The sequence below is a fragment of the Punica granatum genome, chromosome 8 (assembly GCF_007655135.1).
Source record: "Punica granatum isolate Tunisia-2019 chromosome 8, ASM765513v2, whole genome shotgun sequence".
Taxonomy (NCBI): Eukaryota; Viridiplantae; Streptophyta; class Magnoliopsida; order Myrtales; family Lythraceae; genus Punica; species Punica granatum.
The window spans coordinates 11439298-11489786 of NC_045134.1; the positions used below are offsets into that span (position 1 = coordinate 11439298).

The 50489-nt window shown below is 35.1% G+C and overlaps 3 protein-coding genes, 1 long non-coding RNA gene and 1 other non-coding gene across 5 annotated transcripts; 2 read left to right on the plus strand and 3 right to left on the minus strand.

Annotated features, from left to right (window-relative positions):
* Positions 1-990: 990 nt before the first annotated feature.
* TRNAY-GUA lies at positions 991-1077 on the minus strand. The gene is given in 2 exon segments: positions 991-1026; positions 1041-1077. It is a non-coding gene; the product is annotated as a tRNA-Tyr (tRNA).
* A 126-nt stretch (positions 1078-1203) lies between these two features.
* On the plus strand, positions 1204-1940 carry LOC116189229 (egg cell-secreted protein 1.1-like). The gene has a single exon (XM_031518796.1). It carries the CDS (start codon positions 1320-1322, stop codon positions 1740-1742), a length of 423 nt encoding a protein of 140 aa, XP_031374656.1. The 5' UTR covers positions 1204-1319; the 3' UTR covers positions 1743-1940.
* A 7733-nt stretch (positions 1941-9673) lies between these two features.
* On the plus strand, positions 9674-13732 carry LOC116189118. Its single transcript, XR_004152324.1, has 4 exons — positions 9674-10408; positions 10945-10987; positions 11833-11887; positions 12934-13732. It is a non-coding gene; the product is annotated as an uncharacterized LOC116189118 (long non-coding RNA).
* A 6891-nt stretch (positions 13733-20623) lies between these two features.
* Positions 20624-21938, minus strand: LOC116189346 (abscisic stress-ripening protein 1-like). The gene is made up of 2 exons (XM_031518972.1): positions 21616-21938; positions 20624-21089 (listed from the first exon to the last, which is right to left on the minus strand). Exons 1-2 carry the CDS (start codon positions 21862-21864, stop codon positions 20907-20909), a joined length of 432 nt encoding a protein of 143 aa, XP_031374832.1. The 5' UTR covers positions 21865-21938; the 3' UTR covers positions 20624-20906.
* A 2477-nt stretch (positions 21939-24415) lies between these two features.
* LOC116188517 (abscisic stress-ripening protein 1-like) lies at positions 24416-25991 on the minus strand. Its single transcript, XM_031517933.1, has 2 exons — positions 25641-25991; positions 24416-24902 (listed from the first exon to the last, which is right to left on the minus strand). Exons 1-2 carry the CDS (start codon positions 25887-25889, stop codon positions 24720-24722), a joined length of 432 nt encoding a protein of 143 aa, XP_031373793.1. The 5' UTR covers positions 25890-25991; the 3' UTR covers positions 24416-24719.
* Between the last annotated feature and the right edge of the window lie 24498 nt (positions 25992-50489).

Genomic DNA, 50489 nt, shown 5'->3' on the forward strand with positions numbered 1-50489 from the left:
TAATTTTTTTCAAATTGATGGAATAATATCGCGCAATGCATTCGTTTTACGATTAGTATATATATATATATATTTCGGAATTTGGATTTTTGTTGTTTTAAGGAATTGGAGGGGGTTGATCTTGTCAGTGTCAGGTGATTTAATGCAGGACTGTACTGTCGGTGCGAATTTACCAGTACCGGTCGGGTATGGCCAGAGGAAGCCCGCGAGTCTCCGACCGAAAAAAGTGGCGGGAACACGTGGCGCTTCCCATTTGTTTGATTTCCATTTGGCAAACTTCTCACCCTCTCTAGGCTCCAGGTACCCAAAAAAATTCAAAAATTCAAAACATTTTCTGTTTGCCCAGAAAAATAATGTCGACCTCGTCTACGAGACTAGAATTGATCCAGTATGAGAAGTTAGACAACCTAAGACGTAGTCCGAAAGTAGTTTCATATAATATTATGATAACCCTGATCATCCCAATTGCCCGTACCGTCGGAAACATGATGGTTTAAGATATTCATTGTTCAAAATTTCCACTCTTTGATTTTTTTTTCAAGATGCCATTACTTTATCTAATATGACTAATAAGGTCAAGTACTTTGTTTTTGCCCATGCGTAATTGGGGCAAAACATGAGAGTACGCAATGAAATAGAGAGGTAAGCTAATGGACGATATTTGATGCCGCAACTTTATAATTCCGGCTAAGTATAGAGCGTCGTTGCGCTGAACATAATTCCACACTTGAACGATTAGTTATAAATTATAATGCGGTTCAACAAATGTTATGTGACATGTGTAATTAGCTCAATTATTTTGACTCCGGCTCTCTTTTGCTCAAACGACCAGTAACGCAGAAATTTGTATATTTTTTGATTGGGCCGGCCCAATGAATATAGAAGCCCATATTCATAAAACGGATCGGCCCAATGAACTAGTAGAAGCCCATGTTATCCACAAAAAGAAAATAAAAAAAAATGGGGACAGAGAAAAAGGAAAAAAGAATATCCGACCTGCCGGAATCGAACCAGCGACCTAAGGATTAGCTGTGTTCCCACTACAGTCCTCCGCTCTACCAACTGAGCTAAGGTCGGTTTGCTGTTGTACATCTCAGATTAATTATTTATTCATTTTATTGATAGGATTTATTCAGAGCACTTATTGTGGTATATAATTACACAACCTTTCGCATTACATAACGATTTCTTCGCCCTCTGGCTTTCCATTTCGCCTTTATCATAAATCCATCAGTAATTGCTTCCCCTTAATCATTTGCCTATATAATCCAATAGCTCACTCGAAAGTTTTACTATCGGATTAGACGTGTACGACAGAAATGGTTACTGCCATGGTCAAGCTCGTTCTTTTCGCCATCCTCCTAGCATCACTAAGCTGCCAGTCTGTAGTAGGGGCACGGACCACACCGGAGGGCTCTAAGTCTGATTTGGTAGCTCGCCTGAGGCTAGATGATCAGCAGTCTCCAAGCTGTTGGGAGTCGATGTTCCAGCTCCAGTCTTGCACCGGGGAGGTTATAATGTTCTTCCTCAACGGGGAGACTTATCTGGGCCCGAAGTGCTGCGATGCCATCAGGACGATCGAGCACGACTGCTGGCCCAATCTGCTCGGTACCCTGGGCTACACCACGGAGGAGGGTGATATTCTGGAGGGCTACTGTGATGAGGCCGTGCATAACTCAACGCTGCTGTCCCCAGAGAGCAATAAGATGAAGGACCTACACGAGGCAGAGTCGAGCCCTTAGTAAACCGGCCGAATGTCGTGCTACTGATGATGCCAGTTCGAATAAGATTAAGGAATTAGTGATGGACTTTGCATGCTTTACAATGGATATTACCATTTTGGTCTTGGTTATTGGTAGGTTAAAGAGATTTTCAACATACTTTACGGGTTGCGAGTTTGAAGTGTTGTTGAGTATATGATGTTTTCAATTTTATCACGACGTACGTGAAAAGAATCAAATAAAAGGAGACCAGTCTATCGTCACGTAAACGTTGCTCCCCGTTGGTTACAGGACATGATACTCATTCCCTTGGGTGCCAGTCGAAACTTATCAACAGAATTCCTTTCTTTAATTTACTGTCTGATCGGCATTCCATCTGTTGTGATTTACGGAACCTTGTAATAGCTATATCATAAATCACTATGATCGAATATTACTGAATACTAGCTAGTTATTACCCAGTTCTACCTAAAATTCGTCTAGGGATTTCCGTGTTTAGATCCGTGCTGTTAGACTTGGATCAAGTAAAGATACATTTTGATGAGAGCTATTAATTTGATCGACCAAATCCGAATATCAATATTATATGTTTTGATAAGTGAGAAATAAAACGGGCAGGATCAAATGAACAGTCAATAATCATAGCAGTGAAACTTTCTCATGTCATGAGTTTCGACTGGGCTGGGTTTGGTAAGCAATTTCTATCTTTGTTATTTCATTGGGATTTCAATCTCCAAGCTTGGGGTAGGCCTATTAGACGGTAATGAGCCTTATTTTAGTTCATACGTACTATGATGGTCATAAAACAACATATAATGTTCAAACAAAATAAGAGACAAAACCACGTTGGGTAGATCTTAAAAAAAAAAGAAAACAAGGGTTTGACGAGAAAAGTCCGAAGTAGTTTATACATGTTTTTAAGTATGAGGATTTTATTCATTTATTTAGAAATGTTAAGCTGTTTAGAGTCTCGATCTAAGCCTCCTACCAGTCACGAAGATTTTAAAATGTGAAGTAAACAAAATACACGTCGGGTAAATCCATTTATAAAATTTCAGGTATTTGGGCCGAGCTAATTTGGTTTGGGTTTAGGACTTAGGTTGCAGTCATATGTAATAATACAAACATTTGGGCCGAGGTAGTGTGGTTAAGGTGTTAGAATTTTTTTTTTGGGTGAATAAGGTGTTAGAATTTTGATAGAGAAAAATTCTACTAAAGACGTCATATCTCTGGCACTTAATCTTCTGTCCTCCCATTTTCACCCTCAAATTTTTGGATCGATATTCCATGATGTCCCAGTAAATAATATATTTAGACTACATCCGCTTCATGTAAATATTGATTGTTCATGACCATAGACCGCAATTTCTTGGCGCCTTTAAGGATGGCTCAGTATCGTGCTACTGCAACTTGACTGCTTTGGGCTTTGGACTTCTAAGTTCTAGAAAAGATAGATTCAAATTTGTGCAAACGAACTACAAATATATATAAGAGATTGAAGACCACAAAAGATGCATTCAATACTTCAATTTAATTGAATGAATAAGATCTAAAAAGACGGACCTACAATTGTGAAGGTATGAAAGATAAAGAGTTACTATTCAACCAAGAAGAGAGGGAAAAAAAAGGGGTTGGTTGTTATACGAGCGTCTCCACCAGAACGCTCAGCCTATCCAGTCCATGGAGCCCAAGTTCTAAACGATGGAAATGTTGTGATTACCTTTGATCATAAACTGGTCCAAAACCCGGAACCATTTGCCCTTCCGATATTCCAAACGATCATGATGATGCAGGCAGAAGAGGAAGGGTTGCGTGACAACTCGAAGGCCCAGCAGCAGATGCCCCCGACCCACTCTTTTAATGGAAACGGGAACTCAATGTATTTCTTTAGCCAACCAGAGGGAAAATACTGCTATTATGATGTCTGTGATTGTGGAGACTATGACGTCTGCCACAAGAAAAAAAGAGAGCCGCCCTACTCTGAGGAGGCTACAAAAAACATAGACTCCACTCCCCCTGAACCGGATGTAGATCTAAGTTTATCGATCCCAAAGAAAAAGAAGAAGAAGGTCCTACCCAGCTACAAACCCATTCTCAAGTAGGTCAAGAAGCATAAATAGGAGAACCCCGAAGATGCTCGGGAGTATCTCAAGGACATGGTGCCACCATCGCTGGCAGAGAAGGTTATCAACCGGATGGTGCATAAAGGATAGCTACCTGCGGAGATTCCCCAAGCAACCCCTTCCTGCATGTTCCACTCGACTTCGCCAGCCTAAGATGACGAGTTCCTCCAGTTGGGACAGTTTACTGATGGCGAATGAAGGCATACTCATGCCTTCAAAGCCCCGAACCTAACCGGTCGTGATGAAATGAGGAATCCCCAAAAGATCACTACCAGGGAGGCTATTCTTAATTGGCAGTCAGAAAATGCGACGGCTCAAAAGCACGTTCTCTCGACCATCGAGACTCAAGTAGACTCTCTCATCACACAGTTAAACCACCTTGACCACAAGGTTGATCGCCACCACCAGGAGACATAGTCACTTCTCCAAGTGCTTGAAAAGAGATTCAATGAGATCCAAGAAGCCCCTTCTGTCTCCTACTTCCACATTGATCTGGAAAGGAAAGAAGAAGAGATCCGTAAACTGAGAAACCAGATCGCGGCTCTAGCTGGAGTCCTTGTACCAGCACCAGCATCAGCACCATCGTCACCAATCTCTAGTCTTTTCAGTTTTCTGGAAAGACTTTCCTTTGAGAGGTCCTCAACATTTTTCCCCTCAAGGGAAGAACGAAGGTCCCCTAAAGCTAACCTAGTCGATCTAAGGGATTGGATCAGATAGGCTAAAGAGGCAGAACGAAAGAAAAAGGAAGAGAGGAATGAAGTGCAAGAAACTTCTCCTACTGAAGTCCCTTCTGCCTCAACACCCAATCCCGAAGATGAAGAAGAAGAAGTTAAGAAAGCCTTTATGGTTTCCTCCAAGGAGAACCCTATAAGCTCTTTCCTAAAAAAGAGCTGCCAAGCTGACCAGATGATCGTCTTTAGTAGCATGCACATATATGAAGAACCATATGATTCATCTCAAGAAGAAGAGATTGAGCCCTCAGAGGCTGTCTCAGAGGATTCGTCATGGAAAACAGAAGAATCGGAAGACTCTTATCCGTCCTTAAAGATGATGGGAAGAGGGCTAGGAGTAGAAGACCCAGACGAAAATGTTAGGTTTGAGGTTTCAGACCAACAATATGTACCAGTAGCATCAGCACCTCTAGTAAAGGGAAATATTGTCTTTACATTAGACGATATCCCTTACTCCAAGTAGCTAGATAGATTCAAGGAGTTCATGGCCTACCTTTCCCAAAGAGCATTAGCTACCTAGAACAACCACAATATTCAGGCTAATTTTGTGGCTCGGTTTACTGGAATACTCTGCAATTGGTGGACCATTATGGGGGAAGTAGACCGTGTCTATTTCCTCTATCAGAATCTCACTGAAGCCATCAGACTGATGCATGTGGCTTTTATCGGGAACCCTGATGATCTCAAGGAGCTTAAAAAGACGAGAGTTCTTTGTGAGGAAATGTTAAATGTTACTTGTACAAAAGGAAGTACCTGTACCTCCATTTCAAGCACATGGTTCACCTGTTCTATGAGCTCGGAGCAAATATCTCCCTGAAGTAAGCCTTTCGCTCCTTAATCCCAGCCCCTCTAGCAAGGGCTACCGAACGAGCTTTACAAGTTAGGAGAAGAAGAGTCATCGACTGCATGGTTGGTGAAATTCAACAAGAAGTCCACTTAGATCTCGATGACATCTGCAGGAAAAAGGAGTTGATCAGAGAGTATGTGAAGGGAGACAAAGCTATGGATCGAGCATGTGGAAAGCCGGAGTTATACATCAAGTGCTCCTCGAAAGACAGGACTTACATTTGCTCCACTAAAAAGAAAAAACACTACAAGAAGTAGAAGATGTCCAAGGCCAAATCTAGAAAGTATTCTAGAAGGAAATGAAAGTACCCGAGGAAGAAGAAAAGGTTTGGAAAGAAGTTCAAATCCTCTAGGTGCCACGTCTGTAACCGATCGGGCCACTGTGCGAAGAATTGCCCAAGCACCCCGAAGCGAGGAATTAAGCTGGTACAACAACTAGAGAATGCTATTGGCATCTCCCTGAAGAAAGATGAAGTGGAGTTACTCTTCTCTTTGGATGAAGAAGTCGGACTCGCTTCAATTGCGGTGTTAGAAGTGCTTACGAATTTTGACTTTGACTTCTCAGAGCCTGAGTCTGACTCCTGCTACGTGGCGGCAGAGATGACTGAAGATATCAACTTGGTGAACTCGGTCCCTCATGTTCCAGTCTCCGTATATTCCTCAAAGTATACAAAACCTATCGAGGTTATTGCAATCCTAGACACTAGAGTTGCCCAAATAATTATGAATCCAGAGGTTCTCTCTAAGGAGTACTGCAAGCCTTACACTAAGCATTTCAGTATCTCCTCCAGCGAGGTGTTTTCGACTCACCTCAAAAGCAAGCCAATAAAAATCCAGTTCTTCCCTGGATGCTCTCTTATCATAAAGGTGCTTGGATCTACTTTGCCCAGGAAGGATATTGTAATCGGTTGGGATATCATTACCGAGATGGCTAAACTCATAATGATGCCTGAAGGAGTCCTTTTTAAGCAATACTTTCAATTGTACGTGCAAACTCTCCTACTCTTCATGGCACAACAAAGTGAGATTGAGAAATTGGTCAACGGTCTTAAAGAGAAGTCTTGTGCAGACTCTCACCAAGAGTTCCTCAAGAAATGCCCTCATCCACTGTGGAAGAGTGAGCAATTCTATGTTAGGCTGCCGTTCAAGAAGAACGAGGACATCAATCCAATCAAGGACAACCACTCTGGAATGAGCCCCAAACATCAACAACTTGCCTCTTCCGAGTGTGTAGATCTCCTGCAATAAGACCTCATCGAGCCTTCCAATTCACCATGGGTATGTGAGGCCTTTTCTGTCAACAAGAGATTGGAACAGATCCTAGTCAAGTTGAGGCTGGTTATCAACTACCAGCCCCTCAACCATTTCCTCCAAGATGACAAGTTCCTTCTGTCCAATAAACAAGCTCTATTCACTAGCCTATCCCAAGCAAAGGTGTTCTCGAAGATTGACTTGAAAGCTAGGTTTTAGGAACTTAGGATCCATCCCGAAGATAGGCCCAAAATAGGGTTCTGTTTTCCGAACGTCCATTACCAGTGGAAAGTCATGCCTTTTGGGCTTAAGACAGCTCCATTGCTATTTCGGAAGGCCATTTGTCTTATATTCAGTCCTATCATGGACCGGGCTCTCGTGTACATAAACGATATCCTTCTATTTAGCCCAACCAAAGAGGCCCGTGTTTGCTTGCTCCAACAGTTCTTGGACTTTGTATCCAATTACGGTATCATGCTTTCTTAGAAGAAGATGGTGATTGGTCAACGAGAAATTCAATTTATTGGAATGAAGATTGTAGAAAGCCAGTATCAACCGAAGCCTCATGTGGCCCAGGAGCTATTAAAATATCATGAGGATTTGCTAACTAAGAAACAAAATTAACATTTTCTTGGGACAATGAACTATCTCAGAGACTTCTTTCAAAAAATCGTCTGGTTCCCTCGCCCGCTTGAGAAAATGCTGAAAAAGGATGCCCCAACATGGGGGCCATCCCAAACCAGGGCAATTTAGGAACTCAAGGCACAAATGCAGTCCCTACCTCCTCTCTAGATTCCTTCTTCAGGAAAGAGAATAATCTGGATTGATGTAAGTGACAAGTATTGGGGTGCAGTCCTAATGAAGAGCTCCACGGTAAATGCCACATCTGTGGATATATGAGTGGAAAGTTCAAACCGTCAAAGCAGTATTATCATTCCATGTTTAAAGAAATCCTGGAGGTTATGAGTGTAATAAAGAAGTTCGAGTTCCACTTGATCAGGCATAAGTTTTCAATCAAGATGGACATGTCCTCTTTCCCAAAGAGGATTCAATTCAAGTAGAAGCAGATGTCTCATCTTCAGGTTCTTAAATGGGCCGAATGGTTTTCTAAGTTCGAGCTCGAGTCAAGCACATCAAGGGAAAGCACAACACCCTCGCAGACTTCTTATCAAGGAAGGAACATGCACAGATAGGGCAGTCACTACAGGTTTTGCCTATCATCTGCATGTTCACAACCCTACGGACCTAGAACCAAGGTGCATGAGTGCATTGGAGACTAGGATTGCCTGGAAGGCTTAGAGGTGACATTCCCCCCAAAGTCTCAGATCTCGTAAGGACAAAGATATTCCTAGTCAAAGCCCGAAGCCTCATATGGGAATACCAATACAGTGTCTTCCGATACCATGGAGGTCTTACCCTCTAACCTTTTGGGATGCACCTTCGGTACCTGTTCATTCACCCATTCAGGCACTCATGTAGCTGGCCATATCCTGAGGACATGAAATGGATGTTTTGGTATTTATGCCACATCTATACTATTGGGATTCAGTTCGATTTAGAGTTGATTCTCAATTTTCTCAATCGTAACCTCCCAGAAAGGGAAACGCTCAGCTACCCTATTGAAGATAGGAACCCGGATACCCACTTCATTTAGTTCCTAGAGCGGCTTCGATCCATCTCTCAGTGGAAAGAGCTCTTCGAGTGAGAAACCAGAAGGGTGCACTCACAATCTCTGCTAAGCAAGCATACCATTATCTTGTTCAAATAGCCGTGGAGTATGGTTCCTAGAAGAGGAAGAATACCCCGAGCACATGGAGAACTTGCGGGGTTCCAACGAACCTATTCCTCTGAGGTATAAAGGACTTTCACTACAGACATCATAGATTTGGAAGATCAATATAGAGAATTCTAAAGGATGATCTGTGAATGGAATGATGTAATTCCCCGAGTCATCTGGCCATCGGCTACTGTCCAAGTCCCTTGGGACTATTCATGAGATTACCTGCTCATCGGGCCTATCATCCTAAGGGTCCTGTAGGACTACAATAGGGAGAATCCAATCCCTCCATTAGACTCCCAAGATCCAAACTCGCTAGATCTTAAAGCCTTCATGCAGCAGGACTTGAACCCACCAACTGATACAATTGGCTAACCACCGATCCAAGATGAAGACCAAGTCGGCCCCAGCTCCTAACCTCTAACTCAAGCTGAAAGTCAAGCCGGTCTCAGCTTCAATAATAATTATCTATGGGATCCTGCCAACTGGCCCCAACCGATGATAATGAGGCCTGATGATGAACATTGATGGAACAGTCTGACGGATGAATAACTCAATCAAGCTCTGGATATGGTCCTTAAAGTATCAGGCCACGTCTGTCGGCCATTTCAAAATATTTGGTTGTCGTGTTGTATCGAGCTCTGGCTATATAATGGCAGCTCCTCCATTGAAAGAGACTAATCAAAAAGTAATTAGAAAACCTTTCTGATGCACTCTCTCTCAGTATGCTCTTCTAAACTCTCTCGTTCTGGGCTAAGGGTTTAGAATTCCCGATAGTTTTATAATTCTAGGACCTGACGTAAGGATGCTCTGTGCTTGCTTATTAAGAGGATTCTGCACATCGAAAAGAAAGTCGCTCACATGCGATTCGAGGTGATTCTAGGGAATCAGTAATACTAAAAATCAAGTTCTGTGGCGACGATATGGAACCTAGTGCTTGAGCGTTTTTCACAGGAAAAGCTATGAAGCTCACTAGAGAGTATGATATTGTCGTCCAAGTCTTGGTTATTAGTATTATTGCATTTTCCTAGCCTCACCTACGAATTGGCTCTAATACCAATTTTTAGGTGGGGCTAGGAAAATGCAATAATACTAACAACCAAGACCTGGATGACGGTATTATACCCTTTAGCGAGCTTCATAGCCTTTCCCGCAACAAATGCTCAAGCACTAGGTTCCATATTTGGAGGGGAGGGGTGGTAAAGGGTTACTATACTTTTCCCCATGGTATACAACTCGATAATCTTCTCTCAATCCATACCCATATTCATATATCTACTACTTTATTTAGAAAAGCAGAAGCTCCCGCATTTATTTTCACATTCATGTGTTTTCACAACCTCATGCCTTTTTGTTTAAATAAAAAATAAGGTATGTGCTTACGCTTCCTCTTTTCCCAACATACACTAGCTAGCCCGCCACAACCAAACACACCGAACGGTCACCTTTACCTTTGCCTTCTCAGTGCTCCTTTCTCCAATCTATGTTTTTGCTTTTCTCCCATGCTCTACCACATCTTGAGTCCATTCCATGCTTATGCTTTGGCCTACTTCACTCTGCTGTGATCGAAAAGGATCGAAAATTATCTATTACCGTTTGGCCCCAATCCCACGCCTAACTAGCAGCGATGTAGTGTCGGGGTTTGTTGCCTCTTCCGGGCCCATTCAGATGTTCGTGATTTTTCGCTAATTCTCTATCGCACCTGCTCCTGTGGTGGTGTCTGAATCATGAACTTTATATTGCTTCACAGACAAAGAGCATCTAACCTCCCTTCATCTCCTCCCTCTATTTCTACTTCCATCTACCGTCTTTTACCTACTCAATCAAATGCCTACCTCAGTCATCCCATGCTATGTGCCACTAGTTCGTCTATTTTTTACTTCTAACCTACTTGATAAAAGCCTCCTCTAATCATCCCGTGCTCCTTGCCACCAGGCGATCAACTTTCGCTCCAAAGAAGTGAGTTTTTTTCTTTTCCTTTTTGATTGGTAGCAAACAGGTGAAATGCCCACTGATAGTTGCCCATATGTGTTTGTGATGAACTTTATGATTGTCTTCTATTGTGCTAATGATTTTCTTTAATCGCTTCATCTGGTTGCTTCTATTTTCGTGGAAATGGTACATTTTATATGTTAATTGTTGGCTTTACTGTTACTTTCTTTCTTTGTTAGATGGAATTTTCATTTGGTTCTCAAAGATGGGCCCCAAAGTAATTGTCATGAGAAAAGCTAAATAGCACTTGCAACTATGCATTGCAGTCGCATGCTTTTGGCTTTTTTCATAAAGTTATGAATCTCTTGCTTATTATAAAGTGATCTCGCTGATAGGTAGGTATGATGTTTGGGGGTGAAATCTGTCCCTTGTACTAATTTGCAATTTAATGTGCATGGGGGATTGTACATCATCCTTTACATTTATTTGTTATGAATTATTCTTTTTCAATGGATGATTCGCCATCATTGTCCTGACCTTTTATATGCCTTTTATTATTATAGGTTATGGTAGCTCTCCTAGACTATTCGAGAGATCCTGAATCAGGTTTGTCTCTTTATGATGTTTGCTCCCACGCTGAATTTCTCAAGCATTTAATGCTCAGGTCTGAAAAGAGACTTTCCAAAATCTATTTTTTTCCTTTTAAACTTAATTATCAGAAAATGTGTTTTAAGAATAATGCAATGCAACTGGTCTGCTTGAACTCACGGTCAATTTCGTTACTTAATGTTATAAGCTGGAGCTGCTGAAGCTATTAGTAAGGAGAGTCTCATCCATGCCTAAAGTGGTTTGACAATCTCTTCTACATTAATTTTGGCAACACTTTATTTATCGCTTGGTCTGTTCTTCTCTATGTCTGATGCAAAGTTGAGATATTTAAGTTATTAACATGGATGTGGGAATAATCCATAATATTGTAAAACACTTTTAATACCGATTGTGTTGAATCCATAGAATTGGGAGCACCAGTGACATACACATAGTATCAAACATGTATTTTTTTTCCCTTTGTGATTTAGTCTTTTAATTAATCCCCTCTTTTATCCGTCCCCAGTTTTACTTTTACCTATAGGATATGAAGCGTCTCATTTCCTCTTTTCCATTCTTGATGTAGGAATATCACTATTTTGTATTTGTTACCACAAGTTTCTTAATATAAGCTTTAAACTTCTTCCTACTACATTACAAGAGCTATTGCCATCTCCGATTCTATCTTATGCTTTTAGACCTTGAAATCAAGTACATTCCTTTTTTGGCCTGTGGCTGCTATGACATGATCTTTGTTCACCTTTTCTCTTGTGCTAATCAAATTTTTGGAGTGCAGTTTACAATATCGTTCTCTCATAAAGCCTCATTAGACACCAAATGCAATGATATTTTTTCTCATATAGGTGCAGGCCTAAGCTCTCGTTCTACCTCCTGCTATTTCAAATGCCATGGACTCAGGTGAGCTCTTTTTTTCTTTCCCCCCACTTACAACTACTTTGCGGTTTTTCTATTGGTTTTGCCTTTGGTCAATTGCTTATTCATGCTTTCCCATTAGTCATCCTAGCTTGTACTTTCAATGTATGCTTGCCTATTACACACTTTTAAGATACTTGTGCCTTTATCCATCTATTGGGAGTTGGTTTGCTTCTATGTTGCTCCTACATTTTTCAGTACCAAATGATGCAATCTTGCTCACTATGTGACACAATAGAGATTCCTTTCCAGCATGAATATATATATATATATATATATATATATATATATGCTCACTATATAATCTTTAATCTTCATTTCCTTTGCTCCAAAAGAAAAATCTTCATCATCTAGCCACTATGGCTCAGTATAAGTTCTAATATGACTTTTCCTTATATTTTATCATGTCCCTCTTTAATTTTGTTGTATGTTAGCATGTATGCTATCAGCATACTATCTAACTCGGTCCATTACTTATAGCTCATGATGTACTCTTTAATTATGCATTCTTTTAGGGGAAAGGGAAAAAAAATTGCACCTACATAATGCAATTGGTATGGTCAACCAATAACTAAACAAAAGAGGAGGAGAGTCATGCTAACAGAAAACGAAGAGTCTAGTTGTTGTAGGCAGAATGATGGTTACCACAATATCAGTTGCCCTAGTTGTTGTCTATCATTGCTAATTGGTCATCTTCTCTTTCGCATCACTCTAGCATGAATACTAGCTTTGGTATATTTTGTTGTGTTTTGTTCTTTCCCTCCTTCGTCTTTAAATTTACAAGTAATTGCTCTAATTATATTTTTATATTATACAAAGATATTTTGGTTCGGTTATTATCTCCATGCTGTTGTACCTTCTGTCCAACATAGGTTCTAGTTCTCACTATGTTATTTTTGGCTTTATGATGCTATTTTGATTTGTCTCTTGTCTGTTCATTTTGCATTGAACTTGCTCTCTCCTAGAGATGGCATAGTTTTGAGTGATATACTTTTGCTACTGTAAAATCTTATACGTCATCTTTCTTACAGATGCGGTTTCTTAATGCATGTCTTTATGTGGAAAAAGGAGCAAAAAAAAAAAGAAAAAGAAAAAAGAAAGATCTTTCTTTCTCAAAATCCTTGATAGAGTGGGTGGATTTTGAGTTCTCATTGTCTGGTACGCTTCTTATTGACTTTTCGTCCCCAAGTTTTAGGATGAACTCTACGATATGTAGCCCCCCAATATGAGCTACATATCTCCCAGTTAATAAATCATGGGAGTGGATTCTGGTCTCTCCAATCATTTCCCTCTATCCATAAGAATCACCAATCAAATACTTTTTCTCGTGATATCAATATGATTTGTCAACTCATATCCAAGCTATGATACCAAACTGCCAAGTCACAGAACATTGTTGATGTAGTGCATATTGCACTTGCATTTGTGCCATGTTCTGTACCTTTTGGATTGCTCTGATTTTTTAAAAGTTTTTTTTTTGTGACCTATGCCCATGTTATAGTAGCTTACTTTTTATTTAATATTTGTCTTTATCTAATGGTACATAACGCTTTACCTAGATATTTATTTGTTAGTTTAATCATCAAATATTGTGTTCTTCCAAGCTTATCTTATTGTAAAATCTTGATTTCAATTTTATTAGTAAAATAATTTGTTTGTTCTTGTTCCTTGGAATGCTAACTGCCTGAAGAGATGCAAACCACGTGCAATGCACGTGACCCTCCTACTATTATAAGTAAAACTGTATCCTATTGTAATAAATGCTCTCTAATTAATAAAAAAATTATTTAAAGAATATATTAAAAAATTAAGAGAATTGATATAATCAAATCAAGCCCATTATGAAAACCCAATATCTTCTCGACTTATTAGAAAAGGCTCAATTCAAAAATTAAGTGACAATTAAGTAATACTAACAATTAATTATTTAGTTAGATATTAACCTAATTTCTATTATTATAAGGGCCAAATTATTGTAATATATGAAATTATGGTAATATAAAAAATCGAAAAATAAATGTGGTCATCAAATTTTTTATTTATAAAATATATAACCAGATTTGTGTGAATATCTATAAAAATATGTATATTGTACAATTATTAGATAAATATATAATGCATTGAGACCATTAGTGGGAAAATATTTGTAGAACCATTGAAAATTAGTTTAATTTTATTAATTTATAGAATAAATTTTCAAATTAACTTAGCATATATTTTTATTAGAAGGATAAAATTATTATAATATGTGAACTAATTGTGATATAGAAAAACAAAAATTATATATTTGAAAAAAGAATATCATCAAATTTTGTATTTAAAAAGTGCATGACCAATTTTGTTTGAATATCTACAAAAATATTCATATTATACATTGATCGATTAGATAAATATATAATGTATTGAGACCATTAGTTAAAAATATTTATTGAACCATTCAAAAGTAGTCTAATTTTATAAATTGATTATCGAATGAAACTTCAAATTAACTTTCAACATATTTTATTGTGTTAAAGAGTAAATACATGTTTCAAAAATCAGAATAATTGTTATAAGAAATGATATATATATATATGCGTTAAAAATGAACATATATAGAAAACCCCAAATGATATAAACACTAAAAATAAATTTGATGATATATAGAATTTCCGAAATTATCATGGTCCTTTAAAAGAAAAAATTTATAACAGAATGCTATTAATTGATACAAAATAAAAATAAAATATTTAGATAAGGATGTTAGAAACAATGTTTTAAAAATGCAAATATATATTCTATTTACAAAACTTAATATATGTGATAAATTTATCGTAACGGTTAACTTAAAAATATGATGCATATTAATTGAATATAAATTATCATTATTATAATAAGTTTTATTGAAAAATAGTTGCAAATTATTATTTATATTAAAATTAAAAGTTAAAAATTATTATTATTTTGTATAAGATAATTTATGCTTAAAAATATAAATAACTTCGATAAAAATGATATAAATATATATGAACACCTGTGCAATGTACGAGACGAAAAAACTAGTAATATATGTTTTTGGGTGAATTTTAATTATATATATATATATATATATATACTTAATATGCATATAAGGCTCCCCAAAACTGCCCCATCCAACCCCCCCCCCCCCCCCCCCCCCCCCCCCCCCAAAAGGAAAGGGCAATATAAACTACTTCCCAGTTCCCACATATAACTATACTACTTGAATCTACCAGTGGACATACGGGGATGTCTATATATGTTTCAAGGTCAACTGTTACTGTATAGGTTTGATTATGTTTCCAAATTATCCATTTACATTAGCATATATATTTTCAGATTTTAAAAAGGTTATTTTGACATAAATGTTTCGTAACACGGTTCCAACATTTAATTCTAATCCAGCTGATGTAAGCTATCGGTCCATGTTTCCCCGTATACACACTTAATTTGCTCTCAAAGTTCAAAAGTTTGGGCATATTTAACTATATGCGGATCTTGCGATTGTTGCTAAGTGACTTGTCGTAGCAACATCCGCTCAGTTGATTTACCGCATCTTTTTGAATTACTGGTGAACTATATGAAATATTAACAGAGCCAAAATGTTGTGTATGGATTTAATCTTTTTCAAGATGAAAGTGGGAACACAAACCAAATATTTTTTCCCAAAAAATAAAAAAACTGTTCTTTATTTTTTCAGCGAAAGAAAAAAATTTGTTCCTCCTGGATTAAAAAAAAAAAGGTTCCTTGCTGATATATGTCATCGCAATTAGTTGTTATAAAACGGGCACCCGCTCCACCTGTTCGAAAATTAGTTCACCTGCGCAAACCACCTGCGGTGAGAAATAGATGACTTATCAGCAGCTCCGGTTTAATCTGAGCTGAGAAGAAAGAAATTTTTTGATAAACCTATTTCCCCAAAATTATATATGAGAAAAATCACTTAAACTCCAATAAAATAGATGAATAGATATTAATTATTCAAATAATTGTCGTAAGTATTATTATTTGTAATAATATCATTGGTTTTTTCTCACATATTACTATGAGGTAGATTTTGTAAAAATTTAGAAAATGTAGAATTTTAATCACAATGTGTGATACAATTGACAAACTGCATTTTAAAGAGAATTATTTTGCCTGCAATGTAGGCTTTTAGAATTATAAAATTCCACTAGGCCTAAAAGCAATTGGGCTCATCTCCAACCAATAAGCGATTGGACCCGTCTCCAATCTAAAAACTTGACATGATAGGTTGTGAAACTCAATCTCTTATAAACCTATACTTTTCTATTATATTTTTTTCGTATAGGATTAACTCTTAACACCCGCCCTCATGTGACAACGTGTGACTTTGACATTTCACTTCACGTGCCACGTGGATCTGAAGAACCCGCCCTCAAGAATTAACTACAAGTTGCATTGTGGAAGATGCCGAATTCGAGGAATTTAGACCGAGAAGAGAGAACATTCAACACCGGGATATACGTGGTAAAACCCTCGGAGTCAGGGAAACATCCATGGACAAAGCATGGAGATTTCACTAAATCGATAAACCGGAGATTAGAACATCGAGATCACACTGACGTTTCCCGGCCCCTGTTACAAGATCCAACCCGAGAATAGGCTCACAATCCTCTTAATTCTCACCACTCTCTCACTATGAACCCTATTGCTCTAAGAGAGTAAACCCAAGAATTTCTAAGAAGATTACCCGTGATCCTCACACAATATGTTGTCTTTATACAAGATCCTTTCCCCTTTAAATAGATACAATACCTTCCATATTTCTCAAATATATCCCAATAAAATCCTACGATATTTCACCCTTTAAAAGATTTTAAGGATATTCTAGAATTATTTCTAACATCCCAAGAGATAATTTCCCTATTTAAAGATTTAAGAGATACAACAAAATCCGTACAAAATAGTAAATATAATCTAAGAAGAATATGAGATCTCACCCTTTTCTTTTTCATTCAATCTTTTTACTACTCTGGTCTTCGAGTCTTCAGGTTCTTCACTGAATACGAGACATACTCAACAAGTTGGGATTGGACTTCCGTGCTCGGGAGGAGGAGGGACGACAATTGACAATGAATCACACTTGGGTCTAATTGGAGACACTCGACTACTAGAGACTTGGTGAGGTATGAGTCCACATGGACACGTGGAAACATAATTCACTCTGATACTATGTAAAATATTCACTGGGTCTATAAGCGATTTGATTTATTTCCAATCCAAAAGCTCGAGTTGGTAGGTTGGGCCTATTCTATTCTATTTTATGGTGAAACGCAATATTAGACTAATATATTGACTAAAACTCTTGAGAGAGATTGTCCCATATGAAAAAATTAAGGAAAAATTCACTAGTTTATAAGAGATTAGGTACTACAACCTACCAGCTCGAACTTTTGGGTTAGCGATGACCCAATAGATTATAGGCTCAACGAAATTTTACATGATATCAGAAAAGGTTACGCTTCCGTGCGCCTGTGTGGGGACTCACACCACATCAAGCTTTGGTGTGGAATTTGTAGCTAGTCAAGTCCCAATTCGGAAGTGGAAGGCTAGATCGTAATTGGTTTGAACCCCCTCGGCTGAGCGTGGAAGGGGAAGCCTACATTGAGATAGTTAAGACTAGAGTCCGGATGAGAGGGAGAGTCTGGCTCAAGGAAAGTTGTTGATGGTGAGTGTTTAAGTGTTCACGTGGCACGTGTAGGTAAAGAGTGAGAAATACCATATGGTATCACGTCAGGGCTGGTATTAAGAGAGATTATCCCACACGGAAAAATTAAGGAAAAATCACGAGTTTATAAGAGACTGGGTACTACAACCTATTAGCTCAAACTTTTGGATTAAAGATGACCCAATAGTTTATAGACCTAGTGAAATTTTATAAGAGCCCACTTAAAGCACCTCGGTTGTGAGAATAGTCAAGCGGACGTCCTGCTGAAAATTAGATTTAGCTAATAAGTTAATAATATCCGTCATTCACTTAAGGAAAAAAAAAGAAAAGAAGGAAGAATTTGTATCTGTTGGATGCGCGGGGCCTGCCAATTTGTTGGTAACAGATATGACACCAGAATGCCACAATTTAATTAATTAGTAAAATGGTTTCTCTAAACTTAACTACCTTGGCTGACGTATCTGTCTATATATCCATAATAGCTAACAGTTGCAACAATCTTCAGCAGCTATTAATATGGATACGAACTCCTTGCAGGCCGCAGTTTCACATAATCGAACGACTATCAGGAAAAATTTATTTCACTATGTCGACAAGTCCGTCACAGAAATTCTTTTACAGCTTTCTCATGTATCTAACTGTGGCTTTTCTCATCGCGATGGTAGTGACGCACCGGGAGGTTCCTTCTGACAAGTACGACCGCCCTTTTAGTATCTTGTTCGGGCTAATGATGTTGCGTTCTCATTCCTCTGTTCATCTGCATTCTTTACTCGTTCTATGATGCATTGCTGGAGGGGTGAAGATTGAGAGGAGATGCACGGTTGAAACCGTTTCTTCCGGCTGCGTAACGATAAAAAGACTAATGCAATCCTGATGAAAACGGTGACTAAGGCCGTATAACCCAAATGGAGAAGCTCAGCCCGTTAAGAATTCTGAAGGTAGCTGAGCAAAAGTCAAGAATTACAATAAATAAGAGATTGTTGCATGGGAAATATTTAGGGCTTTAATTCTCTTTGAAAATTGTTAGATTTTAATTAATTAAAGTTGAAATGTTAGTTTCAATGTGTTCTATGGACTTAGGCCAATGAATTCAGTCCACAAGTAATTGTAGGACCGTCTAAAATAATGAAAAATCAGACTGGGATTCCGGCAGAATTTTTACTCTTTTCTCTTGTTTCTTTATCTTTTGGTGCTCCAAAAGAAGTGAAACTCTAATCTTTATCTCTTGAATTCTATTCCGAGTGGTGATCTGTTATTCCATTTTCTATTTGTCCTACGAGCTGTGTTTTTCAATAATGATATGAGTTCCGATTGTACCTCTGAGAATCCATCTTGGAACTGCATCAAATCATTTCCATGTATACAAGAAGAAGATTGTTGTGGTTATTTGTCATTGTTTGTTCCTTGTTTTCCTTAACACCAGTCATCAAAAGCTTGAACAACTAGACCAAAAATAAATAAATAAATAATAAGTTTGGAAATATAAAAACTTCCTATTCATCTTCAGAAATCTAAAATTTTCAAAAATACTATATGAAATAATTCATCACCCATGTGCTCGCAACAGTGCATTGATTTTTATTTATTTATTTTGTCTAAGATGCCCTTCGACGGGTGATATTGACAGAGCGGTCATGATGAGTTATAGAATCGGATGCTAGTGAAAGTTTTTCGTGGTAGATCTTCTATGGTTACTACAAAAAGATATAATTTTTATTAGTAAAGGAAAATGACATACATAGTAGATGACAAGGCCAGGGGATTTGTTTATCAACTACGGGGCCCAAATCCTGGGGGGTTAGAATCTTTCAGCTATTAATTAATGATTTTACTTTGACAGAGTGTTGGAATTTGCTTATCAACACACTATGTTATGGAATTCTCGTTCTCGGTTTGTGCTTTCGAGCGTGTGGAATGACATTATTTGTAGGCGGAAGCTGAAGGTTTTACGGCATTAATGCATATGGTTGTCATGCCATGTAGCTAGAGTCACTTATATTGTTTCATGGCTTTGTTATCTTGGACGGGCTGATCAGTACTACGTTCAGAATCAGCAAACGAGGACTTATCAATAACTCTGATTAATTTATGTCAATTTTGCTGCGTTAATATCAGAGACTCGAGATCATTTGTTTTTCTCATGTACTGTGACTAAAGAGGTATGGCAAGATGAGACACTGCAGGTGGACTGGAGCGATGAGCTCAGTTTTTGCTACAACAATTAATTTTCGGTTTGCACCACGTGGTCTCAATTTTTCCGTCCCTATATGACTGTTTTCTTGTAGTGTGACTACTCTAGGTTCAAGTCAAATAAGGCCAATAAGGGGTAAAAGTTTCTAAATCGTGAATTTTCATTTTGTAGAACTCAATCCGAAAACTTTGCTTAAAGTAAATAAACGTCGAACTACTATCCAAATGGAGTTTTGTTAAACTTGCTATATCTATGCTGTTAGAAAGGCGCGCGGGGAAAAAAGGAAGACCTGAAAACTATTTCTGCTCATATCATTGAGAAGTCTAGGATAAGTGCTAATTCCTCGCTTAAGTTTACTCATAATTCATAAATTGCAGCATAGTCGAATTTTTGGTTTACAATATATAGTGGGATTTTTTTGGCCACATATACAAAGTGGTTGATCAAGGTGTTTTCGTTATTAATAAATTAGCAATTGTACGAGAAAGGAGATGTACATCTGAGCGGCAGATGCTTTCGCTTATTAAGAGGTATTAGATTTGACCTTCGTGATCAAACTATCCGCATCGATTTATTAAATTTTTATTTTTTATATTAAACTCATAAATCTTTATTATAATCGAAAAAATAATTATTATATGAGAAAAAAAGCGTATCCAATAACTCACAAAGTCACCTAAAAATTAAAATATTTTAAATTCAATTCTCATCAGTAAGTTTCCATCTTCTTTTTGTTTAGATTTGTATTCCCTTATACAAAATTCATGAGGCTGTCTTTGTAACAGTTGAGAAGGGAAAAAAAATGTCTTGAGAAGAATTAAAGAAAGATGGACACATGGACTTACGCATAAAAATATAGTTACAGAGGAAATATTATATATATTATATTATTCCGAAATCTCAAACGATCATAAGAGATTACAAAAGCAAGCTCTCACACTGATAAGCCTACGCCACGTATATAGTATGCAGAAGAGAAGATCACTCAGCTCTTAGCCTTTCACTCAAGCTCACTAAGTACACATGTAGCGGTTATTTCATGGCAGCAGGGCAGGCGTAGGTCGGATAAAATTTATATATATTTTGATCGAGTCGATCTCATTAATGAATAACGAGATCACTGATCAGAAGATGTGGTGGTGCTTCTTGCCGTGCTCCTCCTCGTCTTCCTTCTTGGCGTCCTTCCTCTCATGCTTCTCGTGGAAGGCGAAGCCGCCTGCCCCGACCGCGGCCGCAGCAGCAGCCTCCTCCTCGAGCTTGTGCCTGTGCGCGTGCTCTGGGTCCTTCTTTGATTCGTGCTTCTCGTACTATTTGATTTCATGTGAAAGTATCAGTCACGTAATTGAGATTGGCAATTTCAATCAAGATAAAAGGGGGAAAAAATATAATTGGCTAATTAAACTGGGAAAGATGAAAGAAAATAGTCTATAATACTCCTCTACATATATAGATTTAGTTTCTTTGATTCATTTCTATTCCCCGTTTACTATGTGTTTTTGAACAAGAATTTGATCATATATATATATATATATATATATATATCTCGACAGAGCAAGTGTATTGTCAATTTTGATTCTTATGATCGAGGTAGCTTTTTTCTTTTTCTCATACGAAGAGTTTCAGAGGTGAGATTCAAACCTAAAATCTAATGATTTTAGGTCAAAATAATACCACCGCACTAAACCTTTTCTCCTCCGGTAGAGGAGATATGTTCCTCATGTCCATATCGTATATACATGTTTAAGAAGAACCATATTATGGTGACATTTTTATTCTAATAAAACGATCTTTGATTTAATCCAAATGAACGAAGACAGGCAAAGTTTGATATACCAGACCGTAGGCCCCTGCAGCAGTAGCACCAAGTTCACCAACGTGCTCGAGGTGCTTGTGGTGCTTCTCCTCCTTCTTGTAGTCGTGCTCTGGCCCAGAGCCGACAGCCATCACCTCAGTGGTCTCGGCATAACCACCGCCCGGTTCTCCATATCCGGTGGTCTCGGAGTAGATCGACTCCTGAACAGGCGGCTGGTCCTCATCCTTTTTGTGGTGGAAGAGGTGGTGGTGTTTTTGCTCCTCGGCCATTATGGGAGGTGGTGTTGATGGTGAAGGACACAAGTGATTTGTGTTGTTTTTTGGTATGTAAGAGACTTTGGAAGTGAGGGCTATTTATAGGTCATGGGTGCTATACAAAATAATCTTCAATCCCATCCATCCACTACGGGAGGCCAGAAATGCTAGATGGACGGTCACGATTTGTGAGTTTGTATTATGTCGATGTCATGACTCATGGAGATCACTGATGATATAGATGTATATCCGTTTATTTGCTCGTCCGGCCGGGGTCCGTCCAAACAAATTATATATGCATTCGTGCCATCACCAAGGAATTTTAAATTTGATATTTGTTCTGAGATTACGTCCGTATCCCTTTATTAATTAATTATGTTAACATTTTTATTTCATTGTAATATATTCATAAATTTCATTTGTAATCCAAAAAAGAATTTTTTTTCATAATTTTTCTGTAAGGTTCTTTTTTCATAATTTAAACTTGAAATCTCACTAAAATAAATAAATTTCCTCACAATCTGGTCCAACCAGTGATTGCTTTCCTTTTTCTTTTTCTTTTTTTCTTTTTCTGAGATTGTTTATCCATTTCGTTCCTGCATTACAAATAGTTTTTCTGTTGTCGTATAACTTTATCCTCGTAATTAAGCATATGTACTATACCTTCGCTATTGAGTTTTTTTTTTTTTTGCTCGGAGTGTTTATGTGCTTTTGATAAAAGAGATGTTCATATATGCCAGAAAGAACAGGGAAACTTAAGATAGCCATAAGTTTTATTTTGAAATTTAAGATACAGATTTTTCTGGGCAGAACCAACTGGGAAGACATAACATAAATATAAGACCTAAATTCAATTTCCACAATATTACGCAAAGACAGATTTTTTCTCTCTCCTTTTCTGTTTGCTTGAAGATAAATATATATTCTTTTCATACAATATTGTTTGGCTGGCTAATTCATTGACCATAAAATAAATTGCAAGTACGATATCTTCATAACTTTGTTTAGACCATAAGAATTCTCGATTTATTAGTTAAAATTCATTTTGTTCAAATATCAAAAGTAGTATCTCCAACAATTTTTGAACTCCTATATTACAATAAAGTATACTTATTAAGAATTCAATTTGCTGCAAAACCACGTTCTCCGAATTTTCTATTGAGAGCCTTTCAACCTCTTGATGTCACAACCTCTCCATATGGGGCGGATCGATGTGGCACGATGTGGCGTAAAACAAATATAATTATTTGTTCCGTTCTTTTTTTTTTGCCACTATTTGTTTATTCCGTTAAATGCACGGTTAATGCACTTTTAACAGAAAATTAACCCACACTCAACTTTTATATGTGATTCATCCATACAGAGAATTCTGAAAAGTAATTTACACTTTTTATTGTTGTTACTTTTTCGATGTGCATCACTTGATATCAAAAACTCAATTGATCCCGACTAGATCGAGTTAGATTGGTCCATTAGAGAGTAAAACTCTCAGCTGAATTTTTTATTTATTTACAGAACTCGAATCTGAAACATTGTTTAAGGAGAATAAATGCTAAATCGGATTACTATATTCAATTATGTAGGTTCTTTATTGTTGTTATTGTTTGAGTGGTATTTCTCTGCTATTGACAAAATGCGAAAGTGAAAGAGAAGGAGAGATTTGCGGGGAGAGAGTGTTGGGAAAGATGATTTAGCTCGGAAGTCGTAAAACCTAAAATTTGCTGTTTTGTTACTGTTTTTGCAATATATGTAAAAAAACTAAAAAGAAATGTGCCAAAATAAATGGTCTCAATTTTTCGGTCCCTATGTGACTGTTTTCTTGTAGTGTGTCTACTCTAGGTTTAAGTTAGGGAAAAAAGTCTCTAAATTATAAATTTTTTTATTTATAAAATTAAATATTAAAATTTTACTTAAAAAAATAGATGCCGAATTACTATCTAAATGGAGTTTCGTTAAACTTGTTATATCTATGCTGTTTGAAAGGCGCGCGGGGAGAAAAGGAAGACCTGAAAACTATTTCTGCCATATCATTGAGACGTCTAGGATTCATAAATTGCAGCATAGTCGAATTTTTGGTTTACTACCCCTTTCATGATAATAAATAAAGTGGGATTTTTTTGGCCACATATACAAAGTGGTTGATGAAGGTATTTTCGTTATTAATAAATTAGCAATTATACGAGAAATCGCAATTATACGAGAGAAGAGATGTACATCTCAGTGGTGGATGCTTTCGCTTATTAACATAGAGGTATTAGATTCAAACTTCGTGATTAAACTATCTGTGTCGATTTATTAGATTTTTATTTTATTATATTAAACTCATAAAATTCTTTTATAATCGAAAAAATAACTATTATACAACAAAGAGTGTGAGTCCAATGGCCCACGAGCTCACCTAAAAACTAAGATGGTTTAAATTCAATCCTCATCAGTAAATTTTCCTGTTCTTTTTGTTTAGATTTGTATTCGCTCATACTAAATTCATGAGGCTGTCTTTGTAACAGTTGAGAAAGAAAAAAACAAAAGTCTTGAGAAGAATTAATGAAAGATGGACACATGGACATACACATAAAAATATAGTTACAGAGGAAATATTATATATATATTATATTATTTGAGGAAATATTATATTATTGCCAAATCTCAAACGATCACAAGTGCACAAAAGCAAGCATTCACACAGATAAGCCTACCCCACATATATAGTATGCAGAAGAGAAAATCACTCAGCTCTTAGCCTTTCACCCAAGCTCACTAAGTACACATGTAGCAGTTATTTCATGGCAGCAGAGCAGGCGTAGGTCGGATAAAATTTATATATAAATTTTGATCGAGTCGATCTCATTAATGAATAACGAGATCACTGATCAGAAGATGTGGTGGTGCTTCTTGCCGTGCTCCTCCTCGTCTTCCTTCTTGGTGTCCTTCCTCTCATGCTTCTCGTGAAAGGCAAAGCCACCTGCCCCGACCGCGGCCGCAGCAGCGACCTCCTCCTCGATCTTGTGCCTGTGCGCGTGCTCTGGGTCCTTCTTTGACTCGTGCTTCTCGTACTATTTGATTTCATGTGAAAGTTTCAGTCACGTAATTGAGATTGGCAATTTCAATCAAGATAAAAGGGGAAAAAAATATAATTGGCTAATTAAACTGGGAAAGATGAAAGAAAATAGTCTATAATACTCCTCTACATATATAGATTTAGTTTCTTTGATTCATTTCTATCCCCACTTTACTGTGTATTTTTTTCGGTGATCATGAGCTTAGTGTATTAAAATAAAAATCTTAAATATCTAATAAAAAGGAACAAATAGTTTCACTGGGTATCGAACCTGACCCACTGTGCTATTTCCTCTTTTGATCACTTTAATGTGTATTTTAGAACAAGAATTTGATCATATATATATATATATTTTATATGTGATCGTATATATATATATATATATGTGATGACATATAAAAAATTAACAAAAATAAATTAAAGTGAAAAGAAAAGAAAGGTTATCAACAGAGCAAGTGTATTGTCAATTTTGATTCTTACGATTGCCGTAGTGTTTTTCTTTTTCTCATACGAAGAGTTTCAGAGGTGAGATTCAAACCTAAAGTCTTATGATTTTAGGTCGAAATAATACCACGGCACTAAACCTTTTTTTCTCCGGTAGAGGAGATATGTCCCTCATGTCCATATTGTATATACATGTTTAAGAAGAACCTTATTATGGTGACATTTTTATTCTAATAAAACGATCTTTGATTTGATCCAAATGAACGAAGACAGGCAAACTTTGATATACCAGAGCATAAGCCCCGGCGGCAGCAGCACCGAGTTCACCAACGTGCTCGAGGTGCTTGTGGTGCTTCTCCTCCTTCTTGTAGTCGTGCTCTGGCCCAGAGCTGACAGCCATCACCTCAGTGGTCTCGGCATAGCCACCGCCCGGTTCTCCATATCCGGTGGTCTCGGAGTAGATCGACTCCTGAACGGACGGCTGGTCCTCATCCTTTTTGCGGTGGAAGAGGTGGTGGTGTTTGTGCTCCTCGGCCATTATGGGAGGTGGTGTTGATGGTGAGAGACAAGTGATTTGATATGTGGGACACGAAAAGTAAAGGCAAATTTAGCTCTAATCTCGGTATGTAAAAGACGCTGGACGTGGGGGGTATTTATAGGTCGAGGGTGCTGCTATACAAAATTATCTTCAATCCCATCCATCCACTATGGGGGGGCCATTAATTGCCAGATGGACGGTCACGATTAGCGAGTTTGCATCATGTCGATATCATGACTTGTGGAGATCACTGTTTATTTGCTTGTCGAGCCTGGGTCCGCCAAACAAATCATATATGCATTCGCATCCTAACCGAGGATTTTAAATTTAATATTTATTTTGAAAACTAATCATGTCCCTTTATTAATTAATTATATTAAAATTTATTTTATTATAATATATTCATAAATTTCATTTGTAATCTAAAAAATAAATTTTTTTTTCATGATTTTTTTCAGTAAGGTTTTTTTTTTCATAATTTAAACTTGAAATTAAATTTCCTCACGATCTGATCCAACTAGTTATTGCTTTCCTTTTTCTTTATTTTTTTCTGAAATTATTTATCCATTTAGTTCCTGCATTACAAATAATATTTTCATGTTGTCGTAGAACTCTATCCTCGTAATTAAGCATATGAACTATATCTTCATTATTATTAATTTATTATTATTTTTTTAATGCTCGGCGGGTGTAAGTGTTTGTGTGCTTTTGATAAAAGAGATGTTCATATATGCCGGAAAGAACATGAAAACTTAAGGTTGCGTTTGGTTTCATAGTAGGATTTTAAAATTAGATTTTGATTTTGATTTTGAGTGGTATAAATGGAGCCCACCATTTGACTTTGTATGAGTTATGTTGTTTTGTTGTGGAAAAAAGTGGTATAAATGGGGCCTACTCTTTAACTTTGTATGAGTTATTTTGTTTTGTAGTGAGTAGAGTTAAGTTAGAATTGTAATTTTAAAATTATATTGGGAAACCAAACAGGTTAAGATAGCCATAAGTTTTATTTTCAAATTTAAGATAAGAACAGATTTTTCTGGGCAGAACCAACTGGGGAGAAATAATATAAAATAAGACCTAAATTCAATTTCCACTATATTACGCAAAGACAGATTTTTTTCCTTTTTCTTTGTCTGTTTTCCTGAAGATAAATATATATTCTTTTCATATAATTATTGTTTGGCTGGCTAATTCACTGACCATAAAATAAATTACATATACAATATCTTCATAACTTTGTTTAGACAATAAAAATTCTCAATTTATTAGTTGAAACTCATTTTGTTCAAATATCAAAAGTAATATCTCCAACAAGTTTCGAACTCCTATATTACAATAAAGTCTGCTTATTAAGAACTCAATTGCCGCGAAACCACATTGTCCGAGTTTTATCTTGAGAGCCTTTCAATCTCTTGACGTCACAAGCTCTCCATATGGGGCGGATCGATGTGGCACAATGTGGCATAAATCAGAACTAATTATTTGTTCGTTCTTTTTTTCTTGCCACTATTTATTTATTCCATTTAATGCACGGATTAATGCACTTTTAATGGAAAATTAACCCACACTCAACTTTTATATGCGATTCATTCATACAGAGAATTTTTAAAAGTAATTTACACCTTTTATTGTTATTACTTTTTTGGTGTACACCATTTGATATAAAAAAATCCAATTGATCCCGAATAATTCTTGATCGAGTCAAATTGGTCCATTAAGGAGTAAAACTCTCACCTGAATATTTTTCTCATTTAGAGAACTCAATTTTGAAATATTATTTAAGGAGAATAAGTGCTAAATTGAATTACGAGAATGAATCTATGTAGGTTCTTTATTATTGTTATTGTTTGAGTGGTATTTCTCTACTATAGACAAAATGGGAAAGCAAAAGAGAAGGAGAGATGCGGGGAGAGAGTTGTGAAAGATGATTTGGCTCGGAAGTTGTAATACCTAAAATTTGCTGTTTGTTTTTGCAATATATGTAAAAAACTAAAAAGAAATGTGCCAAAGGAAATGTATTCATTTCTTAAGAGTGTGGTTATGTATTCAAAGAATACATAAAGAATAAAAAAGAAAAACATAAAGAGGTTATGTATTCATTTTTTATAAGTTTAGTGTGATTGCCCTCGCTTTGCATCTATAGTTATAACCAAAGAGGTTTTGTACTAAATTCTTATACGTGAAACTTTATTTTCTCATTTCTTCCAGTTACAAGCGATGTTCATGCATCTAATATTAATGAAGTAGAAATTTCAATTCTAATATCCTAATGAAATTGAAACTGTGTCCTTCAAGCTTCTTATTGGAGAAGCCTCACTATCACCGCTGTGAACCACCGTTACAACCCTAATCATAGAGAATTTATTCTCACTAGATTCACGGCTATGAATATGCAATTACTCATTTCTAATCATGCGGTTTCTCATTATTTGTAATGGATGAAATAAAGAGACATAAATAGATTAAAATGGTTATAGATATTCATTTAAAAAAATGGTTATAGACAAGAGAAATTAACATCTCATTAATGGAGTAAAATACCTTAGGAATTAATGTCCACATCTTTGTTCATCCCAACTAAGTATGATGTCACATCATACGATCTATAAAAACTGCTATTTGACTCCATATACTGCGAGTAAAATTCGCCCTTTGACAATATCTTCCAAACATGTAACTGCTCGTGAGAGACATCAATTTCTTCACTTCTTTTTAGTCCTATCCCATTAACTCTTGTACTCCTCAATAAAAGAAAAAATACCCTGAAAAATTAAATGTTGGTTGACAATTGGTAGCTCATTCACATGTTGTAGTTAGATCACGCCCCAGGATCTAGGGTGTAATTTCTTTTATTTCTAGAAAAAAAAATTATAGATGCCGACATATATCATTTACTTGCCAATATATTAAAAAAATTGAAATACCATATATATATATATATATATATATGGTCATATTTCATTTAACAAAGCTCTAGAGGTATACTTTATCATTCAACCGCGGGCGGCCATTTTATTTTCCCCAAGCAGTTATTTGGTTAGAACTTAAAAGATAGGGAAAATAACCCCATATAACATAATTTTTATCTTATTTTCACTTCGTAGCACGTTTTTAAAAGTTGTCACGATCTAGCACGAATCACCATTTTATTTATGGATCTAACACGCCGTTATAACGCCGTCAAACTTAACTGCCTCCTCCTCCTCCTCCTCCTCCTCCTCAATAAAAGGAGCGGACTATGGAGAGTCATTGTTGTTCATAATCTTCCCTATAAAGATGCTCGGCGCACTGGCAAGGTAATACAGAGGGCAAGGTTCATCGAGAACTGGTCCAGTTTTCTATTCCCCTTCCCCCAGGATGCACATAATGTGGAAAATGTCGGGACTGCACTATCTAATAGAATGAAATTGAGTTCTTTCCAGATTTGCATTTTTTTCATTTTACATATTTTCCTCATCTTTCTCAGATGAGAAAATTGAAATCTAGAAAATTTATGTTTGAGAACGTGATTCCTGTGGGTAGCAGAGTCGTGAAGGAGGAGGAGCTGTGGGCAGTAGAGTCGTGAAGGGGGAAGAGGAAGAGAAGGAGGAGGAAGAAGAAGAAGAAGGACCCACCGTCAATTAAGTTTAACGGCGTTATAACGGTGTGCTAGATCCAAGAATAAAATAGTGATTCATGTTATATCGTGACAACTTTTAAAAACGTACTAGAAAGTGAAAATAAAGTAAAAGCTGTGTTATATGGCTATTTTCCCTAAAAGATATCATCACAGTTGGAAAATAGTCTGACACCCCAATAGCATTCATTTCGTCTTTTCACCATCCACTAATTTTATTTTATTTTTATTTTTTTATTACAAGAAGGCGTATGGGTCTAGTGTATTGAAATAGAAATCATAAATATCTAATAAAGGGGCACGGGTAGTCCCATTGGGTATCGAACCTGAGACTTCTTGATCACCAGACGAGAGGTGCACCACTGTGATATTCCCTGTCTTGATATCATCCACTAATTTTATATAAACAAAAATTGCACACAGTATGCTCGCTTTTTATTATTTTATATAGATAGATTCTCTATTAAAAGGTTTTCCTAAACTGTATATGTCGGCACAAACTAAGATCTAATAATCAAGCAATTTTTAAAAAAAATCACAACGACATTCTTATATCCTAAGGGCATGGGATAATTAGAAAATTAAAATATGTATCCCTGGAATGAGAAAAATAAAGAGTATAGGTGAAGGATGGAAACCTTGAATGATCCTATTTCATGACTGGCAATAGTTAATTTTTTTGTTTTATGGGTCTCCGGCCCCATTCTCACTGGAAAAATGAAATCCCTATTAATTAAGAAAATTATGACATTCTATTTAAGTTCGACCAACCTTCCTTTATTTATTGACTTTTCTTCGATACTTTCTTTCGGTAGATGACAAGATAGAATCACTGAAATATGTGTATGATGATGTGGTGAAATTTCACCTTATGTCGGGGATTTGAATCTGAGCAGGATGGGCGATTAAAGTGGCGTTACATCATGGTTATTACTTTGATGTTTGAATCAAAAGTGGCTTTGAGGAGGGGGGTGGGGGGTGGGGGAAGGAGGAACAGCAAGGTGTTAATAAAAATCCCGTCTTATCCACTTTTATCAATTAATTTCGTGGTCAGGATATTAAGTTGAAATTTGCAGCTGATTCATGAGTTCAAATTAAATAAAATTAATTGCACAATATCATACTCCCAACAGTAATCTATCTTGTCGTGTAAGTGCAGGGACAAACGTAAATGTGAATCTGTGACCCTACTCATGAGACAAAGGTAGGAATTGTGATCTCACAAAGCATAGAGATGGATCTTAATTAGGAAAAATATTATCTTACAAAGAAGGTCCAAACTATTGTCCCACTTATTCAATCTCCGGTCAAAAGCTTATAGATTTAATTGAGACTTCTTATACTCCTTTAAATCTAACCTATGTATTCTCTATTCATCTCATGAGCTCCGTCTTGACAAAATGAGTATGAGTGTGTGTTGCATGGAGTTGCCACTAAAGACCAAAGTTCCTCTTTTTCGGTTACAATGGAGATTCGTGAGGCTAGCATAATAAAATATAAATCTAAATACCTAATAAATGGGTAAGGATAGTCCCACGAATAGTATCAAACTTGCAATCTCTTGATTGATATGCGAGAGCGTGCATCTACACCTCTTTAATGAGCCTGAAGTCCCTCTTCGATATCATTAGCTCCTCAATAAAAATCTTTCATATGATGAACCAATTAATATATGATATGTGACTCAGTAAATAGTGAGTTCATATTGATGTCAAAATCCAAGAATATTGTTCATCACTATTCGTGCTACCAGTGGATATCGACTGAAAACTTGAATATACGTGAATATACTATTATGATATTTTCATCTATATTTGTTTAACTTAGAGATACATGCGCAGGTACCATCGACTATTGTTATCTTTGGAAACTATATATGCATGTTAATGATATATAATGGAAAACAACACTATATATCTTTTGTATCAAGCAGATCCATTGGCAATTGGGGGTTTGATCTAGCTAGTACGATAACAGCACTAGATTGCCTATACTGGGAGACTAATGCATCAGTATTTACTCTAATGTGAATAATGTGACATACAAGCTGGAGAGGCATTTGGATTTCCAAACTTCGATAATGTGACGTACAGTCGGTATAGAAATTAAGCAAAAGAAATTTGGATGATCAATAGAAGAGGCCATATGTACCAGATATAAGACCCAAGTATAATAAATGAAATAACTAAACGTAGAGAAAATGAATGTAATGCAATGGCACAGTCTTACTTGGAACTAATTGAGAGATTTCGACAGATTCTGATACTAGTAAGTGAACATCAAATGTGTTTTTATTTTCCTTTCCTATTCATCATGAGATCCATGGGCGTTCCCCTGCAACAGGAAAAAAATGTCTTCAACTCATGAAAGGCAAAGTTTGGTCGCCCTAAAGACTTGAGATGATTGTAACCGGTAAAAAAAAAAAAAAAGGCTTGAGACGATTATAAGGAAATATCAACTGTGTTGTGGGCCAAATATATGGATCAACACCGGAAATATGGCAATCGGATGAATAGAAAACAAAGAGAGAACCCCGAATATCAATCACCAAGCCCATCCTTTATATTTTTATATAAATTATAGCCAGTAAAAAAAAAAATTATGGACTCAGTAAGGAAGAGGAAGGGAAATAAATGCACTAGTGTCCCTACATTAATTAAGTTCCTTTCTATTGAAGATGTAGGGTAGTGAAATATATTTTCGCCTTGTAACAAAAAAAAAGAGATAATTTTAATTCTCATGGTGGACAATCTGTATCTATTTATTAGGTATTGTAATTTTTATTTTATTGTACTGTATTTATTAGGTATTATAATTTTTATTTTATTGTACTGTATTTATGAACCTCCATTGTAACAAAAAAACAAACATTTTCAACCCATTGGGAAATTCATATGCAAGTGTAGCTATAGCCGTCAAAAACTAAATTCTGACTCTTGAAAAACTTGTTATTTTACATTTTCACTTTCAAAAGTAAGCAAACTCGTCATGAAAATTTAAATTTGATAGACTCACGCTGAAATGCAAGTTTATTTAGTAAAAATAGTGGAAACTTGGTTCACCGAGAAAATAATAGAAACTTGAGTCTACCAAATCAAAAATATTTGAGCTAAGTTATTGTTATGTTTAATCTAATTTAAGAGAAATTTATTGATTTTTACAATTGACTAAGAACGACCGTTTGTGTAGTTTAGTAAGATCTCACTTTTCTATGTAAGTTTGACATTTCGAAACTATAACCAGAAAATATAAAAGGTTTGATTCGTTTGATAGGATGTTTTTATGAAGGTATGTTAATCACTAATTTTACCTCAAATAAGGTTATTATTAATAAGAATGTGTATGAAATTATTTTCGATGCACGTCGCCCATTTTTCATAGGAACTTAATATACGATGTTTTGATTCTACGTTTCAGTTTCATGGATCCTCCCCCATGTCTACTTAGAAACTCGATTTGACAGCCTTGAATAATGAAAAATCAGTTCATATTTTACATCTTATCTTATATTTTATATCATTATTTAAGTGAAAGTTCGATTTGATAACTACCATCTTATTCATATGATAAAATTTAAAATAAAATGGGAGATGAATGACAATATTATTTATTTAAATATTTTCTCTCATCTCTCTTTCTTCTTATGTATCAACCCCCTTTATTTTTCCATGTCTCCCAAACCCAAACCCATATTCTATTATATTATTTTTGTTTTTTTTTTCAAATTCTATAAGCAATACTCTCTCTCACTTTTTATTTTCGTAACCTTAATTTTTCTTCCATTTTCAAATTAATCCTTCCATGAGTGTATTGAAAGAAATATTACAATTGGAGCGCGGCATGTGCGGATTAGGTGATGCTACGCACGAGTAAATTTTCTATCATGTCATATTATATTATATTATATGGATAAATAAGTGAGAGAAAATTATTTCTTTAATCATAACGTGGAAAGGCCGTTGGGAATGGGAGTTTTGAATTTTTTTTTCTTTTCTTGGTGAAAGTGTGGATTGGGCTTTAGGATGTCGGCAAGGGCATATTCACCTCAGAATATTCAGCCCCGGTCATGGCCTCCGCCGGATATTTATATCCTCCAATGTTTATTTCAACTCATCACAAAAAATAAAATAAAATAAACAGAAAGGTTCATTCTCTCCAATATAATATTGATGACCCCTTTAAAGAAAAGGAGAAAAGAAAATATATCCACGCCTTCTTTAATCAATAAATCTTTTTCCCCCCTTATGGCGACGATATAATTTGCGGTCACAATGGAATTCTTTTTGGGTCTCTGCATAAAAAAAGCAATTCCTTTTGGGATCATAAAAGCATTATAATTGTTTTTTTTTTCTTTTGGAACGTTAGAAGAGGCCAATTTTATTAAATTTGAAACCATTTCAAGGATTACGCATCACTAATTAGCTTATACTATTATTGTCAATTGAAACTCAAGATAATACAGAGATGGCGAAAAAGATAGATAGAAACCTCTCCTCAGGTATTACCGCTGAATTAGTTATAGCAGTTTTGATTGTCATGATCACAATCAATTGATGTTTTGTGGTGATCTTTTTTCTTTCTTTCTTTCTTTCTTTTTTCCCAGTTTTGTTTGTTTGAGTTCAACCTGATAGTCAATATATAGACCTTTGCTTTCCTAATAATGACGGGCAGCACTATAAAAAGCCTCAGTTTTACTCCACCGAGAAAAAAAAGCCTCAGTTATATTAAAAGTAGGTTTAATAATTGAGGCTCACTAATTTGCAAAATCTTCCTAATTATTCTTTTCACTAGTCGCAAGTGTAGGATGTAATCTTATAAAATCCTAAAGCCCTAGAATCCCAAGCGGAGCAAGCCATTGGATCTCCAGTCATATTTTGTCTTTTGTCAAAGTATTATGCAGTGTCGTACTTCAACTCATTTGTATCGTACTCGATTGATTTGTGAAAAACAGAATCTACAGACAGTCGATTGCATGTACGTATAATCGACTACATCGTCTTGCTCTGTTGGAGTACGATACTGTGTTGTACTCCTACAAAAGATAAAATAAGATTCAGTGACTTGATTGAAGAATTTCTGCCAATGACGTTTCTCAAAGGATTCGACATTTTTTCAATGTGCACTGCCTGATGTCTGAAAGCCTATAATAGGCTCCTATTAACTCAAGTTTGAGTGATGTCAACTTATTAAGGAGTAAAACTCTTCCAATTATGATTCTCCTCTAACATATATAAAAGATTAAATTCAAAATCTTATTTAAAGGGCACTATCGCCGAATTACCTAAAACAATTCAAGTAGGTAAAAGGATTTAACATTTTCATCATTATTATTATCATGACAATATTGTTTGTAGCTGAAGATAATCTCTACTATAATTAGGGAATGGGAAACGAGTATGTGGCATCTTCTCGTCCTTGCAATCTATCGTTCCTTGAAAAGTATTATAATGTATCTTTAAATGGTGGTGGGTCTCATCACATCGGAAGATGATCAAGCTTCTATGCATTCCATTTGGGGGAATTTCACCCACACTCCCTATTTTGTTGAAACTCAACACGACATATCATGAAAACCCTAACCAAAAATGAAAAAAAAAAACCACATTAAAACCTCAAGTTGAATCAACACCCATCAAAGTATAGTTCATTCCAAAAATATAGGGTTAATTCTTCAAAAATCACAAACTTTCACGATTTTTTCACATCTAACATGAACTTTTTCCCCCCACATCTAACATGAACTATTCAACGTTGTTAATCTAGCTCCCATCCACAATTCCGTCTCTCTCTCTGACATGTCACTTAACAGCAAGTGACATGGCTAAAAGATTTCATCCGTGGCAAACGAAATAATCCCTTAGAAGCAAAAGACATTTTAGACCCAGGAAATCCTTCTTTGTGGCCTTCGTAGTGAAGGGCAAAAAAGCAAAATAATTTGCCCACCTCTCAAACCCCCAATCCGACTAAGGTGATCGGACATTTCATATTCTGATCACCTTCCATGGCCTTTCGCCTCCTCTATCCATCCATGGTCCATTTCAGCGGCCCGGACACGCTAAAGGTCCTTCAGGGCTTGCTGACTAACGACATCCGGTGTTTCGAGGTATCGGTGAGTGAGGGGACCTTTAACAGAGGGAGAGGAGAGGGGTCCCACCCGGCTCGAGGCTTCTCCGCCGATGGTTGATCCCTCATGCGAGAAGGCTGGAGTCTCGACCACCTCACTTGAGGGGTTGGAAGACCGAGGAAGGAGGGCCTAGCCGGGTCGGCCCTCTCCCCTCTCCCTCTTTTTTTTTTTAATTGAAAATAGAGGATGGTTTGAGGAGAAGGAGCGGCAAGTAGTAGTTCAACTAGCAGAAAAGAAGCTTCAGCAAAGCAGTCAGATGGAGTCCCTGACTGTTGTCCAAGGAAGAAAGAGGCAGCAGTAGGAGTGAGTCTTGTGTCCCCCTTTGTGTGTCTGTCCCCCTTTTTTGATCTCAACACCCCCCTCTTGTTCTCGAGGCCATAAGAAGAAGAAGAAGCAAGGAGAGGAAGGTGGGAAGGGCGGCGTGTGCAAGTGTTTGAGAAGATGGAGTTGATGGCTAGTGACGGTGATGTGTCGTGAAGGAGGAGGGAAGCAAAGGAGATGTCGTGAAGAAAGGAAAGGGAGGGGGAAGTGATGGTGATGTCAATGAGGATAGGAGATGGCGGGGGATGCATGAAGAACAAAGGAGGAGCAGAAAAGGAAAGAAGAAGAAAAAGAAGAAGAAGAAAAAGAAGAAGAAAGGAAGAAGAAAGGAAGAATGGGGAAGATGGTGATGGAAGTGACTGGAAGGGGAGGGAGCAACCATGGCTGCTGGTCTATAGGCTGTGGAGGAGAAAGAGATGCCAAAACCCGATTGTTGGGGGGAAGCCCCCAGTCAAGTGGGTCCCTTCCATTAATTAGTCCCGAAAGCCGGCGAGAAGCCCCTTGCAGGGACAACCCTCACGACTCTCGCTTGAGGGGTCAACGATTGGCAGGGAGCTTCCTGACCAGTCGATCCCCTTCCCCTAGTAAGTCCCAAAATAATTCAAGAAAAAATAAAATAAAAATCTAAAATCAAATTGACATTATTGCCTCTCGATTAAATGGCATAAAGAAGGACGTTTAGGGTTGAAAATCTCATTTTGTTTTTAGTGGGACCCACAAATTGAAGGAAAAAGCTATGCCATTGCCACATCGGATTCCGTTTGTCATGTCACCCGCTGTTAGGTGCCACGTCAGAAAAACTGATGGACTTAGGGATGGATACTAAATTTAAAAAAAGTTAAAAGTTTTGTGCTAGATGTGGGGAAAAAAAATTATGCTAGATATAGAAAAACCATAAAAGTCCATGCTTTTTGAAGTAATTAGCCCTATAAATAATTACATAACAAATTTCCAAGAATTTTTCAAAAATGATACCAGGCCAAAGAGAAGAGGACGGGTGAGGTCACCCCACTCTGAGAAAGATTCTCCAATCAGCACAACCCTAGAGGCCCCCTACCACATCTGTCTGCCCTCTCTCTCTCTCTCTCTCTCTCTCTCTCTCTCTGAAAAGAGTGGTGGGAAGCTGATCCTCGGGGATCCCCTCTTGCTGTCGGTCCCATCTAGACGAGATTGCCACAGACCTCCCGAGTGTCCAACCCACTCACGGTGGCAATCTCCTCGGAGTGGGGCAATAGCCTACTGTTGATGGGGGCCCTACCACGCCTTCTCTCTTCAGTCCTTTAATTTTTTTTAAAATTTTTTTTAAAACTTAAATTAAATTAATTTTGAAGGGTTCCATGTGGTGTTCACTGTTGAGTTAACCATCACATTAGCAAAAATAGAGGCAGTGAGCATCCCATTTCCAACCGAATGGGGACATTGGCATTTTAGGAAACCTTAAAGAGTATCGCGTGGTGGGACTACACGTATCGTGCGTTGCATGCGTGTATATGAAATAATGCATTATTTTATTGATAAACTAATATACATATGTTAATTAATCAAGAAGAAAAGTTATTTTAATATGGACATTTTAAGAAATTTTCTTACAGTAACAAATTCATATAAAATTAAATTAGTTAAACATTATTATTACCACACAAAAATAAAAGTTAAACATTGTAAAAGCTATTTATTAGGAAAATATTGCATGTTACAATGCTAGACCTCATCATAAACTTCAAGTACTATAAATCTTCCATTAATGCGATTCTTCTCGCTAGCTTTGTCCAATCTGTAATGAAGGCATATGTGTTTCTTTTTAAGGATGCCATCCGCTTATTTTGCACGCTGTCAAATAATAATAAAAATAATAAAACTAATGTTACTGATAACTGCAAACTTTTTCTTTTAAATATTAGCTTTTAACCTTCTCCATCGATAGAATGAGGTCATCAACTGGACATCTTATAATCTTTTCCGCCACGTCAAATAACGTAACAAATGCTTGGCGTGTCCCATCACCAACGACCAATTTGAGCATGCACCTAGTTAATAATGTTTCTGTTTATTAGAAAAGAAAAAAATTCCTCTGACTTTTGGATATAAACTATTTTTCTACTTACCTATTTTAAATTTTCCGAATTCAAAGCAATTTAGAGAAATAGTTATAATAGTTCTCGGATTTTCTTCCCTTTATAATTGGAAAATATCCATTCAATCTCTTTTATTATTTTTTAATTGAACAACTTCCAACCGTTGTTAGATGTTAAATATAAATTTTTTGGTAGGCTATGTTAATTATAAATAATACAATTATCTAAATCTCATATTAATATAATATCCATTTACAAATTTATGATTGCTCATATTTATCAAAAATTTCTTGCATATTGAGTCTTTTCTTTATACTTTAAAATATGACAAACCCTTTCTCTGGAATGATGCTTTTACCTATGTTGTAAAAGATAATAATGATGTTTTTTGGATTATAAGAAAAGCCCATGAATCTATTATAATGAAATATAAATTTTAATAATTAGTAAAAGGAACACGAGTAGTTTCTCTAAATAGTAAATTTGAAATCTTTACATTACCAAGCGATGACATACATCATTACGTGACCCCTTTTTTTTTGACGACATGAATACAAGTCCTAGGTTGCTGCACCTTTGACTACAAAAAAGATTTTGCAGTGGACTCGAGGAAGTACCACAATGCTACAGGGAAAATTTTTCTCCTACAAGGCTTTCAGGTATAATTTATTTAATTTACATTCATTCTATTCAATTAAATTCATTCTATTCAATTAAAGTAATTTTCATTTTTCCTTTTTCTATGAAATTAAATAGCCACATTACCCACGCACTGGGCAAAATTTTAGTTCATGACCAAAAATATATTTACTTTAATATCTAACTGGTCTTTTACAATATTAATTAGTTCATGGTTGTAGTATTAATTCTTTGATAACATTCAAATTAACGATGAACAAAAATATTAATTCATTGTATTGAGTTAGCTCTATATTAAATACTTTATTTACATAAAAGGTACTACTCTATTCATTTAAATATATATATATATATTTTATAAATAAAATAAGTAAAATCAAATGAAAAATGATCTTAATAAAAATTATGGTAATTAATTAAAGTTTTTAATTTCTCAAAGGATTAGTAATTCTTAACATCAAAATTTGAGGAGATACTTCGATTTTTATATTTGTACATCTTTCGTAAAATAATAAATTATATCTAGATTTTAAATTTGTCGGCTTAAAATAATGTAAATTTAGTATGTACATTTACTATATCTACTTATTCTACTATCTCATGCATTGTGCGGTTTATGCTATTATCTTATGCAGTGTGAGGATTACTTATTATTTATTTATTTTGAACAAACAAATTTATTGTCATATTTCTAAACTTTTACTAACATTTTGTCTCTTTATCTATTTACTAATATTTTTATTTTTTTAGGGTTAATCACACCAAAAATCATAAACTTACATTGTTTTCCAAATATAGCATGAATTCTCAATTTTCCCAAATATAGCACAACGTTACCCGCATTAGACTAAATATGTAACCTGTCTCCAATTCCGTGACGGTGTCCAACATGAAAAGTAACTGCTGCAGATGTGGGCCGATTCAGATGAGTATTCAGATAAATTAGGGTTTAGAAATTGGGAATTTGGGAACTGCAAAGCGATAGAAATTAGGAATTTAAGAATTGTAGAGCAATTAGAGAAATTAGGGTTTAGAATTAGGGAATTGGAGAGTGATCGACTTCACACAAGATTCGGACGAGCAATCAGAGCAATTAGGGTTTTAGAATTTGGGAATTGGAGAGAGATCGAAAGGTGACAGAGGAAGTGTTGAGTAATCGAAACCTAATTGCTCCTCCTCCTTCACACCCGATTCGAAGAAATTAGGGTTTCCCTCCACTAGTAATCATAGATAAGGTTCTGGAGAACAAAAGGTGAAAGACGAAGAATAAGGATTTATGCAATGGTGCCAAGCGGATCAATGGAGCCGGTGGATTTAACCACTTATAAAGTTGGTAGAGCTTGCAAAATTTGTCAATATGGATCTGAAGCCAAGCTCTTAATGTCATGGAGTTACCAGAATCCAGGTAAAAGATTTTGGGGGTGTCGACATTGGAAGGCACCCTCTTTTTTTCTTTTTTTATTTTCTACAAACGTTAAGGTTGTTGGCTGTGGTGGCAACACTGATAAAATATGCATTTGGATTTTTTTTTTATTCAGGACAATGACTGTAAGCTCTTCCAATGGCATGATCCCGATAATCAGTCCCATACAAAAGAGGTTTTGAGATGTTTGATTGCTGAAAAAAGAACCCTACTTGAACAAGTAAAGTTGCTCGAAGAGAAGCATCAAGCATTGGAGCGAAAGAGCAATGCTTTGGAACATGACATATATATGCTGAGTTGCAACTAGAGAATGTGAGAAAAAAAGTTGTCGAAGATGTGCCAAAGATTAAAAGTTTTAAGTGATTGTTTTTATTGTTCATAATGAGTGTCTTAATAATTATGTTATTTAGTTGTGGGAAAAATGAAATGCCAACGGCACTACCCTGAATTGGGTTATATAATTTGCGACAATGGTTTATGACTAATGTTATGCTGTAATGGATTATGAGTAAACATTATGGAATGAAAGAGATAAGTATTACTTAATTGCCATGTCATTCATTTTCCTTATCATCCCACCAAGTACTAGCCATAACCCAAGTCTTTAATCAACATCCACTAAGTCATAACACCACACAAAAAAGAACATTTGATTGTTTAAACCAACCCAAAAAAAACCACACAGATCCACTAAGTCATAACATTTCCATAATTGAACCAACAAAGCAACCTAGACCCAACAAATCCTCATCAGTCATAACACAGGTCTTCAACCAAATTTTGAGTTGTTAGATGCTTGACTTCCACCATCTGCATCCATATGTTGCTTGCGTGTAATCCTGGGGCTTCTCCTTGGGTACAAACTACTATTTTGTTGTTGCTGGTACTGCAACTGATTTGGTATAACAGCTCCTTGGGGCTGTTGTTGTGGCTATTGTTGACTTAGTGTAGTAGGTCCTTGGGGCTATTGCTGACTTAGTGTAGTAGATCTTTGGTTCTGCTACTGGTTGATGGGAGTTGCACTTGTGAATTGTACTCCAAGCCTGCCTATGTAGGTGGTCCTCAAGCTTTCACCAAGCATCTAAAATTGACATGAAAAAACTTGTTAGACAAAAAGATATAATGTAGCAAAACTAAGAAGGAAAAATATTAACAAATCCCTAACTTACATGCATATAGACATATCCAGTCTCAGTGGATGTGGCCATATCCTTTCATTACTTGTGTCTTTTCCTTGAGGACAAGTTGCTCATAAGTTAGGGTAGACCTCTTAACCAGTTTCAGCATATTTTGGGTGTTCATCATACCAATTATCTCAAGTAACATTCATTATATGTATACATCTATACTTACTGGAAGCTTTTGCCTCAATGAGGGTTGGATGTGTTCATTAGACTCTCCAGGCCCTCAACATTACTGGTTGATGCAACATGAACCTTAGTACGTGGCCTTCCCCTTTTCTTGACCTGCAAAGACAAAACCATGAGATATAATTTAATAATGTTACATCAAATAAAGTTAAAACATGAAAATACAACGTACATTTGCATGTTCTAATCCAATTTCCTAATTTGAGGTGAGAGTTTGAGATGTCTCGATATTCTTGCAAGTCTTTCTGTTATGCCCATACTCCTTACATATGGAGCACCTCGTTCTGACACCCTCTTAGAAGCATGCTTAGTTGCAGCTCCTTCTGTCTAACTCTTGTCTTTCCTTCTCGACTTCTTTGGTCTACTTGGCTGTTTTTTGATAGTTGGAGGCAAGACAGTTTCACCATTAGTCTTGGGCCACATTCTTTAGCCATTTAATGGTTGATGGTATTTATCTAAAATGGCCCATGGTTTGCTCGTTTTGTCAAATATATCCTATGTTTTTTTTGTCAAATCTATCGTATGGTTTACTTTTTGCATTAAATCTATCCCGGCGTTATCTTTTCCTTCGACATCTAACGGCCGTGCTGACGTGGTGCCTACGTGGCAAGTGTGGCCCACTATTTCTCCACGTGCCACGTCAGCACGGCCGTTAGATGTTGACGGAAAAGATAACGCTGGGATAAATTTGATGCAAAAAGTAAATCATGGGATAGATTTAACAAAAAAAAACATATGATAGATTTGATAAAACGGACAAATCATGGGTCATTTTAGGTAAAAACCCCTAATGACTGAGGAGGATTATGATATGCCTTCTTGTATATCCTAATAAGCAGATATTCATCTACTAATGTTTGAGAATCTAGCCCCAACCAATTGATACAGTATATGACATGAGGGCAGGGAATCCTAGTTAGATCTCATACCATGCAAGAGCAAGTCTTAGCTGGTAGATCAACAACAAATGCATTTACACCTGGAGAACCTCGAACTTATGATTACCAGCATGTATAAAAGAGCATGCCCTACTCTTCAATTTGTTTTCTTTCAATATCTTCCTTATCCTTGGGCATATGAAGTCATCCACTTTCTTAATCATCTCCATCTACTCACCCATCCTTCTCATCACTAACATACTCAAGTATGTCGATTATAGGCTTGCTTCTTGCCTGCAGAATGTAGGCATTAAAGCACTCAGACAAGTTGTTATCTATTGCATCACATTTGGGCAATATCCTGATCTTGCTCCTACAAAATTTTTCTGCTCCATTAGCTGTGAAATCATGGTAAGAATTCTCTGAAATTGTTCTCGTTTCAGCTAGGCGTTCTTCAAAATCAACAATGGTTGTGCTTTTCATAGTTCTCCATAAAATATTCTTCAAAAGAGATGACCCATGTTTCTTTTTCCAGTTAGCGTAAATGTGCCGTGCACAATTCCTATGCTCAGCATTTTTCATGAAAGCCTTCACAGCATTTTGAAGCCCTTGATAAAGAAAAAAAACACGTTAGGATCGGGTAACATATATACATATATACCATGGCATATTATCAGTTATATAAATATAATTTAAGTCGTATTATCACCTTTTGATGGTCACTTATCACTATCCATTCAATTCCATCTAGTATACTTAAGTCGTCATATAACCTTAGAATAAATCATGTCCACGGCTCTTGGTTCTCTTCTTCTACTACAGCCCATGAGATTGGGAACATTTGATTGTTCCCATCTCGACCTACATCAAATAATAGTTGCCTACCAAAATGGTTCTTAAGAAAGCATCTATCCTAATTAATTACAGGCCTACAACCATTGCGGAACCTCTCTCTCAATCTAGAAAATCCAACATAAAATCTCTTGAATATTGGTGTTACATTTGCAACAACCTTCTCCAACTGTAAATCAAAGAAACCAACGGGATCTACCTTCCTTATCTCCTTTACATATGATGGAAGCATGTTATACTGCTTACCCAAAGACCCATGTGTCGTGTTTAGGGCAATTGCCTTGGTTCTGTATTTTGTGCTCTTACTCACTATAATGGCAAATCTTCTTTGAGCATTTGAAGCCAGCTCGTTTATAGACCACTCAGGATTTTCTCGAAATCTCTCCAAATATTCTGTGGCAAGCAATTCATAAGTTGCTTGTTTGTTTTTTGCAGGCCTGGAACATCTGTGCTCATTTTCCTAAGTTTTTACCATGAAAAACATCATTGTCTTGTGTCCAACTTGCCATTATTTTCCATGGACATGAACCATCACATTTTGCCGCAAGTCTCTCATCCCCAATTCTTTTCTACTTAATAGCTTTCCCTCTTGTAATTGCATAACCCTGGACAGCTTTCTTAAATTACTTTGGTGTCTCAAACCTCATTTCATAGCAAAATAGATCATCTTCACTGTTTCCATTTCCTGTGTAGGTCTTCCCCTTCCTCTTCCTCTCCCTGTTATTGTGCTTACACTCATCATCATCAATACTATGTAGAATGACTGGTTCATCACCAGATTCAGCATATTCACTATGCTCAACCTCATCATGGCCAGCCTTATCATGAGAATGCTCATCCTCATCATACTCATCCTCACCTTCCCAACTCTGTTGATCATTACTTTGCTCATCATTTGGAACATCCTGACCTTGCCTGTAGAGCCTTAGATTCCTCGTAGCTTCAACAAACTCATTATCAAAAGTCGTACTTTGATAATCATCATCCTCTAACCCCACATAATCATCATCCTCTTTAGGATCATAATCACTATCTTCATCAGTAATCTCACTATACTTTACACCACTAACAACATCAGACTTCCCATCTTCTTCAGCATAAACAATAATAAACCCATGAGTAAACCCAAATCAGTCATCTTATTAACATCAAAGTCTCTACTAATCTCAATTAGTGTATTGTCATTGGGATTTTGCACCAAATCTTCTTGGGGTTATAACAACCAAAATCAGCTAATTTCTCTGTAAGATCCTTCGGGGAAATCCTACTAGTTTCCATCCTGGCAATATTCAAGTCACCATCCACATCCAACTTCAGGTTCAAATGTGACCTTCCCCCCATGGTATAAAAACATAGAAAAGTGGTCTTCCATAGACAATTAAAGAAGACATGCAGATAGCACATCAATACAATAAATCCTTATATTAAAAATCCATTATGGAAACCCTAAGCTAATTAACAAATCAATAAACTGAAATAGACAATAAAGAACTTTACATTCTGCCAAGTGTTAAATATTCCAAAATAGCAAAACAACCTACAATGTATGTCTGCAACAGACATGAAGGGACCACAATGACTCATAATTTCACCAAAAAAAGAAAAGTCATTTTGCTCAAACTACGACAACCCAACTCTGAGGGACACTTGACAACACATCAATACAATAAATCCCTATATTAATAATCCATTATGTAAACACTAAGCTAATTAACAAATCAATGAATTGAAAACGACAATAAAGAACTTGACATCCTGCCAAAAGTGTTAAATATTCCAAAATAGCAAAAAAACCTACAAATGCAACTCTACAATAGACATCAAGGGACCACACGACTAAAAAAATGAAAAAAAAAAAAGAAAAGTCATCTTGCTCGAACTACAACAACCCAACTCTAAGGGACACTTGCATTGTAGAATGTGGTTTAGAAAGTGTAAATAATTGCTTCATAGACAGCAAGGGACCACCACGAGCACCACGAGTAGGACCACACCAACCAAAGAGGACAACAAGGGCCCACTGCAAAAAGGATAACACTAACCAGACCCACCAACAAGTCAACAACAACCACTCAACACTTCATCTGTCACCTTTCGATCGCTCTCCAATTCCCAAATTTTAAGCCCTAATTTTTATAATTGTTCTGCTGTTCCCAAATTCCCAATTTCTATCACTCTACAGTTCCCAAATTCCCAATTTCTAAACCCTAATTTATCTGATTACTTGTTCGAATTGGGTCACATCGGCAGCCGTTACTTTCCATGTCGGCAACCGTTACTTTCGACGTCGGAAACCGTCACAGAATTGGAGACTGGTGACATATGCAGTCTAACGTGGGTAACGTTGTGCTATATTTGGGAAAATTGAGAGTTCATGCTATTTTTAGAAAAAAAATGTAAGTTTATGAATTTTTGGTGTCATTAACCTCTTTTTTTATTCAACTAAAAGCTTTTCATCAAATTAATCCTGGTTATTCAATAGAACAGGCTTATGAGTTACATATGTGGAATTAATTATTTGAATATTTCAATTATTTTATTTCTTGATTTTACGTATAGTTTATATGGCCCATAAGTTATATTTTTATTCACTAAATATTAAAAATAATTGACTCTTCAAATCAAATTCAGGATTAATCAAACTTAACAAAATGTTTTTTTTTTATGATTATTTACTGTGTTTAGGTATGCTTCTATTTAATTTTTACGAAGTGGTTATTTTACTCCAAAATGCTAACTAAGTTCTGTATGATATATTTAAATATGTATATATAAAATATATAAGACTAAAATTATTCTAAATCTTCATTTCTTTTAGTGGTACTTTTTATTCATCCCCTATCAACGCAATTATTATAGTAACTTCTAGTTGTATTTAATGTTAACATGGCAATCAAAATATTTGTAAATTTCTAAAAATCTCTTAATCATTAAGAAAGAAATCCGTATTGTGGCAACTATTTTAAATGACTTAAGTTTATTATTTCATTCTAAAATGCTGAGTTAAAGTTCGTATATATAAGTCAATTGGTATGGCTGTAAAATACATAAAATTAGATTATTTCAAACATTCATAGCGTTCTTAATAGTGATTTCTTTTTTCTTTATAAATTTCTAGGAGTAATATTAAAGTTTGGATTGCAAATCATTTTAAATTTTCTAGAAACTCTTTTATATTTTTCAAAAGGCAACTAATTAATCTTAAAATTGAAAATTCTATTAGCAAACTAATAAATATCATTAGGTGTTTATGTTTGTATTTCTCAATTTTACTACATCTTGTCTATATATTTATTTACTATTATTTTTACTAATTTTTTTGTGTAAAAGTTTTTTGATCTAATTAATACTGACTACTCAAGTGGGAAAAAATATGAATTATAGCTAGAAAATTAATTATTTGAAAATTTTAATTATTATATTTTTGCAAATTGGACCTTGCATGCAATTTATGGCCTATGAAATATTTATTTACCAAGAATCGAAAAAATTGACTCATATAGAATCGAATTTAATTAAATTGTTACATTCTATATGGTTATTTTACTCCAAAATGCTAACTAAGTTCTGTATGATATATTTAAATATGTATATATAAAATATATAAGACTAAAATTATTCTAAATCTTCATTTCTTTTAGTGGTACTTTTTATTCATCCCCTATCAACGCAATTATTATAGTAACTTCTAGTTGTATTTAATGTTAACATGGCAATTAAAATATTTGTAAATTTCTAAAAATCTCTTAATCATTAAGAAAGAAATCCGTATTGTGGCAACTATTTTAAATGACTTAAGTTTATTATTTCATTCTAAAATGCTGAGTTAAAGTTCGTATATATAAGTCAATTGGTATGGCTGTAAAATACATAAAATTAGATTATTTCAAACATTCATAGCGTTCTTAATAGTGATTTCTTTTTTCTTTATAAATTTCTAGGAGTAATATTAAAGTTTGGATTGCAAATCATTTTAAATTTTCTAGAAACTCTTTTATATTTTTCAAAAGGCAACTAATTAATCTTAAAATTGAAAATTCTATTAGCAAACTAATAAATATCATTAGGTGTTTATGTTTGTATTTCTCAATTTTACTACATCTTGTCTATATATTTATTTACTATTATTTTTACTAATTTTTTTGTGTAAAAGTTTTTTGATCTAATTAATACTGACTACTCAAGTGGGAAAAAATATGAATTATAGCTAGAAAATTAATTATTTGAAAATTTTAATTATTATATTTTTGCAAATTGGACCTTGCATGCAATTTATGGCCTATGAAATATTTATTTACCAAGAATCGAAAAAATTGACTCATATAGAATCGAATTTAATTAAATTGTTACATTCTATATGGTTATTTTACTCCAAAATGCTAACTAAGTTCTGTATGATATATTTAAATATGTATATATAAAATATATAAGACTAAAATTATTCTAAATCTTCATTTCTTTTAGTGGTACTTTTTATTCATCCCCTATCAACGCAATTATTATAGTAACTTCTAGTTGTATTTAATGTTAACATGGCAATTAAAATATTTGTAAATTTCTAAAAATCTCTTAATCATTAAGAAAGAAATCCGTATTGTGGCAACTATTTTAAATGACTTAAGTTTATTATTTCATTCTAAAATGCTGAGTTAAAGTTCGTATATATAAGTCAATTGGTATGGCTGTAAAATACATAAAATTAGATTATTTCAAACATTCATAGCGTTCTTAATAGTGATTTCTTTTTTCTTTATAAATTTCTAGGAGTAATATTAAAGTTTGGATTGCAAATCATTTTAAATTTTCTAGAAACTCTTTTATATTTTTCAAAAGGCAACTAATTAATCTTAAAATTGAAAATTCTATTAGCAAACTAATAAATATCATTAGGTGTTTATGTTTGTATTTCTCAATTTTACTACATCTTGTCTATATATTTATTTACTATTATTTTTACTAATTTTTTTGTGTAAAAGTTTTTTGATCTAATTAATACTGACTACTCAAGTGGGAAAAAATATGAATTATAGCTAGAAAATTAATTATTTGAAAATTTTAATTATTATATTTTGCAAATTGGACCTTGCATGCAATTTATGGCCTATGAAATATTTATTTACCAAGAATCGAAAAAATTGACTCATATAGAATCGAATTTAATTAAATTGTTACATTCTATATGGTTATTTTACTCCAAAATGCTAACTAAGTTCTGTATGATATATTTAAATATGTATATATAAAATATATAAGACTAAAATTATTCTAAATCTTCATTTCTTTTAGTGGTACTTTTTATTCATCCCCTATCAACGCAATTATTATAGTAACTTCTAGTTGTATTTAATGTTAACATGGCAATTAAAATATTTGTAAATTTCTAAAAATCTCTTAATCATTAAGAAAGAAATCTGTATTGTGGCAACTATTTTAAATGACTTAAGTTTATTATTTCATTCTAAAATGCTGAGTTAAAGTTCGTATATATAAGTCAATTGGTATGGCTGTAAAATACATAAAATTAGATTATTTCAAACATTCATAGCGTTCTTAATAGTGATTTCTTTTTTCTTTATAAATTTCTAGGAGTAATATTAAAGTTTGGATTGCAAATCATTTTAAATTTTCTAGAAACTCTTTTATATTTTTCAAAAGGCAACTAATTAATCTTAAAATTGAAAATTCTATTAGCAAACTAATAAATATCATTAGGTGTTTATGTTTGTATTTCTCAATTTTACTACATCTTGTCTATATATTTATTTACTATTATTTTTACTAATTTTTTTGTGTAAAAGTTTTTTGATCTAATTAATACTGACTACTCAAGTGGGAAAAAATATGAATTATAGCTAGAAAATTAATTATTTGAAAATTTTAATTATTATATTTTTGCAAATTGGACCTTGCATGCAATTTATGGCCTATGAAATATTTATTTACCAAGAATCGAAAAAATTGACTCATATAGAATCGAATTTAATTAAATTGTTACATTCTATATGATTTTCAAAGATGATTTACTTTGTTCCAATATGCTTCTATTTAATTCTTACTGATATTGTTATTTTACTTTAAAATACTAATCAAGTCACTGTTTAAAATACATGATGCGCGCACACACATATATATATATATATGTATATTATATAAGTATAAATTTATATAAAAATTTGTCATTTCTTTAGTGATATATTTTATTATTCTCCCTATCGATCAATAAAGAAATTTTGAAAATCTCTTGATTTTTTGAGAAAGTGATTCGTTTTGAGGCAGTCATTTCCAATCACTTGAGTTTGTCATTTCATTCTAAAATACTAAATCAAAGTTCTGTATAATTTATACTAATATATAAAGCCGGAGATGAGGCTTTCCGTCTCACTTTTACCTTTTATATTTATTAAGCCTAGTATATCTATACTTATAAGCTAAAGGGGAATTTTAGGGGACAAATCCCTTTTGCTTGACACGTGTTAATTAATTATTAGTTAGTTCAATATTTTTCATTTTTTCTCTTCAAAAGTTTCCCCATATTATTCTCCATTCCCATATAAGTCTTTCTAAGTTCGAAACAAATATTTTTCCTTTCAAAATTTTCCCAATTAACATGAAAATGGAACCCATTTAATATTCTACTCAACAAGTTTTTTTATAGTTTTATACAAGCATTATCTATGTTAATTTGAATGCTCTCTTTTTCCGTATTTTCTTTAAGTTTCTATCTATTTTTTAAAATTATTTTTAGTTCATGAAATGTCATTTAATCCTCAATTAACATATTATAGTTCACATGTTTGATAATTTAAATTATGGAAGTTAGTGGAGAAAATGTCAGGAATAAACAAATATCGCATATTTAAAAAAGTTATAATAATTTCAAATTTAATATGATTTAATGAGTTCGTATTGTTTTATCATCAAATTAATCCGTAGCAAGGCATGAGATTTTGTTTTCTAGTAATTTCTATTTACCATTAGATTGTGATCATGATAATAAATTCACATCATAAAATAACTACCTCTCTCCATCTTTTTCTCTCTCCCTCCCTCCTTCCTCTCTCCCTCCACGGGTCCACCCGCGCATTTCCCTCTTTTCCTCTCTCTGACGTCTCCCTCTCTCTCACATATACGTGCAAAAAATCATATATAAAATCGCAAATAAATATTACCCATAAAAAATTGCAAATAGATATCTGTGTAACTACAAAATAATTATGTTACAATTATTTTTTGATTGATCTATTTTAGTAAGATATCTATTTTTTGCATATAGATTATATATTTTCTTGCCATTCTGCTGTC

Excerpts from the sequence above, each read along its gene's own strand:
- LOC116189229 (XM_031518796.1), top strand. The coding sequence starts at position 1,320 with ATGGTTACTGCCATGGTCAAGCTCGTTCTTTTCGCCATCCTCCTAGCA.
- LOC116189346 (XM_031518972.1), bottom strand. The coding sequence starts at position 21,864 with ATGGCCGAGGAGCAAAAACACCACCACCTCTTCCACCACAAAAAGGAT. Across the intron at positions 21,090-21,615 it reads CTGCAGGGGCCTACGGTCTG|TACGAGAAGCACGAATCAAA; the intron begins GTATATCAAACT and ends GAAATCAAATAG.
- LOC116188517 (XM_031517933.1), bottom strand. The coding sequence starts at position 25,889 with ATGGCCGAGGAGCACAAACACCACCACCTCTTCCACCGCAAAAAGGAT. Across the intron at positions 24,903-25,640 it reads CCGCCGGGGCTTATGCTCTG|TACGAGAAGCACGAGTCAAA; the intron begins GTATATCAAAGT and ends GAAATCAAATAG.